The sequence below is a fragment of the Carettochelys insculpta genome, chromosome 11 (assembly GCF_033958435.1).
Source record: "Carettochelys insculpta isolate YL-2023 chromosome 11, ASM3395843v1, whole genome shotgun sequence".
Classification (NCBI taxonomy): Eukaryota; Metazoa; Chordata; order Testudines; family Carettochelyidae; genus Carettochelys; species Carettochelys insculpta.
This window is the reverse complement of record NC_134147.1, coordinates 35,594,346-35,663,003: the sequence shown is the minus strand read 5'-3', so window position 1 is coordinate 35,663,003 and position 68,658 is coordinate 35,594,346. Positions and strand designations below refer to the sequence as shown.

Here is a 68,658-nt window from a genome sequence, read left to right as displayed (position 1 = left end):
TGAGTCATGCTGCCTCCACGGAGCAGACTCTTGGGGCACCTGTCAGCCTCTCTGGCTGCCCGCTGCGAAGGGACCTCATCCTAGCAGTTAAAGACTCGGGTGTTAGGACCCTGGGGCATCCATCAGCCTGCCCGGGCTGCCCACTGCAAAGGGGCTGTCTGTCCTAGCAGTTAAAGACTCAGATGAAAATAAGGGCATAAGTGGTACCTCACCCGACCATCGGCTAACAGTCTCTTGACTCTGCCCACGGCCCTGAGTGTTATTCTGTGTTCCTTACTGAATCATACAATGGCTTTGTGCAACTTACTTCTCATTTCCCCCTCAAATGACAATATTTCAGCCCCATTTTAAAAGTAGAGGTCTACACCTGAGTAAAGTCTACAACACTGAATATTAAAAATCCCCTGAAAGCTTTTATTTCTGGAAATTAATCTTTACTCCCTAAACTTTTGTGAAGTCCTGCTCTGCCCTGGTAGGAGTTTGGTGTGGTTCACCTCATATGCTGTTGTAGTTACATTGGAGTAAGCGTAATTGAGTCCCCTATAGCATGCATGAGCAATGTTTGTGCATTGAGATCCATTTGGCTCAATCTGATAGAAGAGCATTATCTTTGTTTTACTTGCCCAGCTGGCATAGACATGAAGGCTCATTAACTTCAGTGGGACTCGCTGTCTCAGATGATAGTTTTTACAGCAATACTAACCTTTTTGTTCCCATACATTGGAGTTACTAGTTGGTGAGTAAAATGTGCACAGCAAATGAAATACAGATTGGAGCATTTTATGGACAAGTGCTGCCATATTCAGACCTAGATTTAGCTTTTAAATCAGTTTGTCCTCTAAGTCCTCCAAAAGTCATATTTATTTTTTTAAAAAGTCCCAAAGAGATTAAGGAAGTCATATAACATGCTGCTGTTTCTGACCACGTGTAATTTCTCTGTGGATTAAGTAAAGCCTCTGATAATATCTTTATCCTGATCTAGTATTTTATCACTGATTTTATTCAGGTGGTTGACTTTCTTAGGAGCTTCAATAAATCAGCAAATCCTACAGAATTCTGTGATGCATGAGTGCTTATAGTCTAGTAATTCCCCCATCCTCCCCTCCAAATCCTCTTCAAATTTCAGTGGGATAGTAAAGATTGTTACTTTAACAGAATGTTAGTGTTAAAGGAGCTATCAGTGCCCTTCATTATCAGTGTGTGTAAAAGGACAAGGATTTAAAGTCTTGACATTTTAGGTAATTTCTTCATAACCCGATAACACAATAGTTCCTGGAAAGTCTGGAATTCAATTCAACATGCTCCACTACCTCCATATAACCTTTAAGTACAAGTTGTACAGCCTCATTTAGTCATAATATCTTTAGACAACTTTAGACAAAAATGCATATTCAGCTTGGATTTGTTCTCCTCCGTGGCACATGCTTAACACCACCATGCAGAATCTTTGAGTCTATACCCAACATAATAGCTATGCATTCAGTTGCCACTAAGGATTTGCACAATGCTGAAAAAAACACACGCTCTCCCCGCTTCCCGCCCCCCCCAAAAAAAAAAAAAAAAAGCAGGGCCATCTTAAATTTGTACAACTTGTTTTTGAGACCATGTATGCTGTTTTTTTCTGCATGCAGGATCTTTTGGGAAGTGTGGCAGCTAGAAATGCATCTTTGTAGCTCTGAACAACTTTTCAGCCGTGATTACAAACTGCTGGAATATGCTAAAAAGAGCAAACATTTTCAGTCTGCATTGCTGCCTGCCTGAAAAGCCTATGCAGAAGCTTAGCTATACGCCAGCACTGGTGGAAACATAAAGACGAACTGGGCGAGATGTACATTGCACACTTACTGGTATTTAGTAACAGAGAGTAAGCTGTGCTAGGCTATACACTATCAAAACAAAAAGCAGTCACACAGCACTTTAAAGACTAGCAAAATAGTTTATTAGGTGAGCTGGATGTGGTCTGAAGAAGTGGGTCTGCCCCACGAAAGCTCACCTAATAAACTATTTTGCTAGTCTTTAACGTGCTACTTGACTGCTTTTTTTTTTTTTTTTTTTTTTTTACTGGTATTTGTCAGTGATACTAACCATCAAACCTTGCCAGGTAACAGGAGACAAATTCTTGCCCTAAGTCTTGGGATAAAATTTTCGAAAATGCCTAAGTGAGATACATTTCATTTTCAGGTGACTTAGGCTGTTAGCTCAGTGGTGCCCAAACATTTTTTGTTGTGCTCCTCTCCCTCTTTCACTCCCGCACCCCCCCAATAATGGACTCAGTCTGCACCCTACCCTACCCTTCATTACTGCACAGCTGTCTCAGCAGTGGAGCTTGGGCTGAAGGCAGAGCTGGGGGCAGAATAGTGGGTGCTTCCTGGCCCTTAGAACAAAAAACAACAGCAAAACCATGTTATGCTAGTTCAGTAGGTAACTTAGCCCAAAGGCTAGCACGTCAGAGGGGAACAAGTTCCAGATGCTCTTGGATCTTTATCAGCACATTGTTGGGTTCAGTTCGTATCTAAGCCAAGTCTCGGCTCTGTTGAATTCTTGATGTGGGACTTGAGCAAGATGTGGAGCAATGGTGCTTTACACCATTTTTTCTATTTCCCTCCATCCTGCAGCCACTTGGTCCCTATGCTTATCTTAGGCATTCAAGATGCTTGTAACAGCTTTTATGGCTCTCGTTTTGCCTCAGTCTCCTCCTCTCTACTGATTCTGCCGTGCCAAACATATCATTTTTCTGACTCTCCCATATTTCCTTCTGCTCCTTTTCCACACCTCTCCCTGTACGTGGCTCAGCAAAGCCCATAGCTACCCTTTCCTCAAAACTCACTTTTTCCTGTGACAGCTGACAAAAACTAGCTGCCGAAGTTAGTGACTTGTATAGCTAAACCTTCTGTTAATGAAGCACTTACTCGTTTCAGTGGAGAGAAATGATGGGATGCTAGAAGAGAGGGACACCAGAATTGGAACTGAAGCTAGGGCTTAGGGTGCCCATCCCTTCAAAAGACAAAAGTGGGACACATGCAGGAGCCTTGCACCCCCCTGTGGCGCTATACCAGCCCCCAAAACCTCACTGCGGCTTCTCTTCTTCCTCCCTGTTTCCTGGCTCCTGCGGTCCTGCCCCCTGGCCAGGTCAGAAGGTGGAATCGTGCAGTAGTAAGAGCTGCCCAGGGAGCAAGGGCCACTGCGGGGAACCCCAGACCCAAGAACTGCCCTAGACACCTGAGAGCAGCCTCAGCCTGTGTCCCTACTTCTAGGGAGAGCCACCTGCTTGGGGGGGCAGGACCCCCTACAGCAACATGGGCAGCTCTTCTAGCCAGACATAGGCCCTGGGGGAGAGGTGCAAGGGTGGGGCCTCATGGCTAGGAGGGAGCTAAGGTTTCTGGGAAGAGGCTGCTGTCACTTCTGCAACTCACGCAAATGCCGGAGGGAATCTGGGCCCAATGGTGTCCTGCAGTCATTAGCCGTGTCTACACGTGCACGCTACTTCGAAGTAGTGGCACTAACTTCGAAATAGCGCCCGTCACGGCTACACGCGTCGGGCGCTATTTTGAAGTTAACTTCGACATTAGGCGGCAAGATGTCGAAGTCACTATCCTCATCAGGAGATGGGGATAGTGCCCTACTTTGACGTTCAACGTCGAAGTAGGGACCGTGTAGTCATTGCGCGTCCCGCAACTTCGAAATTGTGGGGTCCTCCATGGCGGTCATCAGCTGAGGGGTTGAGAGACGCTCTCTCCAGCCCCTCAGCTCAATGGTGGCCGTGTGGAGCGGCCCCCTTAAAGGTCCCCTCCCCCTCCCTTCCTGTGCAGGAAGCTGAAGGAACGTGCAGGCAGCAGCCCAAACACGCGGCCAGCCTGCACGTCCCTCAGCAGCCACAGGACCATCAATGGCCGCCCGGCAGCCCCCCCCAGCCCCCCCAGGGGACCCCCCCAAGGGGAGCCAGGGCAGCCAGGCTGGCAAGCGGCAGCGGGGCCCCCTCCTGGACGGAGGCCGAGCTGCAGGACCTGCTGGGGCTCTGGAGCGAGGAGGAGGTGCTCCAGGTAATGGGGAGCAAGAGGCGGAATGCGGATGCGTTCGCTCGGCTGGCTGACGGCCTGGCTGCCCGGGATCACCCTGCCCGCACTCCTGATCACGTCAGGAGTAAGGTGAAGGAGCTGCGGCAGGGTTATGCCCGGGCCCGGGATGCGGCCAGCCGATCTGGGGCCGCCCCCGTCACTTGCCCCTTTTACAGGGAGCTCAGGGACATCCTGGGCCCCTGGCACACCTCCTCCCCTCCGGCCACCCTTGATACTTCGGCCAACGAGCCCCTGCAGGCCCTTCAGCCGGAGTCCGCCCCGGAGGTAAGCCCCGCACCCCAGGGGCGCCCCCCCCGGAGCCCACCCCTGGGCCATCGCGGCAGGAGGAGAAGGGGGGCTCCTCCTCCGCGGAATCCGGGCTGCAGATCCTCCTCCTGCCATCCCGGAGCAGCAGCCGGGCCTCCGCCTGCTGGGGATCTCCGGACTGTGGGAGTGGACCGACAGGTATGTACGCCCCTCTGGTGTACACCCCTGGGCTTGAGGGGCAGGGGGTAATAGATATGTGTCCAGGGCCCCCCACATGCTCACATGGCCATGGCCCCAAGGACAGCAGGGCCATGTCCCTCACAGCAGTGCATCAGCCCCTGCCCCCCCCCACACCCCGCACAACAGTGCCATGCCCCATCCCCGGGGCAGGGGGGAGCGGAAGCTCGAGGGGCCCCCAGGAGGAGGGGGTGGGACACCCCCCAGCAGCATGTGATGGAGTGGAGGGAGTGCCAAAGGGAGACTCAGGCTAGATATGAGCAACAAGAGCCGAATAGCTCCCAGGGGCAAAGGATGATCCGGGGGCTACAGCTGGCAGGTGACATCTCTGCCCTGAACCAAAAGGAGGGAGGAGCCGAGCTGGCTTTGAAATGGGGGGCGGGAGGGCAGGGGCCGCAGGTAGAGGCTAGGGGAAGGGAGAGCTGGAAGGCAGCCAGCCTGAGGAGGGGGAAAGCTGCATGCCAGAGGGGCACCCCTTGGGGTCTTCTCCCCAGGACGGGTTGGAAGGACTGTCTCTTCTGACAGCTGGTGCTGTCACTCCTGGGAAACTGGGCATCTGTGGCCTAAGAAACCTTTCCTGTCAGACCCTGCGGAGTGAAGTGAGAGTCGCTCCCACCAGGGGACGGGGTGCAGTGCAGGGGGACCCCTGAACCCCATCCATCACAGCAGCATCTCCCAGGGACGGGGATGGGGAACCTGCAGCACAGGGCTGGGGGGACAAAGGCCACGGCTCGGGGCCCCCACTAACGCCTGTCTCCATTCTTCTTCCCCCGCTCCTCTTCTGTGTCCCGCAGCTGCACCATCGGAAGGACCGGAAGAGAGCGCCGGCAAGGCATCAGCGGTCCCGGAGACCCCTCCAGGGCCATCGCTCCAGGCAAGCCCCTCGGCCGAGGACCAACAAGCCCCACGGCGGGCTAGACGGCGGACCCCGCGCCACCACCAGCCGACGGCAACGGACCCCCAGCTGCTGGCCATCCACCGTCGGCAGCTGGAGGTGGCGGAGCAGCGCCTGCGGGTGGAGCAACGCCACGTCGAACTGCAGGAGCGGGAGCTGGCCTGGCACCAAGAGGCATGGGGGGCCTACATGGAGACTTTCAACCACCTGGTGGACTACCTGGCCCCCCATGCCGCGCCGGCGGCCGCAGCGCCCTCCCTGCCTGCTCCACCCGCCACACCACCAGCTGCTCCGCACGTCACCGTCCCGTCCGCCGTCGCCCCGCCACCCACCACCAAGGGCCGGAGCGCTGAGGGACCCCTGGAGCCAGCTGAGACTCGCCGGGCATATCTTCCAGTCCGCCCCACCCCCAGCCAGCCCCGGACAGGGCTGCGGCCATGGCGGGGCTCCCGGCCGCCCACACCCAGTGCCGGACTTTAGGGGCGAGGGGCCCGGGACGTGGCCCCCCCCTTGTATATAGTTGAGACTTATTAATTTGTGCCCCCCGTTTGCCCCGTCCCCCCCATGTAAATAGTTCTCCCCTTTATCATCCCTGGTTTTCTTTTTATTAGTGAACAAACTTTTTTATTGCTATTGTTTTATTTGTACACATTACTTTTGTTCCACACATGTTGTATATAGTTTGTTCTTGTTTTATTTATAGTTAAAAAAAAAAAGTTCTAAAAGAAAAAGCAGTTTAAGTTCAGCCACAAGTGCGTGCTGTCATTTGTCCAGGACAAGTGGGAGGGGGGTGCGGTGGGGTGCTCCATGGTGTGGGCGTTGGGGCAGGGAGTATTGTGGAGGAAGGAGTGGGCAGTGGGGGGCCTGGCAGAGTTCACCCCGCGGCCTCATCATCAAAGTGGGCCCGCAGGGCCTCCTGGACCCGGGTCCCTTCGGGGTCCACCTGCCGACTGGGGGCAGCGGGTGGCTGCATGTCGGCCCTGCCGGCCTCCACAGCCCAGCCCTGGAAAAAGGCCTCCCCCTTGCTCTCCACCAAATTGTGCAGGGCGCAGCAGGCACCCACAATCAGGGGGATGTTGTTGGGGCCCACCTGCAGGCGGGTCAGGAGACATCTCCAGCGTCCTTTCAGGCGGCCAAATGAGCGCTCCACCACCTGGCGCGTGTGGTTCAGGCGCTGGTTGAAGCGCTCCTGGCTAGCGGAGAGATGGCCCGTGTACGGGTGCATGAGCCAGGGCCGGAGGGGGTATGCCGCATCTGCGATGACGCAGAAGGGCATGGTGGTGTCCCCCAGAGGGATCTCCCGCTGGGGGATGTAGGTCCCCGCCTCCAGCCGGCGGCACAGGCCCGAGTTCCGGAAAACCCAGGCGTCGTGGGTGCTGCCAGGCCAGCCCAGCCCACATAAATGTCCTGGAAATGGCCCCGGCTGTCCACCAAGGCCTGGAGGACCACAGAATGGTAGCCCTTGCGATTGATGTAGCGTCCTCCACTGTGATGCGGGGCACGGATGGGGATGTGAGTCCCATCCAGAGCCCCGAAGCAATTGGGGAAGCCCAGGGTGGCAAAGGCCGCGATGGTGGCATCTGGGTCCCCCAGCCTCACGAGCCTGTGCAGGAGCATGGCATTGATGGCACGCACAACCTACAGGGAAAGCACATGGGACAGCACCAATGAGGGGTGAGCAGGGTGTGCGTGGCCCTGCCCTGCCCTCCCCCACCCTCCCCTCCTCTCCCCTGCCCTCCTCTGCCCAGGCCCCCCTCCCCTACCCTCCCCCCGTGGGTTCTCTTACCTCGATGAGGACAGCCCCAACGGTGGCCTTGCCAACACCAAACTGCTGTCCCACGGATCGGTAGCTGTCTGGAGTGGCCAGCTTCCAGACAGCGATGCCGACCCGTTTCTCCACAGGGAGGGCACGCCGCATGGCAGTGTCCTGGTGCCTCAGTGCGGGGGTGAGCCACTGGCACAGCTCCATAAATGTCTGCCGGCTCATCCTGAAGTTCCTGAGCCAGCGGTCGTCGTCACACTCCTCAAGCACCAGCCGCTCCCACCAGTCGGTGCTGGTGGGGTAGCTCCACAGCCGCCGGCGTGTGAGGCAGGGGCGGGGGGGCGGGGTGCTGCAGGGTTGGGGGTTGAGCCCTGCTGCCCTGGGGGCAGCTCCTCCTCCGGTGTAGCAAGGAGGTGCTCAGCTGCCTCCCGCATGGCATGGATCAGGGCAAGCCCTGCTCCTGCCGGGAGGGCTGGGTGGACCTCTGGCTGCTGCTGCTGCTGGGGGTCCATGCCTGCGTCGCCCGGGGTCTGTGTGCCTATGGCTCCTCAGACCGTGTGCTGTGTGTGTGTCTGGGAGGGGCCCTTTAAGGGAGCGGCTAGCTGTTGCCCCGGAAGCGCTAGTCCGCCCTGTGACCCTGTCTGCAGCTGTGCCTGGCATCCCTATTTCGATGTGTGCTACTTTGGCGTGCAGACGTTCCCTCGCAGTGCCTATTTCGATGTTGTGCTGCGCAACGTCGAAGTTGAACATCGACGATGCCAGCCCTGGAGGACGTGTAGACGTTATTCATCGAAATAGACTATTTCAATGTAGGCTTCACGTGTAGACGTAGCCATTCAGGCCAGGACTGGGACTGGAACTGGAACTTAAACTCGGCATTTTGGAACTGTCCTACTCAATTCTGGATGGATGGTCAGGTCACCCTAAAAGATCTATAAGGTAAAGGACTGATGGGTGAGAGGAAGGCAGTACAAGAGGGCCATTAGTCATTTCATTTAAACTCCCCCACTCCCCTCAAAACAAATCAGTAAAACTATCAAGCCACATGCGTACTATTTCGTTTATATATTGTATGAGCATCTTACACCTTTTGTCCTCCTTCACCTTTTTTGTCTTCAAACTTTGAAGTGGAAACAGCATCCTCTGTATTTTAGAACACATCTAGGACATTCTGGATGCCAACACAATCTACATAACACAAAGCGAATGCTACCTTTCCTGCCCAGCCTGAATACGACCCAAAAACACGATCCTAGGCATTCATTTTGAAATATACGTGAAACTTTTATTTTTCGCTTATGTTTGCAAGCAATGAGATTTTCTGAAAACTTGTTTCAAAAGGCAGACAAAGGAACAGTTAAAACAGAGTGTTATTTACCCTAACTGCAACTTTAAAAAGGAGTTTCAACGGTCAGATGAAAAATAGGTGGATGAACAAAATGTTTCATGTACAAAAATAGCATTATTATACAATAAAGGAGATTCCAAAACACTTTTGAAGAGAAATAGCTAGATGCAACAGAAAACATTTAATTATGGCTCTATTCTGCACCAAAATTTAACAGATATTATTTTGAAATCTTGATATTTGTTAATGAAATGCATTGTCAGATCAATGTGATGTCTTAGTGTTACTGCAATAATGGCTTTAAAAGAAGCAACTCAATGAATGTGAAACAACTATTTTCATGATATTTACTGATTTGTGTAGTACTTTGCTTTCGTTAGTATGCAATATCTGTACAGTATTCATGAATAATTTACTAACAGCCGATAATCCTAACATTATAGTAGCTTTTCCCCAGAAAAGAAAACCCATTTTTCTAAGCATAGAAAATTCTAACTAATCTACAGAACCTTTTACAATTCTATATCCATACTATAAAACACATACTTTACATATTAAGGACAGGTGTAATTTTTAATGGCTAGGTGTCCCAAAACAGGGTTTATATTCTTTGCAATTAACCTGAATCACAGATGTTTTCAACTTAGAAAATATCAGAAACTTTGTGATGACAAACATCATACAGAAGTTTGGATAGAGTGAAAAAACATTAAATTAGTGCTAAATTAACTTCTGACTGACCTCATTGGGTTACATTAGTTCTACATTTTTATTGATGCACAATACTAAAAATATGTCTATTTCATGCTTTAATTGTCTCACAATGTTATTCTGGTTTTAGTTGAGGCAATTTGAAAGAGATCTAGCCAAAACTAAAAGCATACTGGGTTTGGTGATACTGATGACAACAGTCTTTTTGAAAAATCATTCACCATAACTCAGTGAATGTTAACAGTGAATGGCATGATTTTCAGAAGTACCAAAGCACTCACAAAGCTCATTTATGTCAACACAAACTTCAGGTGCTTAGTACTTTTGCAAACAAAAAAAAAAAAAAAAAAAAATCACACCATTTTTTTTCTAAGCTAGGAAAAAACACCCTCAATGTGATCTGAATGACTATAATACAGATAATTCAGACTCCTGATAATTTACACTAGTGGTTAACATTATTTCAGTTTTTTGAAAGTGGATTCTAAAAAAAACTAAGCAAAATCTAGAACGCTTTAAGAAAATGAATCATCTTTCACCCTCTATTTGTTCAGAATTATGTTTCAGCTAATATTGCTTTTCACAGCTCACTGAGAATACTGTAGCGTAAACTGAAATTTGATTCTACCGATTTATCTGGGATAACAAAAAAACATCATAGAAGCACAGAGGTAGACGGCTTCAAGGAACTAAACCTGAGTTGCATCACCGTTACTCGCTAAATATCTAATAAAGTTTTCTAACATCCTTTCAGCATGTAACATCTTGTGTTATTTGAAAATCTGTTTTGACAGCAGAACAACACACATCATGGCATTGTCTGTAAAGTCAGCTGCTGGTCTCAAAGATATTTGTCCTTCTCTTCTGGAGTAATATATGAATGCTACATAAAACAATCGATCAATTATGGTATGGAGAATGGATGAAATATTTTATAAATTTAATCTTTAGCATTTTAGTATAATTCTGCTTGAACAATACAAGTAAACAAACATACAGGATTTCTAAGATTTAGTTTGAACAAATAAAGAGTGAACAGAAGAGCCTCACAAGGGAAAAAAAAAAATATATATATATATACACGTAGAGAGAGAGAGGAGATATCTGTCATCTTCAGATTCTACGAAAGTGCATTCTGAAAAAACAGCAAAAGCTGCACTCTTTTTGGCACACTTCTGTAGCACAGTGTCTCATAAAAAATTTGCCTTTGACTTCTGTTTTATTTAGAAACATTACTTCTTTTTCAGGAAAGAATGATAAACACACAGCCTTGCACTTATGATATGTGAATGTAAAAAACAATAAAGGTATGCTGTTTTCCCTAGTCAAAACACAGATAAGAGTGACTTCCACTGTGAAGTAATCTGTGAAATACATCACCCAACTTTAGGCATGTATAAAAGACAAATTAAGCTTCAAAATTGTTTAAAAATGTAAACCTATTTAAATTTTACTGACTGAAATTTACTAACATATTGTGGAAAGAAATGGTAATATGTTCTATGCACCAGCATAAAACTGTAAAATTTAATAATTTAGTTTTTAAATGACTGCTGATCAACATATCAAACATACTAAGTGATAAGGACAAAACAATTGATACAGGATTCCTTTAAAAAGGAATTTTATACAGTAGTTGCTTTAGCAGCAGATATCAGTAAGTGCTTGGCTTCTACCATTTACAGCATTTCCACAAGGATTAACCAATGCAACATCAATCAAACAGAGGCTTAGACCTCATACATTCTTTGATATTCATTTGGGCAAACATTTGAAAAGACCAGTGTGAACAAGGAGGATTTCTTAGCCAGCTCTACTTAAAGTGTACTGATAGCAATATCCCACAAAATTACTGTCATACATTATGTTGTATGAATCAACTACTGTTTAATAGTACTTCTTATTTATTTTTTGCACTTCTTTTACCTTAATTCAATAGCAGTAAATATCTTCTTAAATTATGCAGTGGCAAATTTGAGTAATCTGTTTCAGCATTTATCTGACATTTCCATAATCAGATGCATTCGCCGGTCTCTCACTGTACTTCTCTTCCCAGTTATCAACATTTTAAGACACAACCTTCAATTCCCAGTGAATCTGGAAACAACAGTACCTTGACTGCGCACCAAGCCCAATTTTAATGATGCTTGTCTGTCTTTGCTCTCATTTTTAAACTTATTTAAGCAAGCATGAGAAGCAACATTGAATACGTTCAACCGAGAGACACTGGTGGCTGCTTTTTCATTCCAAAAATGGGTTACTAGATTACAAGCAAAGTAATGGTGATCTATCATGGACTGATCCATCTTCCGTTTCTGGAATTCTAGGTAGGAGTGCAGATCGGGTCAATCCCCAGAATTTTTGAGGAGACAGATCTTTTTTAGCTGCTGTGAACTTCCACCCCATATGGTTCCCACAGATTCTGCACTGGGCTATAGTCCATGCATACCTTTAAAGAGAAAAAAATGTGTTTTGGCAGAAGTCACATTGTCAGCCATCACAACACTTTAATAAAACTGGAACACAGATAAGTAATTCAGTAAGAAGAGAGTATGTTTCATTTGGGATTGTCAAATGGGTTTAAAGGATGCAGCCATGCAATTCTGAATGATTTTTCAACAGGACTTGGGCATCAAACTTCCTAGATCTCCTTGAAAATCTTCGCCTTCAACATTATTACTTTTCCCACAAAAGTGTAATAATTAAAGTATTTTATTAGTACCATATTTAAAGTAATATGACTAATTATTGTGTGCCACTACAGGAATATAAAAACATTTTAGCAAGTAAATCATAATAAACTTAAAATATAAGGGATGGTTTTAAGCAGATATTTAAAGGAAAGTGATTTTTGGGGGTGGGAGGAGTGCTGATGGACTTAGGAAAGAATGAGGCATCTAGTTTGATTGAACACTGGAATCTCTCCTTTAGTAGCTTCAAAAGGAAGAACACAAAATATTCTGCAGCCTCCAGAGAACAAAGAGATAGAGGAAACATCTGAGGGTGAGAAGCAAGGACTAACCTCAAAATAAATAATATGAGTCACGAGATGCCTTTTGTGATTCATATATGAAAGAAAAAAGATCCTCTGAGAGCAGTTATTGAACTGGTCACACCATACAACCTCCTAACTTCCCACCCGCATTACTCAATTCTGACAGGTGGACTTGTGGACTTGTCCAAGCAGCAAGGTGACAAAGTGGAATTTTAAATGTGTGCAAATTAGTCAAGTACCCAGAAATGGCTATTGTGTTATCTATGTGTTTGTTTAAGTCAACCAATGAATGTAAAAACAGGGCCCAATTCCCATAGAAGACAATATATTACCATAGAAAACAGAGTGATTTAAAGTAAGTTAAGTCTGATAAGAGAATTATTTTTGATAGTATGGGATCAAAATGAAGAGGCAGATATCCATTTATGGATTAAAGTTAAGGACAGAGCTGTAGCACACAACCTAAATTTCAAATTATATGTGAATTATGATGGGCTGAAAGGTTCAAATTTGTTGTTTTTGAAATTATTCTAAAACATGCTAGTTTATTCAAACCAAAAAACTTAAATGGTTGTGGGAGGGAAGGAGGGACAATAAGTTTCAGTTAGAAGAAAAAATTGAAGTGGTTGATTAAGGACAGAACAGGCAAAGAACAGAAATAAAACTCTAAAACCACATACAATGGGTCATATTCTGAGATTTTAGAGAAAAGAACTCAAGATAAGCTGGGGCAATGGGAGAACGTCTAAATGTAGTAATCCAATTATTCAAAAACAACTCTTATTCATTGCACAAGGTTAGAATCAAGATTTCAAAATGTGCACTATCTAAAAGTATTCATCAGTTCACTTTTACCTGAGAATCTGATCTATATCACTTTTCCTTACCAATACTTGTTCTTTTTAAAATTGAAGTCCATGGAGAAACCATGAACAAATCTGGTCTAAATTTGTTCAGTTTCCCCTTTGCTTCTTGGCAGGATTGGATACAGTTCTTGCATTGTACATTTTGATCTCCTTGCCCTCTATTCCCTTCACTTTAGAAAAACAGGATTTATTTACATGTTTCACCTGCAGAAGTGCATAACATTTTTAAAGTGCTCAGAACTCAAACAGCTTCAAAATTAGATTATTCCAGCACTGCTACTTGTGCTAAAACATTTATTTCTAAAATGATTCATGAATAAACTAACAAAAACATGTTATTATTTCAGCCATGCATTATATACGCTAAAGAGGTTGTTTCTAAAATGGTTCAGAAATAAAGACTTAAGTTATTTTGAAAAAATAAATATTTTACTTTTTCTAACAGCAGCACTGCACATTTAAATCAATAATCTGGATATGGTAACATTTGTAGTTTTCAATATTATTATTAAAGCATAGCTGACAGTTCATGGATTTTTAAAATATTCTATAAAGAAACAATTCCAATTATGCATCATGTTTTCTGTATTTGCTTCTATTTTTTTAATTGACAGCTAAAGCACAAATGCATCATTTTCTCACAATTTATCTGTTCATGCTGTAAAATTCTCCATTTAAAATCGTAATTTGTGGGGATTTCTTCTTGTGGTGACAAAACTGGCCCTACAGAAAGTTGGACAGGTTTATTTAAAACACACTGTGCACTATAGTCAGAAAAACTCTTGGGAAATAAATACCCCACTCATCTGCTCCAGAAACTGGACCGTTTCTAAATAGCTTATTTAAAATTTTCTTTGAAGCATTAACTGAACACTAGCCAACAGATTTTCTATTTTACTTTAAAAGGTGGGTATTCAAAATCTCCAGATTACTTAAGAAGCTAGTAACAGAGAGGTAGCCGTGTTAGTCTGTACTCCAACAAAACAGCAGAAATGTAGCACTTTAAAGACTAACAAAATGATACATTCAGTGATGAGCTTTTGTGGGACAGACCCACTTCACCAGATCAATCTCATTTCTAAGTACGGAGGACCAAAAAAAAGAATTGTAATAAAAACTGACTTTTTGGTCCTCCGCACCTATAAATGAGATTGATCTGATGAAGTGGGTCTATCCCACAAAAGCTCACGCCCAAAGATATTTTGTTGTCTTTAAAGTGCTACATTTCTGCTAAGAATCTAGTAGCTAACTTATATGATCTATACACGTGATTTCCCTTGTAATTTTTTCAGTCAAGATGAGCTACATGGTATACTCAAACTATAAATATGCTAAATATTCCACTTGGCATTACACATCAGCTGCATTTGTATGGAGGATGAGGACAGAACATCAAAGATAAATTGAGGCGACTGAGGGAGAACAGAAATAAATCACACTTAATCCCTTTCAATGACAGTGAGGAATCAGCAGTCAGTATAAAAGTGTGCACTAACTGAAGTACCTAATATGAATAAAATATATACATATCTAGACATTTCGGTTCATTAAAAACAAATTCCCCACTGCCAGCAATATAAACAAGCAAACAGCTTAAAACAAAATCTTCAGACATGTAAATAACCTTTAGTCATAATGAGACATTCTCCCTGTGTCTACATGAGCCCCTTCCTTTTGGAAGAGGCATGTTAATGAGTGGGTTCAAAATATGCTAATGAGGCAACACGAATATGCAGTGCCTCATTAGCATAATGGCAGCTGCGGCGATTGAAAAGTGCAGCTTTCGAATCGCACACCACCTGTGGAGATGGGGACCTTTCAAAAGAACCCCCCCAGTTTTCGAAAGTCCCTTCTTCCTAACACCAGATAGGAGGAAGGGGCTTTCGAAAACTGGGCGGGGGGGGGGTGTCCATTCGGAGGGTCCCCCATCTCCATGGACAGCGCACAATTTTAAAGCTGCACTTTCCAATTGCCGCAGCTGCCATTATGCTAATGAGGTGCTGCATATTCATTGCAGCACCTCATTAGCATCTTTTGAACCCGCTCATTAACATGCTCCTTCCAAAAGGAAGGGGTTCATGTAGACACAGCCTCTCAGTTTACTAAGTGGAGAAGTTCTAGGGTCACAGACTACATACCGAAGACAATTTCAGTGTCGAGTATGGGAGGGAGGAAGTAAAATTAGTACTATCCTGGAAACTGAAATGTTTTTAAACACAATGAAAGGTGTGTTCCCACTGTTAACAGATATTAAAATGATAATTCATGTCACCAAACACTTCACCTGCTGGTTCTTTCTCCAGCTGTGAGAAGGACTAAGCCCTTTAGGGACACTGTCTCTTTTACAATGAGGCCCTGACACAAGATTGGGGTCAGATGGTACTATATGCTCCCTGTTATAAAATTAGATATCAAGATTCTAGGTGGATAATTAAAGAAGAATTATTCAAATACCACTTTTCCTATGTGGCAAAATATATGCACAATTTAAAAGGCACAAGAGAATTCTAAATACTTTTTAATCTAACTTCTCCAATTTATTTTCGATTAAGAAGGAATATTACATTAACTCTTTTCTTCATTTACAGTAATTAAATGATCTTAATTATCATTTAATAATTTAGAAAATAATGAAATACAGAATTCACTTAAATCAGAACTATGAATTTCTATTATTTGCTCATAAGATTTCTGAACTCTATTTTGTAATTCTGGAGTAAATTATTAGTAGAAATTTACCCAGGAAACCAACTGTGCTCTGTAGATGGTCGGCCACTCAGATTCAAGTTGCAGGTTTTGTACACTGTAAGGGTCTCATGGACATATCCATGAGGATTCACATATGCTGCCATAGGTCCACACAAAGATAAACTACAAAGGATAAATAAGAAATATCAAAGTACATAACTGGCTCTAAGGCATGTATCAAAAAGAAAAAGAGGGCTAAAAAAGATTAATAAAATTAAAACAGCATCTGACATTCATTAGAGAGTGAATAGAGGAAGCAAATGGACAAACATTTAAAATATATTGCATAAAAAGCAGTCTTGTAGATAAGATTTATTAAATTACAGTATTAAAAATGGAATGAAAATAGATACATACCTCTTTATTACATGACCTCATATAACAATAATTTTCCAAATAAGTTTGTATAAATGTAGGATCCAATTCCATATGCCCTTATTCAGGGTCAGTAATCTTTACTAATGTGAGCAATGTCTGCTGACTGCTTTTTAGGAACTGTTTCCAGAAAGGCACTTAAGTGTATGCTTAAATGTTTTCCTGAATATTAAAATAATCTCATTCTTAAGTGCGTTCCCAAATGAGGGTTTATGTATTTCTTAATGGAGCCCAGCTAATAACTACAGACCCAATGGAATGCTGGCACAGGTCATTGATAGGTATTAGCTAACTTGGGGGGAACCTGGAAACAAGGCTACCAGCAGTGGTAGCTGTTTTCAAGAAGTACTATACCGACGTAGTTATAAATGAGGGCAATGAAAAGGTTATGCATACATCAATGAATTGCTTGCTACAACTCTCAGGATATTTTTAGACTATTTGATGTCACACAATAACCAAATGTGACAACTTCCTTGCATCACAACAAATTTCCAGGTGTCACAACTATGATACTTAAATCACATACAGTAATCTGAAATCACTGCCTGTGAAAATGAGGAAATATGCTTAACATATTTTTCCCTATTACTTCTAAATTATGTTAATAACACTTAATATTAGAGTAAGATACACAAACTTATGTTCCAAGGCTGTGTAAACACTGAGTCCTAGTGCCGACAGTTTGATACAAATAAGTCTCAAAAACGCAAAATAGAGAACATTTACATATTGATAGATGATGTGCATATTCATCAGGCTCATTTGCATATTCATACTAGAAGTCAAGCAGTGTAGATTTGGCTCTGCTGGCCAAAAAAAAAAAAAAAACAAAAAAAAAAAAACCCTTTGCTGGCAGCCCCTTATGCCTGATTTTTTTCCAGGCATAAAGGGCTGCTGACAAAGAGGTTTCTTGCTAGCAGAATCAAGTCTACACGGCTTGATTTCTGCTGCAAATATTCAGATTAGCCTCATTCACATAGCTTATGTGCATGTTCATATGTAAGTAACTCGCCATTTTGCATTTTTGAGACTGCTTATTTGCATCAAACTGTGAGCACTAGGGCCCAGTGCGCACACAGCCCAAGAGTGGCTGAAAGATGGGACTGACAATATAACACAGACTTTCAAACTCCAACGTCTGTTATTCTAAAGATGAGTATAAACAACCTTTTTTTGTTAGCTATCTGTGAACTGGATGATGTCAATTTATCTATTTTATTCTACATTGAAAAGTTCCTGTAAGCATTTACTGGTCAGCTAAGAATGATCTCAAAAGAATAAAATGACAAGACAAAAATGAGAATCGTAGGAAGAGCAAGAATATTATTACACATCCAATTTTCATTTACTGTAATGTCGATGTACATAACAACTGCATCTCTTCCAAAAAAGAGACTAAACTCACCTGAATATTTCATTCTTGGTTGTTATTTCTGTGTCTTGACATTGCTTACAACAAAGGGATGTACACTTAAAGAAAAACAAGCATACATACATAACAGGACAGCTTTACTCACTTCTGCTTATTCATCTCTCAAGCAACATATAATCCCAACATGCTCTTTTTTTAGAATAAAGAAAAGGCCTATGACTATGTAATTGTAATAAATAAGGCAATGTGTGGAATCCCCATCACTGGTGTGTTATAAAAACAGATCAGACAACTTCTAGTGAAAATTTTTTTCCCTAATATATAACCTTAATCTCCGTTTCTTTGGACTAAGCCTATTACTTCCTGTCTTATCTCCAGTGGATATGGAGAATAATGATTACCAATCTTTTTACAGCAGTGTGATGAGCCATGGGCTTGAGGGAACTTTGATTAAACATGATTGAAAACTATCACCTGGTCTCTCTCAGTCTTCTTTTTCAAGATTAAGCATACCCATTTCTTTCTGCTTTTCCTCATAAGTCAAACTGTTTAAAGCTTTTATTATTTTTGCTGATGACTCCAATTTGTCCAAATCTTTGCTGAAGTGTGCCACTCAGAATAGGGGTGTTAACTGGTTAACTGATAGGGCTGAAAAAGCCCTCTGCCCAGCATGGGCAGGGGGTTGAGCCAGTCCCACAGGACCACTGCAGGGTGGGGGCACTGCAGCAGTGGCAGAACAGCCCCTATCTGCAGTGACCTGCGGGGAGGAGGAGGCCACTGGTGAGGTGGCTCCAGCCCAACCAGGGTGGAGTTGCCCCTTTGCTGAGGACAGGGGCTGCTCCAGCTGTGCAGGAGCTCCCCCACCTGCAGTGAGCCCAGGACCAACGCAGACGGAGGTTGCTCTGGCTCGGCTGGAGTGCCCCCGCTTGCAGTGCCCCCAGATCATGCTGCTCAAATAGGGCTTCAGCACTCCTGTTTGCTGCATGCCAGGAGCCACGGCTGCTCCAGCCACATTGAAGTGTCCCCCCCACCTGCAGCAGTGTCACAGACAGGGTAGTTCCACCTGGGTAGGAGCAGCCTTGGTTCCCAAGCATGCTGTGGGAGGACGGAGGGGAAGGGGTGGGCAAGCAGCCTCCCCAGCTGCCCTCCCTTTAATTGCTTAACTGGTTAAATGAGATTTTATATCCCTAATCCAGAATTAGGAATTGTCTATGTTTAGTGTCAGGTCAGCATGCCAGAGGTCCATCTTCTGAGGTTGAATTTGGCAGATCTAGTATGGCCCCACTAACTCGAATGCTGATGGTGTCCTCATTTACCCCATTACTCCTTGCATTTGTGAAGAGTAGGGGAAGTCAACAGGAGAGTTTTCCATGTCAACCTCCCACTGTGGAGACAGCGGAGAAATTTGAGCTGTGTATCATAGGCTGACTTTCTCCCCTAGTGTAGACCTGCCTCTAGTCACAATACTTCAGCTGAGGCCTCACCAGTGCCAGATACGAGAGGAAAATTACCTCCCTTGTCTTACATATACCACTATTTGCCCCACAACAATAATAGCATTTTACATAACTGCAACACATTGTTGTCTCGTATTCATGACCCTTTACAACCCTGAGAGCCTCTTCTGAAATACTACTACATAGCCAATTACTTCCCATATTGTAGTCATACCCCTGATTTTATTTTCACCAGTGAAATATATTGTGCTTGTCTTTATTGATTTATCTTGATTTTGGACCAATTTGTCGAGGTCATTTCAATTTCTAATCCTCTTCAGCAAAATGCTTTCAATCCCCTCAGAGTCTGGTGTCATCCACAAATTTTACAAGCATACTCTCCACTCCATCACTCAAGTCATTATTGAAAATATTGAATAAAACAGAACCCGGGTTACAGCCCTGTGGGATCCCATTAGATGCAGCCTCCCACTTTGACAAAGAACTATTGACAATTACGGTCCATCAACCATTTGTGCTCTCACCTTATACAGACAGAGCCTCTGAATTTTGGGATGCTCTAGTCATAGAACCCCAGAGGCTGGGAGCTGGGGGCCAACTGGGAGCTCAGACTGTTGCAGCTGGGCCAGTGTCAGGGATGCAAATGGGGCTTGACAGCCCCAGCTAGAGGGCCAGCAGTGGAAAGGGAACTAAAGCCAGGACCAGATCGATGGCTGGGAAGCTGGTGGTAGCCCAGAAACTGCAGCCAGAAGGCCTGGCTGGGGCCGGACTGGCAGCAGCCAAAGAGCTGCAGCTGGGGTCCCTGGTCAGGACTGACAGCTGGGAGTGTGCCAAAGGCCTGGAGGGGAACATTGACCTCCCTGGTCTGGTTCATGGTTCAGGACCAATCAGGACATGAGGGTGCCAGACCAGGGAAGTCCAACCTGTAGTAATTTCATCTTGATCACAGTTCTCCAGTCTGCTTATGAGAATATTATGTTGAGTCGTGTCAAGAGCTTTAGTGACAATGAAGATAAACCACATCTATTGATTCCCCACCAGTAACTCTGTCAAACAAGGAAATTACATAAGTCTGGTCTGCTCTTGATGCATCCATGTTAGCTATTACTTATTACCCTATTTTCCCTAACTGCTTACAATTTGTTTAGGAATTTGTTTCCGTTTCTAAGGTAGGCTGGTTGATGTATAATTTCCCAGTCTTCTTTTTTCCCATTTTCTAAAGATAAGTACCATATGTACTCTTCTCCACCCCTCTAGAACTTCACCCACCCTCTGAGTTTCTAAAGATAATTGCTTACATTTCTGGATCCTGGTCTGGTGATCTGAACACATGTAACTCATCTATATTTATTCTTTAATTGTTTCCCTCCTCTGGCTTGTTCCCTCCCCTCTGCCCACACTCATTTCCCCCCTCCCCCACCACTTAGTATTGATAGCATTAAGCATCTGGTCATCATTAACTTATTTAGTGAAGACTGAAGCAAAACAGGCCTTAAATACATCAGAGTTCTTGGTGCCATCTGCTATTAACTCTCCAAAGCTGATTCTCTTGCTGCATTTCTAGTGGCTCTTTCATTTGAAGTTAGTGCGTATACACTTGACAGCCTATTTGAACACACAGTTATTGTAATTTCTGTGTTAGATGGTTCTCCTTAATTTTTATTTCCAGAAAACCCATCAAAAAGGGCAACAAGAGACAAGTTTTAAATCATCTTAGAATCCTGCTTAGTAGGGTAGTTGATGACTGAATGCAAAAAAAACATTTTAGTCCAATATTCACATAGTCTTATCACCGGAGGAATATATCATACCTTATCCAAAACCCACTCCATTTATCCCGGCACATTTATCCTGGCATAGTAATATTTCATTACTCTACGTCTTACTGTAAAAGCATTCTGATTTTTGAATAGTGCTAACTGCATCAGACATGTAGCACCATCTCTTGGATGGTACAGTACAATGAAGTGTTAGAGATCATTTTAAAAATATGGTTGTCATTCTTTCAGGATGCAAGAAGACCTCAAGCACTGTAGTGTAGGGGAAAAAAGATAAAATGCACTGCAAGTCTGCTACTAAACTCACTGTGGTAGCCAAAAATCAATTGAAGATGTGTTCCACCAAAGTTAAAAATAAATTTGAAAAGTAGAAAGATCTAAAAATACCACCTCTTAAAATACAACTTGGAAATGGCAGATTTTTTTATTGCTATAGATTATGCATCCTCTACTACTATTATTAACTAGTGACACTAAATCAGAGTATGGTAAATGAAATATACATAAGACACTTACTTTGTTCATAATATCTAATTCACACCGCAATCGCTGAATAGCACTACCTATTTTAAGCAGTTGAATACGTAATGAATCATCAATTGGCAGGCATGCAGCAACTCTGTAAGAAAAATCTGGAGAAAAGCACCATGCCTGTTACAATGTGAGAAGTGAAGAATAAAATAAAATAACATACATATACCTTTTAGTCAGTTCTCTTCATTTGAGCAACTTTTTTCTAAACAAGAGAAATGACTCTGTACTAGCAAAATCCAAGTGGCAAGTTTACTTTAGGCTATATCTACACTAGTAATAGAAGCTGATCATCGACACACAATTTTAGCTATGCCAATTGCATCACTAAAATCGACTTATAGGCAGTCGACCGCCATGTCTGTCTACATGGAAGAAGGTCGATAGGAGCATTTCTGTTGTCGACCTTCCTTACGCCTTGCCTCTCGCAAGAAGTTCCCAGGTTGACTTTGACTCCCGAAAGCATCGTTTCACGTGAAACAAAACCCTGAAAGATCAACCCTCCATAGTAGTGTGATTCTAGCCTTAGGCCATGTCTGTAGTGGATGCAGAAGTCAACCACCAACACGCAATTTTAGCTACGCCAATTGCGTAGCTAAAATTGTGTGTTGGTGGTTGACTTCTGCGTCCACTACAGACATGGCCTTTTCTGTTCTTTTCTGGAAGCTGAGAGGTATTTCTCAGATTTGTACCCAGAATGAAACACAAACCAACAACTGTCAAATTTATAAAGGCTGAAATGTGTAAATGACTTTTATTTTAAAAAATACATAAAAACCAGACATTGGAATTTACGTTGGCATAAAAAGTTAAGGACTTTACTGTATTCATTCTTGCTTTATGTCATCAAAGTACTATTATGCCACAGGATAAGCACAGCCCTAAAATATTTCTACAGTCCCATCTAATGAGTCAGTCAGTTAATTCAAAAGCTGGAATTCACGCCCCCCTTTGAACATTAATTTCTAGCCATTCTGGAGAAAACAAAAGCTAAAAGTGTGTTGGAAAAAGTTTTGTAAAGGAACTGTTAATGGATTAGCTTACATGCATTTAATTCACAAAATCTGTTCCCAGTAGCAATCATGGGCTAGACAGTGGAGAAAAAATAAATGTGTTCATTACCTTTAACAAAATATGCTAAAAACTAAGCAACATAATTTATAGTACCTATTGGATTCGATGGAAGAGATTCATCTTTAAGGTTTTCATCCCACTCATGCAGTTGCCTCTTGACTCTTTCCATCAAGGTTTCCTTTCATTAGAAGAAAAGTGTAATTTAAATATATATTTTCCCTTTAAAATAAAAGCAAAATGGGGAGTGAGCTATTGGCCTCTAGTGGACATTAGCTTTTAAAATACTTAGCATAAAGACACTTTATCTATATGTCTACATATTTTAAGCTAATAAGTTAAAAAACAGCCTAGATTTCCCAGGGGGCTAGGTGGTGACATTTCTCAGAAAGAAGAGATGATCTGATCAGTCTTGGAAAATAAACTAACTTCATTTAAAGGATTTCTATGCTATGGTGGTTTCAGGGTAGCTGGTAACAAGAGATAAAGTCACAAAAAAGGACTCAAGATAGAAAATAAAAATCCAAACTACTGATTTGGAAATAAAAACAGAAACTATTATTGTACTGAGTTTCTCCTGCCATAAATTTGTTTAAGTCTGGTAAATATAGGTTAGAATATATGTTATTTTGGCTGCTGTTTTGATAATGCCACAGTCAATATTTAAAACACAAAATAAAAATGGGTCATATTGTTTTGTGCTACTTAACGAAATACCCAAAAGCATATAATTGATTATAGATTCCTAGTGTGATCTGGTTTATACTTACAGCATCATATAAAGAGTAGAGCCATGATGGCCAAGACGTCAAACTAGCACAGTGAAACTTCCGCTGAAACAGAAAACATAAAATTTACTTTTGAATTATGAAAGACTTGAATTGTACAAACAGATACAAATGGAGCTGGTGGAGGTGGTGGGCAGGAGAGCATGATATGGGAAAATATCTACTAATTTAAAATGGCCACAAATTGTTTAAATCAAAACAGTACCACTGTGGATTTGATAGCACCTTCAATCCAAAAATGTCAAAATTATTTTGCAAATGCATTAAAATCCACACTATATAAATTGTAGATTTACAAATAATTAAACTGAAATAGAGATTAAATCTCCTTTGAGGACAAGTAAGCAACACACAGATCACCTTCAACTCTAGTCAGTTATATAAAAAGTTATCAGTAGTTCCAGGTAGTTTGCTTGTCCATCAGCCCCCTGTTAATACATGTGGGTTTTACAATTACTTTTTTGTATTTTAGGCATGTTTCTCCCTCTCCTCTTGCTATATAAATAGTCCTATCCAGCAACAGTGAGCTGCCTGACCACACAGGGTAAACAATGATACTATTGGAACCAAATGCTACAAAATGCAAACTAAAACAAAACAAAAATAAAACCCTGAGAATAATGGGCCATATAATTAGCAGATTAAAAACTGTCATTCTCCTTAAGTCATGGGGACATTTTGTAAGAATTAACAATGGTGTTACTTGTAAAATCCACATGTAATAGAATTCACATAGATGTGTAATTTTTAATTTGCTAGTGTGCTGAAATAACAGGTGACAAATTAAACAAACAAAAACAAATCTGTGGACAAGCCTGAAAAAGAGGCCAGATCGCCTGTGTCTCAGCCCTGTAATAGCTCCCAGAGTCTAGTAAGTAGATCCAAAGAGTGCTTCCTCAGACCAAAATTATTGTTGAGTAAGGATATTTCATACTAACTGAAAAAACTGTGGTCAAGTCCTGAGTCCATTGGTATCTCAACATTACTGAAAGGTAAAAATATAGTTATGTGGCTGTCATCAGTGCTGAGTGTATTTTCATTAATGTTTTTCAACTCTCAATCCACAATCTCCATATACAGGAAATGTGTTTATAGATAGATGTGGCTGTAACTGTACCTTGTCCTTATAAAAAAAAATCACATAAGGGTCCGAGACATCAAGGCCTTAAGCTCAGATACCCTCCTGGCTGAAGTTATAGCCACTGGGAATGCCATTCTTCTCAGGAAAGACAGAAGACGTTGGTAGGGGCTCAAAAAGAGGGTGCATCAGCTTTGAGAGCACCACCTTAAGATCAGCTGTCTTAATTGAGAGAGCACAGCCTATATAGTCCTTTGAGGAACCAGCTAGCCATGCGGTTAAGTAAATACTGATCAGCCAGCAGAACTGGGATGGAAAACAAGACAGTGGCCAGGTACACCTTTATTAATGACACTGTCAGGCCTTGCTGTTTTAGGTGCAGTAAATGTAGGGAAGGAATCAATGACTGTAACAATACAGTGACCAAACTGGGGATGTGGTTCTGCACAGTCAAGTCCAGCCAAGGCAGAAATCCCACAGCTTGAGTGCTGCATGGCTCTGTGCTACCAGCTGGGCCAGAAGCTGACACAAAGCTTCCAGTAACGCTGAGGTATGATATCAGTGAGACCCCAAATTTGAGGAAGAGTGCCCAAAAATGACATTTTTATTTAGTGGACAGGAACTAAGTGGAGTGGCAAAGAAGTAAGTTCAGTATACTACAAATCACTGTGTGGTTTGCAAACTAAGTACCTTAATACCATCCTCATTAAAGATTTGGCTTCTAAATCCTGTTTGCTTTCATCTCCTGAACTGTCTGTATTAATAATGGATAATTCCAAATTATTGAAAATTATTTACATGAAGTTTTTTTTGTATCACTGTCACAGATAGCAGCTCCACGCTAGCTAAAAGCAGGCAAGCCGTACGTGACTAAATTCATAAAGTATCCCAGTTTCATACATGAAAAAGAAGCATGGCATTTCCCACCTGAAATTCATCCCAGCACATTAAGGGTACAGCACATTTGCAGGGGTTCAGTATGGGTAAGGGATGTATCACCCAGACTAGTATATCCCAGGCTAAATGTACAAAGATCTTCACAGACTTTTAGTACGTTTTAGCCTCCAAAGTACCAAAATTACGTTTGAAAGTTGTCCAGGTTATCTGGGAGGCTCCAGCATTACATACATGAGACTCAGGCCATGTCCATATGAACACCACTGAAGTGGTACAGCTGCACCACTGCAGCATGTGGTGAAGACAGTCTATTGCAATGCAAGACAGCTCTCACATCCTCTAAACAAATCACCTCCAAGAGGAGTACGGCCTATGTTGGTAGGAGAAGCAAACACACAAATACTTATGCCAATGTTATGTACACCGCTCCACAGGATGGACCATTCAAACATCAATTTATTATCCATGAGAGAATAAACAGAATGGAGAGAGAATAAAAAGCTAATGTGACAGAAGAATGGACCACGACTTTGTCAGCAGCGGTGGGTGGAGTTCCTGGCCCCTTTGAAGTGCCACAGCAGCGCTGCTCCGCAGCTCTGTGTGACTGAACGAGGTGGGAGAAGGGCGGTGGATGTAAGGGAAGGCCCAGTGCTGGGGTACAGGCAGCACAAAGGGCTGACTGCCGTAGGGTCACATCCCTTCCACACTTGGCCCCAGCCCTTCCGGGGGTGCAGAGCTGGGCCCCACTCCCACCTTGCCCCAGGACCTGCAGTGGTTGTCGGCCTGCTGCTGTGAACCATTGCTGTCTGGTACAAATGAGTGCAATTAAAGTGATCTTCACCTTCTCCAGTTTAATTTTCCTTTTAATCCAGCATATTGTTTATATGGGGAAAGGCACAAGAAAGACTGGCTCCAGGACATGAGGAATGCTTCTAAAATGTGTGTGTCTGCTATCAAACAAAGCTTTTGACTTTTTGCATTCTATTTGGTTGAAAAAAGGTGGGGATCTTCCCAGCATATGGAGATTTCCTGTATCACTGATGTTTACAGTAACTGCTCCTGGGTATCTACTGTAATTCACTTAGCTGATCTGCCAATTCTTGTTCCTCCCTAACATATGTGAAACTAGAAGGACTATACGAGCAAATGCAACATCCCCACAAAGTCACTACTTCCCTGCAATGATGTGTAGAAAGAAACTCCCTGCTCCTTTACTCCCTGCTTCTTTACATAAATCATTGCAGCGACGTTTTCCATTATTACAGGGACAACTTTGTGTTGGAGATGAAATAAGAATACTTGTGATTTCCAATGAATGGCTCCAAGCTTGAGAAGGTATATATGTCTCTCTGTTACTCTGTCTAATGGGAACTGCAGTGTTCCCACATGTGAACCTGCTGCAGTGAACACCCTATTTTACGTTACATGCATCTGTCACACTTCTTATGTAAGTGGAACAGAAGACTGAGTTCACCAAAATAAAGATAGTACCACTTTCTTTGGAATGGAAGAACACTGATTCACTCTAAGCTGAACAGCTGGCTACTAAGATCTGTGCAGGCACTCAGGACTGTAGCAGAGAGAGATGGCTCCCCCAAAACCTCCAGATCTGTCATGGTAGGGAAATATGTCTCCCCTGTCACCCCAACATGGACCTGCCCTGGATTTGCTGCAGCTGGCAGAGACGTGTCCCAGCCTAAATTCAGCCCCAGTTTGGATCGGCTGTGTCTGGAGGAAAGGCACATTGGCCCCAACCCATCCCTGCCACAGACCTGTTGTGACCAGGGAAGAGGTGCACATCCCCTGGCCTCTCACTGGGCCCTGAGTTGCTGCAGTGAGAAAAGTCCTCTGCTCCCCAAGATCCTCATCTTCAGCCACAGCCTAATCCTCTGCCGCAGCCTTGATCCCGCTCTCACACTCCAAACCCTTGGCCACATCATCACACATAAGTCATTCTGCGCATGGACATAAAAAATTAGCAGGAACGCTGATTTGTATCTGGTCTGTAATTGCTTGACAGCCAAAATTGCAAAGTGCTAATACTGAGGAGCACATGTGATGCTGACAGGCCAAATGATCGCTCTTGCCCAGGCTGCAGGCATTAACTAAGAACTGACAGCCTCGCAGCTGGGTACCAGACCAGATCACCTATGTATTAGTTTTGCTTAAAACACATTTTATGAGAATGTACAAGAGAACCTCAGAGTTACTGAACACCAGAGTTAAACTGATCAACCAGACACCTCATTTATAACTGGAAGAATAGAATCAGGCAACAGCAGACAGACACAAAAAGCAAATACAGTGTGCAGCAGTGTGTTAAAATGAAAAAAAAAAGGAGGAAAATTAAAAAGTTTTCACAAGCTAAACTGCTGTTGTTCTTGTTTCATTTACATTAAAAAGGTTAGAAACAGCTTTTTTCTTCTCCATAGTGATATTTCAATGCTATGTTAAACCAATGTTCTCTTGTAAGCTTGGAAAGAACAATCATAACTTTGTGTTCAGAGTTATGAACAACGTCCATTCACGTGGTGTTGTAAGTCTGAGCTTCTGAAGGTTATTAAATTCATTTATAATCTGTTTTCCCAAATTCTTTATGGTGCTAGGGAAGAGTATTTGACTAGTAAGAAATGAGTACCGGTCCATACTCTGTGAGTTATCTACATTCAAAAATGTCTTTTGATTATCAGCCTATAATTCATCCAACTCTATGGGAAAACAGATGCACAGGAAGTGATACACTCTAACAAGAAAGTCTACAGGACTGCTTGATTGGTAAGGACCAATTATTATTAGAGATGATTTCTGCAATTATAAAACATGGCTCCGTTAAAAGATGTTTTGAGGAGTTGCCAGGTGTGAGGAATACCAGCTTGTTTAGAATTCCTTTTTTTGCTTATTAATCATGTAGTCTACAGATGCCATAAAGAAAATTCCCTAAGTAAGGAGGTAAACAAAAAGCATTAAAATGTAACAGATGGCATAAATCCATCATGGGAAAATATTCTTCCGTCCACAAAAGGAATTTCTTTGTCTTGTACTCCATAAAAAGACAGACATACTGGGAATTGGGTATGGGAAATGAAACCTGTCATAATCACACAAGTGACAGAAGGGAGAGACACACAAAAGGCCAGCTCTTTAACTTACACTAAAGGAGTAATGTACCTAATTCTTTCTGGATGGTGTTGAACTAATCTCTGATTAAATCTTTGATTAAATAATTCCATTTGAGGCTGTTTTGTGATAATCTCAAACGGTTATTCAATTCAAACATGTAGCAACAGCACAAAATGATTGGATTAGCTACTGTAACTTGAGCTGTTGCAGTTTAACTGCATTACTAGCTTGAGCATCAGTACCACTGGAATGTTACAACACTTCCCTGACAGGCCAGCTAGATCCATCTTACAAAAATGTCTGTCTTGAATTAAGAGGTGTTTAATGTGTATGGGAAACAAGTTAGGGGCAACACTTGAGTCAATTCAAGTTAACGGTGCTGTGAAGACACACGCATAGGTACTTTTGAAATGTTTACACTGTAGATTATCCTCGATTCCAACCACTGGCAGAGCTTCAGAGGTGTAACACTAAAGCACAGACAAGGGGTAAAATATGCATCAGTGGAGCATAATCTGGAGGACCGAGTGAAATTGAATTTAAATTCCAATCAGCTGAGACCAACAACTTATTAAAGTGCAAAGGCGCTGTCTCCCTACATTTTTATTTAAGTGAATTAAATTCTAAAAGCTAAGTGCACCACAGCATAAATATGAACCCTAATGCAAATAAATTATGCTTTCTTTCAGTAGTTACTATAACTTACAGACTGTATGAAACATAAGCAAAACAAAGGTTTCTATGGCTATGTCTACACTAGCCAAAAACTTCAAAATGGCCATGCAAATGGCCATTTCGAAGTTTACTAATGAAGCGCTGAAATACATATTCAGCGCCTCATTAGCATGCGAGCAGCCGCAGCACTTCAAAATTGACACGGCTTGCCGCCGCGCGGCTCGTCCAGACAAGGCTCCTTTTCGAAAGGACCCCGGCTACTTCGAAGTCCTCTTATTCTCATCTGCTCATAAGAATAAGGGGACTTCGAAGTAGCCGGGGTCCTTTTGAAAAGGAGCCCCATCTGGACAAGCCGCGTCAATTTCGAAGTGCCGCGGCCGCCCACGTGCTCACGAGGCGCTAAATATGTATTTCAGTGCTTCATTAGTAAACTTCAAAATGGCCATCTGCATGGCCATTTCGAAGTTTTTGGCTAGCGTAGACATGGCCTATATGAACCTTGTTTCATATCTCCTGATTTTAAATATGTAACCTTAATGTTACATTAAAATTAATTTTCTGCATATAAACTTCAAAATATATAATCAAAAATTATACACTCTCTCTTCTGCAAATGAAGCATTTTTGCTGAATGAAAAGGATATGAGAAAAATGAAGTAGCACTAGAAATGCAGAGTCTGTACAAAACAAATATGTTAAATACAAATACTGTAGTTCTCTGGTAGACATAACTTCCTGGGTAGGTTATGAGGCATTGAAGTGAAACACCTAGTATACAATTTCATACTTGGGTATTGTATTGACAACATATGAAGAGATATGAAATTACAGCATGAACCTGCTTTAAAATGGGCACATTTCAGCTTCTTAGGGTTTACTATCAAATGGAGGCGCAAGGAATCTGAGGAGCACTACACACCTGATTTCTTTCAATTCCTGCAGAGGTTTGTCTGGTCTTCAGAAAGGCAGGATTGTTATTTTCTGTAGATGCATTACTTTCTGCAGGTGATGAACTCTAGCCATAAAGCACCTTTTTTCCACTAGATAAAAGTGCTGGACAACCTTATTAGCATATGCAGGGAGCAGGGACTTGCCATCAGCTATATCCTGCCTTATGATTCTTTTCAGTACTGAGGGTGAAACAGGATTATATTTAAGCAAAAAGGCATTAAGCAAATATCCGTTTGTGGGTAGTCGGTATTCTTGTGTTACTCAGCATGTGGCAAATTATTATAATCTGTCTTGAAATAACACTCAGGGGCCTCGATGATTTTAAAACATGATGCGGTCGATTTATTAAAAAGAGGCTAAGAAACTTCTGTTTTTTGACATACCTATTCATGAACCTGCTTCATAAAATTTCCTTTATACTATTTAGTATAAGGTACACGCATCAAGCATCTGAGATTGTTGTCTATTATTCTAGGAGCATCACTTCTAACATCAGAGGGAAAACTATGTATTTAAGTACAAAAAATTAAGCATGATGGAACCTCACTAATTTGCACTTTGTTAAACTGCACAGCTGCAAATGGAAGACAGACTTCTAAATCTGCTATTCAGTGAGGATGGCAGAGGGTCTGATGATGAGGAAGTCGCCTCCCTGTGGATAACTACAGGAATACAATGTTATCCATGTTGATTAGTAACAGAGAGAAAGCCGTGCTAGTCTATACACTATATATACACTAGCATGGCTTTCTCTTTGTTACTAATCAACATGCAAGGCACTACGTTTAGCTGTTTGGACCGGAGATCCATCAACACTGTTATCCACGGATGACCTCTCACCAAAATATCAATGCACAGAAGGAAATAAGACCACTTGCAGATGCTCCTCATGCTCTTTCTTTGGTGCATGTTCTCAGTGCTACCACAGATCAATAAAAGTCACAAAAAAGATTCAAGGCAGCTGCTACATGTTTTCTTCAGATTAATTTACCCAGCCACAGAAAAAATACAGGAAATTATGGCACTCTAAAACATTCCACTGCAATTCAGTAACCACATCCCTCTTTTCTTCCACAGCCAAACCAAAGCCATGGCATCAGCACCAAGACAGTAACAAAGCAGTAGTAATAGTGGCAGAGGCACTGATGACCCATAATTTTCAAGTCAAAGTTAAACTCAGGGCACATCAAGAAGTCGTATTTCTCACAAAGATCCTATCAACTTATGCCCCTATTCCTAACTCTCAGCATTCTACAAACCTCAGTTATCAGTGTTAAATTAATGACATTAAACTATGTAAATGATAAAGCGCTCCAGTTCAAGGGAAAAAAAGAAATGGCCAGAAAAACAACATTTATTCAGTTTGCTCACTTGAATATTATGTGAGACTGTGTCAAAGCAAGCATCAGAGAGGTAGCTGTGTTAGTCTGTATCTTCAAAAACAATAAGAAAGTCCTGTGACACCTTACAGACTAACACACACTTTGGAGCATAAGCTTTTGTGGGCAAAGACCCTTGCCCTCAAAAGCTTATACTCCAAAATATCTGCTAGTCTGTAAGGTGCCACAGGACTTCTTGTTGTGTCTAAACACTTACTAAAGTTAAGATGTATCACAGGTGTTGCTTTCCCCCATTGAGTAGATTAGTAATCCTGTCAAACAAGGAAAGTAGGTTGGTTTGACATGATTTTTCTTGACAAACCCATGTTATTTCATTTAGTACAACTACGGTTTCGGTGCTTACAAACTGACTACTCACTAATTTGTTTCAGAAACTTTCCAGGTATCAAAGAGGGCCTGACTGGTCTACAATTCACCTGAAGTACTAGAGTTCAGGGGGCACCAGACATGGGTGTGTGCTGGGGGGGGGGAGGGGGGGGCATCAACACCGACTCCCCATTGTTGAGTAGGAGCCCTAAGCATCACAGGCCATATCAAGACAAGATATGATCATCATCCAGGCCACGGGCTCTGCCTAGCTATGAGAGGAAATGGCTTTGGCCTTGCAGGCTCCACCCTGTTGCTCCCAAAGGCCGGGAATACCGGGGGTGGGGGAATGCCTGCCTCTATATGGCAGCACAGAGTCACCTGCACTGCCCCCCAAAGAACTGAGCCATGTAGGTGCCCCCCTTCCCTGCCTGCCCCCCACCCCCACAGCTCTAGCACCCTCCTGCATCTAACTTCCTGCCCAGATCTGGCAACCTCAGCCGACACCTGCACTCTACCACCCGCCCAAATAATGCAAATACACTACACTCCCCAGAAGCCCCCTCCCACACACCAAACGCCTCATTTTGGCCCTATCCAAGTATACAGTGCCCCCTCAAAATCTACTGGTCCCAGAACCCCAGAAGATTTAATCCAGCTCTGGGGGAAACTCCAAGCTTTGGTACCCCCCTCAAGGCTGGAGTGTGAGGGGAACCCTGGTGACCCGAGTTACATGACTGATAACAACCACCCCAAAAGATAGAACGCATCAGTAAATATGTCTTGAGAGCCTGACATTCTTAAACATAAAAAGAAAAGCTAAGTACCAACACTAACATTAACAGATTTCATGTGGGCTTAGCCACATAAGCGATACAAAAAGGTACTTTTATGCCCCCAAAAATGTGCCCATACTGAGTTATGCCAGCATAATTACAGCACAATAACTATAGTAGTAATACAGTTCTCATAATGAATTTCCCCATGTCGGCAATCCTTACATTTTTTCAGCAATTCATCAAGAAATACATATACAACATTACTTCCTCAAAGGCAACAAGATCATTAAAATAAGACATAACTAATGTAATATGTAATGTGCATCTATCTGCCCACACAGCTATCCACTGATGAACAACTCTCACGATCTGGTGCAACAGCTGAATATTAACATATATGTTCCCAATTTGTGCATTTTTCTTTAAAGAAACACAGACAGAATTTATTGATTTCTGAAATGCCATCAAAAATTAAAAAACAGCTTCTGACCTTTTGATATTTCTGCCACCACTGATGTATATGTTGGTCCCGCAATGCTGCAGGTTTGGAAGAAGGAAATATGTGGCATCTGTTGAGAGATTCCAGTTGTACTGCTGACATAGTTGAAGGTAGCACTCGCTCAGGAAGGATTTGTACTTTAGCCTGCTGGATTCTGACAAAGTAAAAAAAAAAAGAGGCATGCATATCTTAGAAGGACAGCTGTTTGGATTCTACGTAAATATATGCAATACAACGAACCTTAATGCAGCATTTTTATAGATCTGAAGCAGTGGGTCTGTCCCACAAAAGCTCATCATCTAATAAATCATTTTGTTAAAGTGCTACATGACTGCTATTTTGTTTTGATGCGGTATTGTTAAATTTCAAACATGAAGCCATTTCACGACATTTTTAAAGTCTCACGTGTATAAACTGAATTACTGTTGTGATTACACAACACAGAACTTATGTATCCAAAAGCAAACAAAACACACCTTAGGCCCCTTACATTTTCGCTACGTTCAGAAAGTGTGGTCTACCGAATTTTGTTCCATTTAATAAACAAACAACAAAAAGTACCATTTGGTGCTGAGTGTAAAACATATTTTCAAAACATACTGAATAAATCATCACTGTTCGAGAACAGTTAGATTTCTTAATCTTTTTTTTTTTTAAACTTCATGAATATTCCTTTAGAAGCCCTTTTCATGCAGGATTGTAGAAACTATCACCTAAAACTTTCAACATGGCTACTTTCTTCTTTTCCAAAATAGCTTCCCTTATCATGAAATACAAAATATGTGTCATCCACATTTTCAAGGGCACAGGGTATGTATGTTTCAGAACTGTGGTGATCACAACTAAAGTCAGGTTCAAAGTACAGTCACAGCAGAACATTGTACCATCTCAGCATAATATTTTTAGATTTTTGTCTCCTTGTGTTATTTTTGGTATTAAACTGACAGTCAGCTAATATAGATATTAAATTCTCAGAAAGGAAGGTTATCTGAAAAGCAGTTTGCTTTCTTTAAACCCAAAACTTTCTGTGATTAGCTAAAATCAGCAGAGATGAGATGAAAATCTTTCAATATTGCACTTAGATTTACACCACGTACTATCAGAGAAGGCCAATGTAATAACACCCTACCAGGAGTACTGTTTAGTAGGGTAGTATTTTATATGTTCTATTATCTTAAGAATATCATTCATTAAAAATATTAAAATAGTAAAAGCAATTTGTCAGCTTACAAGTGTGATTCCACACATTGCTCTAATTAAACAAGAAAAGCATCAGACTTACGTTTCTGCTTCATTTACTGGTGTATTTAATGTGCATTTTCCCACTGCATATTTTTAGAAGCTACTGATGCCTTGACCATATTGTAAAGTAATATTTTAATATTTACTGAAGATAAATAATTTTTGACTTTTAACTGTTCTTCGACATTCATATGGAGGGAGGGAGGGGCCTAACAGCATACATTACAGTTATTATTGATACGTACATTGTACAAGCTGTAAATGCCAGGAACAGTTTCAAACAGAAGACTGCCTCCTCAACTATCCACAAAGCTAAGAATGTGCTGGAGGTTATATTACAAGATCTGAAGAATGACAATTCTATCTTTAAAAAATTAAACTATATCTTGTTTTTAAATAATTTGTAGCTACTCCCTTAAGTTCTAGAAATCTAAAACACAAGTTCCTTAACATTTCACATTTTCTTGATTCATATTTTGCTGTGGAAAACAAAATTACATGTAGAATGTAATTGCCATAGTAAAATATTCTCTCAGTAGAATAAAACAGCTGTAACTTCACCCTCTCCAGATACTCAATTTTTGTAACTGATGTGATTGCTACTGTGGTTAATGGTGCACTGCCATCTTGTGTTCAGACAACTTTCTTGTTTCAAAATTCAAATGATCAGTGCTGGACAAGCAAAACAATTAGAGGGCACAGCAGTACTGGACTTTGTAAATGGTAACATGTTATTTAACCTTTTATTTAGGATTACTGTAAAAAAACAGAATGATTAGTGACCTTCCTCAATTAACTGATATTCTAATGCTTTTTTTAAAAAAGAATATTTCTGGACTGAACAATGAACGCAGATGTTTATGTTTTAAGTAAGCAGAGAGGAATCTAATTTCTAAATGTAAGATTTTAAATGAAAATATTATTTGAATTGTGGTATCTCCCATAGTCCTCGGGAAGAGAGTGCAGCAAACTGTGGAAAAAAAATACTGTCTCTATCCAATGTACTTACATTTTAAATAGAGAAAAGATCCAAAGTGTGTAACATAACAGGAGGCGAAAAGGGAATACAGGGGTGACAGTACCAGGAATACAAAGTTGCACGTATTCTCAACTGAGTGTACAATTTAGAAGCATCTATTTTTTTGTTTCATATAAGCAGATATGAGGTCACCAACCTCATATCATGTCATATCATTAGGTAGCTTACCATATGGGTCATAATAAAAAGAACAGATCACTGTCTCTCAAATTAGTTCAGGGGAGCTGGAGCCTGAGCAGCATGGCTGCTGCATGGCTCCCTGCTGCTCAGGGGAGCTGGAGCCCAAGCCCGAGCAGCATGGCTGCTGCCTGGCTCATGACTCCCAAGCTGTGGGAAGCTCTGAGCGCACTGGCACTGCTAGCCCGGCTCCGGCTCCCCATAACTTGGGGAACCTGGAGCTAAACCAGCATGGCCGCAGCCTAGCTCCCGCCTACCCTAAAGCTTGGGGGAGCAGAGAGCCACACCGGCATAGCTGGCCCTGATCCTGGCTTCCTGCAGCTGAGGGAAGCTGGGAGCTACTCCAGCACCATATTCCCCACTGCTCAGGGGAGCCAGATCAGCACAGCTGCCTCGTGGCTCCTGGCTTCCTGCTGCCTGGGGGAGCCAGACTAGTGGCTGTTGTCCTATTCCCAGCTTCCCACAGCTTGGGGAAGATGGGAGTTGCTGCTGCCCGCTGCAGCCAGCGAACACCCCCTCCCACCCAGCAAGGCGCCAGTCCCCACAGGGCAGCCACAGCCTAACTCACAAGGTGACCATCCAGCCCCTTTTTAGCTGGGACACCAGCATCATCCCCCTGCTTCATATCTGCCCTGGATAGGTATGGTCATCCTAGGCAGGTGTCCTGTGGAAAGAACAGTTGATAGGTATATCATCACATGCTATATCTCTCATAACATATATGCATAAGGTAGATATGAACAAAGATGGAATTTAGCTATGATCTAAGAAATCTGTACTGAGCAAGTGAGAGTTGCAGTTTCTCAAGGGTTTATAATGTTACCAAATCTGAGTGTTTTCAGTGCAAAAAGCATATTTCTGACACAAACACCAAGTTTCAAGCCCCTGCTCCAAAGCAGTATTGGGTAAATCTTATATTAAGGAAAAAAAATTGCCAAAATTTTAACACAGCAAATCAATGCATTTTTCCTTACCCTAATTTCCAGAAACAGATGAAATATTTTGTTTTGTAAATATCTAGTCTTCTGAAAACAGGGTCTTAAAACAGGCAGGGTCAAACAATGTTAATAACAGAGCCTGATCCATGATGACTAATCAGTTCAGTAACTCTAAAAGGCACAATTGCCCAGAACTGAAGTTTCTTCAAAGGGAAAAGCAAAGTCATATATTTTACCAGTTACAAAAAGGACTGGAAGTCAATAGTTTTGCTGAATACAAAGATGCATATCTTGTCTATTTTCTTACCCATCTGCCTGGGTTCTTATTTCAAGCACCTTGAATCTTTGTCTTCCTACTGCTTTCACTTTGACTGTTTCAATTCCGAACTCCTGTTCTTCTCGGTAGGCATATATTTCAGCTGTTGTTCCAAAATGTGCTTCCCTTTCACGAACATTGCTAAAAGAGTATAAGATTCACATTATCTGCCCTGCAAATTACAAGTTTCACTCAACTTTTATTAACCCTCCCACCTCAATTCTTTACTCATCACTCTCTGAAAAAGTCTCCTTTAGAGCTGAAATTATCCACACTTTGTCTTACCTAAAGTTGTTTTGTTTCTTTGCTTTGCTTTTTCTAATTTTGAAGAAGAAAATCGCTTTAGTTATCTGAATTATTACAAAGGGGAAGCAATTTTTTCATTTAAAGATTAAAGTATCTTTATTTTGAACTTTTTCCAATGATTCAAAAAAAAAAAACAAACCCAAAACCACATGGCCCATCTGCAAGGATCATAATAATAAGAAAACAAAATCAGTTCAGTGTTTAACATTTTGAACATACTAACAAATACTTAAAACTGTTTCATTTTAATAACAGCCTCCCCTACCCCCACTATAATCTAGTAATACCTCTATTGGATGATGGGGAAATCTGTACACTCCTAACCAAGATGAACAATTTGCATAAGCAGCTATACCCCAAAGTGGAAGAGAAAGAAGGACTTGGTTCTGAAGCGAGGAAACTTGGTTAACACTCCCAAGATCTAACTAAGACTCCTGAAGTTCAAGACGACCTCCATATATTGAGGGGCTGCAGTGGCTTCTCCCCACATCAGCAACTGAACAGGAAGCAGACTATACTTCTACTCCCTTGTGGAACATCTTGCTGGCAGGTGCAGGGGGATTTACAGAGGGAAGGAAGGAGAGGTAACTGCATTTTGACTGCTTTAACTAGGACTCACGATGACTCCATCTCTTAAATGGAGGTGGATCACATAGTAAGGGGACCATCCATCCGGGCATACTGATAGGAAAAGTGGGGGAACAAGGGAAAAACACTTAATTGGCTCCTTATCAATAAGTGGGGGAGGGGGCAAGGAGGACCAGAGGAAGCTCAGAATCAAAGCAGTGTGAAAAGCCTGATTTCTTGGCAGTCACAGTAAGCTTCTGTCTCTCATATACATATATACTTTCCCTGTACCCATATCTCCTCATTTGTCTTGGCTCTATCTTGAGCATCTGAATTGTTACATATGAGTTATACAGTACATGGTTTTAAGTTGATGAAAAGAGAGACAAACAGAAATTAATTCTTTTAAATATAGGATGAACCTCTCTAGTCTGGCACCCTCTGGACTGACCAATGCTGGAGAAGAGAATTTGCTGGACCACAGGACATCAATGTTGTCTAGCACACTACTGACACCTCTACTGTTTACTGGGCTCTTAAGAGACATTTAGGGATAAATTAAAGCTAAATAACAACACACAACACTGAAAGCCAGAACTGGTGGCTGTAAACAAATTTTATGAGACCATGGGAAACTTGGCCACATCCATGACAAATGGTCATACAGCTAACTAAAAGCATGTCGGATTATGGGTGCTGTCAGATGAGAGAGTTCCGGATTGGAGAGGTTCAACCTGCAAATAAGAAGTTCTAGAAAACAAGAAGCTAAGCTCTGGTTTGTGTCCTTATGTTCCAGACCTGGAGACTTTTAATTTTAAGCAAAAAGGAGCACTCAAGTCAAATATTCACACAGAAATAAAAATGTATTTTCCCTATTTTACAGGGAATTATATTTGTGCTGTCATGAAAAAAAAATTAAATCTTTTCATAATTAGGAAAACTTGGTTTTCTAACACACAACTCTATTTAATATACTTCAGAAGTATTATAGCCATCTGTTCTGCCCAAAGAAATCAGTGATAAAACAAAGATCGTAGCATCAGTAACTACTGAGTATTTTACCTGTACGCAAGAACAGCAAACGTTCTGTCTTTCTGAATTAAATTCCGCACCATGCTAACCTCTTGAGGACGAAAAAGCTGAAGAGGTAAGGTTTGTCCAGGAATCAACATCACTATCACGTGAGGCAACACTGGAATCATCTGACAGCTGTCGTCATCATGTACTGTTCTCCCATGAAACTCTTCCATATCAGAACCCAAATACTGTAAAACAAAAAAATAATATTACTTTTGAGAACAAAACAGTTTTGGTGCTTTGTAGGTACAAAGCAATACCAATGTATACCTGAGGAGATGACAATATAATAGCATTGCAAAGTTTCTAAAAATATGAAGGAATAAGGATTATAAAAAAATGGTTCTAATGGGCCAATACAGGGGTTCTTTGAGAATCTGACTCTTAATACATTCAAAATCATGTGTACCCATCTTCCATTTAAATTCACGTAACACCCCGGTAGTAACTATGCCAACTGCTTACATGAAAAAGTAATATTAGGAAAACAGATAATGATTTAGCACAGAGTTGGACAATAATTTTTAATGGGAGACAATCCAAGAATGTGCTAAATTGCCAGAGGGCACACTCTACATGATATTGATGGAGCAGGTGTGACGTCTAGGATGGAGGTGGGGTGCACAAGGGAACTGAGGGTAAGGAACTGTGGTGCAGGAGGGGATGTGGGATCTGGGAGGAAGCTTGGGTAAAGGAAGAGGTTGTGACCTGAAGCAGGAGACTAGGGTGGAGGAGAGGATACATGATCTGGGAGGGGTGTGTGAACTGGAAGCACAACGTAGGATGGAGTGCAGGGTTTGGAAGGGGGTTGTCACTTGGGGCAGAAGTACAGGAGGAGGTTCAGGGATTTGGGTTGTGAAAGAGGGTAGGCGATTGGGGTGCAAAATCTGGGAAGGATTATGGGTGCAGGAACAGGGGTGCAGAGGTTCTGGGTTACGTGGGGTATGAGTGCAGGAGGGGAGCAATGGATTGGGGGAGGGGAGGGCTGGGGTGCTAAAGGCAGGTTCTGGGTCGAAGCAACTTAGTTGGAAAATTCATGGCCAGCAGCCCAACTGGCCAGGGTCTCTGCCTTCCATGCCCCTCCACTGGCTCCAGGGGCCATGTGTGGCTGACTCTGAATGCAAAGCTTGTCTCCTCTTCCCCCAGACTGGCAGCATTCAGAGAGCTGCTCTGAGTGCAGAGAAGAGATATGGCAGGCAGGGAGCCTGGCAGAAGCGTCTGTGGGCCACATTTTGCCCACCTCTGATATAGCAGCTAGAACCACCACCAATCAATTCCTGGCTCCATAAGGGGCTCTGGCCTGCAAGCTGCACTTAAATTACAAAAATGTCTGTACATTTAGTAACACTGTAAGACAAGTGGAAGGAATAGGAATAATATTTGTAAATATGTGTTAGCGACTAGGACTTTAATCATCAGTGAGTGGAGACCTGGTTTAGTACCTTTAAAAACCTCACCAGTTTTCATCAACCCCAACCTATTTGTCATCCACAATTAGATAATATCTCAAAGGTACTAAACACTGTCAACAACAGAATGCAAAGTAACATTTAAAATCAACTGACTAACATGTTTGTTTTTAAAAACACCTTTTCCCTTAAAGAAGGCCTAAAGCCCTACACTCAGTAACTAACATATGCATGATATGGTACCTAAAGAGCACAAGAGAGCAGGAATTCTCTAACACTTTAATATCAAAGAAATATTTTTGTAGCTGTTCTGCTGGCTTTACAAGAAAAATAATCTTGCATATTGTTATCTAGAGATGATGCCCATTCAGACAATGAAAACTTGAATTTTTACAGTGTTTGAAATTTTTAATGCCTAGAGTCTTTTCAGTGTGTAAAAACTTTGAATTATATATTTAAATTAATTTTGTTTCAATTAATTCTGCGATGTTGACATACTTTTACTTGATATGTGAAGTCTTATTTTCATATAGAACTGGCACACCAGAGGCTACAGCGGTGAACACTTATTCTTAGCGCTTTGTCAAAATGCCCCAACCTTACTCTGGGAGACCGCCTTATAATACGAAAGGGTGATGGCTTCAAGTAGTGGTTCAAAGCTATGCAGAAAATAATGTTGCCAACTGCAACTACTCTTAGGATAAAATCCCCAGTCCACTAAGTATACAATGGAGACCACCAACTAGAATTGTGCTAAATTGAATACCCATAATTTGTTTCTTGTACAAGTTCAAGTTAAGTTAAGTTATACATACCTATGACCTCTAGTCCATTCTATTATTACTAAAAGAGGGATTCCTAGGATGATATTTGAAAGTATAGTACAAGCAATCTGATAATGCTATGAATGCCACTGCATGTATTTAGAACCTTTATTTAAATCCAAGCTTGTACATTTACATATAAATAGATCAAAACCTCTTCATAAGTATGCTCACAATGCTGTGGAAGGCACACAGAAAAACCACATACCACATGTGATGTTGGCAGACTGGTGTCAAAATTAATATTTGGCTTTTCACCTTCTTTACTATCTTGATCTTCAACTTCCATTTCAATGTCATCCTCTTCCTCACTCTCTGCTAGAAATCAGGAGACAGAATGTCATGAAGAAATTTCAGTGTTAAGCCACCTCAAAAGCTCAAAGCATTGGGAAAAAAAGGATAGATAGCAACCCTAGGGTATATGTTTCCATAGGCAAACAGCCCTCATATTTATAAACTGGTGAAAAACAAATGTGTTTTGCTTTCTTGAAAACTGTTTTCATGCTGTTGCACAGAATCAAATTTTCACAGACACAGTCAAGAGCTGGTAATACATTTTCAAGGCTCCAACAGAAAAAGATGCAGAAATTATTACATGAGCCAATACAGATGTCAAACTGTAGTATGGAATAGTACTTCACTTTAATTCCAAGTTTATACTCACAATGTGCAAGGAAAAGAAGTGGAAGAACCCAGAACACCAGGACATCCAGCAAGAGGTTAAATATTTTATACTATATAGTGGTTTGAAGTCTAGGCAATCGCGTAATAAAATTCAGTAACAGCATCTACACAAAACAGTTAAAAATATGAGGTACTATTCCAATTTGAGCCTCCCAGATAATATTTCCAGCCAAGTGTTGTTTGTTGTTGTTAACCTCTCATCAGGTGCATCTACACTAGGAGCTAACTTTGAAGTTAACTTTGAAATCAGGCACTACTCTGAAGTAGGCAGCAGAGAGTCTACACACACATTTTCCCTTACTTCGAAGTTCTTACTCCACTGCTAGGAATGCAGTAGTTGCCCTACTTCGAAGTAGGGTGTGTGTAGCCACTCAACTTCAACATTATTTTTGCAGTATAGACACAGCCATCGTGGTGTAAACCACCCATGCAAATCAGCAAATGAAACTAAATTACTACAAAGGAAAGCAATTAATATTATTTAGAAACTGATGTCAAATACAAAAGTTAATAATATGTAAAACTGGAGGAAAGCAGTAATCTTTTGCTTTACAGTAATTATACATGTTCCTTCTAAAAATATTGTGATTCTAAGGGATTGTCCTTTTCAATCTTTTACTTCAATAATCTACATCTTTTATATAAGAAAAGTATTTGGTGATTCAGTATTGAGAATACAGGTTGAACCTTCCTAGTCCAACAACATCCATAAGCCAGTAGAATTTTAGTTAGCCAGATGACCACTTATTTATCATAGGCCTAGCCAAGTCTCCCATGGTTCCATAAAATTTATTTACAGACACCAGTCCTGGCTCTCAGTGGTCTATGCTGCTATTTAGCTGTAATTTACTCCTAAATGTCTTCTATGAGCCCTGTAAGCAGCAAAAGTGTTGATAGTGCAGCTAAACTATATTGACCTCCACTGATCCGACAAATTCTCTCGTTCAGCACTGGTTAGTCCTGAGGATACCAGATTAGAGAGGTTCAGCCTGTAGCTGCTTTACTTATATATAAAATGCATTTAAATAAATCTGTAAATATCTTCTAAATATTGTATTAAATATAAGAGACTACAGATTAGAAAAATCAAAGTAATACACGTCTCTATAAAATGCTAGTTGGTAATTATTTTAGGCATGGCCACTGACTATATAATGTCTACTGTTAGTTATATCCAGTATACAGTGCACTGAGTACATAAAATTTCTCTTTTAGCTGTAGGACGCTCATACTTTTTTCTTCAGAAGAGGAATGAAAATTATCTCTACATGATATATTCATGCTTAGCTTTCACATACGCTTTCTAAAATAGATTTGCAGGATTCTAGCAATAAATGTGGTAAATATTGAATAGACTGCAAAACACTGAACATAGCATTTCTGAAATTCTCTGAACCCATCATATGTGCATGCCTAGATGCAATCTTTTTCAAGTGCTTTGTGGATAGTCTTCTATATGTTTCACTGAACAATCACATTTGAAAATGCTGTACTAATATATTTTACATAACTTTCCACATAGGAAGACATGATCTGATTTGTCTGTATTATGAACTTCGTACATATCACATTTCTTTCTCTCATATGAATATTTTAACAAGCTGGCGCAGTCCTAGGTGCAGAACACATACTAATGGAAAATGACCAGGTATCACAACCCCTTAAATATATTTTCTATATTGCCTTAACAATATTTGGGAGCTGTAAAAACTCAGACACCTTCCCACTTATTGTTCAAACATATTTAATTTCTATTTAAATTGTCTTCCATTGTCTCCAGGGAGAAGTCCTATATAAATTGCAACATCAATTATATTAAAGTCAGCATTAGGCTCTTTTTTTTAAAACAAAACAAAAAAAAAAACCACCTCACACCCAACAGATTTTTGCTAGCTGACACCTACCACATAAAAATTAAATTCTGGTTTAAATGAACTCTCATTCAGTTATGTCACCAGGTAACAGGGTTTTGTGGATTACTATTTTTTTTTCTTTTAAAAGACTCAGGAAGTACAGGAGGATATGCTTTATTTGCTTGTTTGAAACAGAAAAATTAGAAAGCAACATTTGTAGATTAAAAATCAGCTGTGCTCTGTAAATTTTGCACAGGGTTGCCAAAACATATATTAACTGCTGTGTGCTGACAGAATGAGCCTGGAAGCCTATGAGGAATGATGACTCATTTTACTGCAGTATCACAATGTGAACAATGAAAGAGCACCAGCAGCTGTACTTTTTACAAAATTTTACTCAGAAAAGAAAAAGAAAAGGCAGAAAGAACACATCTTGACTTGTGCTAACTAAACAGTTAGTTGAAAGTAAAATGTGACCTTTAGGCTATTAAAACTATGGTAAAGTCAGGTCAACACCCAAGATAACATTCAAATCATAGGATATGACAGACCATGCATTTACTTAGTAGAAGGCAGGCCACCAATCTATGTATTCAGAGTGATCTTATCACTCACAAATATTAATGAATTTACTCTCTATGCCTTTGTGAGGGTTTTACAGTAGGGGAAAGGAAATACTGGGAAAAGATTAAGGTGGACATTTTCAAAGGCATCCAATGGCGTTAGGCAGCCCCTCATTGCATTTCAGTGGCAAACACACACCGAATTCTCAGGGCTTATCCCAGTGATCACCAACCCCAAGCACAGGTGCCAAGAGTGACACACAAGCAGATTTTCATTCCCACCTGGGGTGGGAGCTCAACCCTGCCTCTCCTCCTCCATGCAGCAGGGAGCTTGCTCAAAGTCATATGAAGCCAAGCTCTGCATCTTAATTTATCAATGAAACTGTAGTAAGTAGGAATATAAGTGACTTTAAAAAGTATCACTGGCACTCCAACCATGCAGAGAGTTCAAAAGGTCAAATTTTAGCACTCTGCTGAAAGGCTGTTGACCCCGGCTTATCCGTCAATGGCTAGGTATCAATTGCCAAGAACTGTTGGCAAAAGATACACAAATACACAACACATTTACATATCTTTTGACGACAGTTCTGTCAGGAGAGGCTTTTCCAACATTTGGCCCATCCACCCAGGGCCAAATGTCAGAAAACCCACCCTCTGTCAAGACAGCCCTTCTTTCTTGTGGAGCAAGGTTTACAAGAACGCTAACAGAACGCTCCAGACCAGCAGATCCTTGCTGACAAATCTGCAGTCTGGCTACACACTGTCAACAAAACCTCTGTCGACAGAAGCCTGCAGTGTAGACATAGCCAATGAAAAATTTACTATTATAACCGTATATTTCTGGCTCCCCATGGACACTTATTCTGGAATAGGAATGTCTTTTTCTAGATTAATGTATCCTACTTTCATACCAACATAAACTAATATGGAGAAAGGTACTCATTTCAAAGTAAGGGTGTCCACATAGAGAGTTATAACTGTACAATTATAGGGGTTTCCATATGCAGGCACATTTCCTCATGTAACCACGCCCTTAGGCTGCTTTAGAATTCCTAGCTTAAGTGAGCGAGCCAAAGTCACACAGGAAGTCTGTGGCAGGAGGAACTGACTTTAGATCTCGAGTCCACTGCTTTAATCACAGATCACAGTAGCTTCCCAGCTTATGAGTGGAATTCAGGTATTAGCAGTCTGAACAAAAAAAAAGATTTCCTCTTAGACTTCAAACTAATATCGTAGCTCTTGTGCTACAATTAAAGGTACCACGGTATTCTGTGAATCAGTGCTCAGCACCTTGGAAATCCTATCAATGATTTACACAAATTATATATTGAATAACTGCCTCTCCTTTTACATGGGTATGGACTTGGTCTAAAAGATAAATTTTCCATTCCTAACATCTAACATATATTTAATATTCTGTTATTTTGTCTTCTATGCTGTCTGTCTGACGTTTAATTTCTGCACATTCCCTACTGTGAGCAAGCCAATACTAGACAATTGAATGATATATGAAGGCTGCAAGACTACAGCTTCATTTATCATAAATATTATTTTTGCTGTGTTTGTCTGGGCACTGTTCTACCATGTGTTCTTCGCCCCCCACCCCACATGCACACACTTTGCTGACCCTGGCCAGCAGAAGTGGGGGGGGTGGCCCAACCTCCCGAAATAGACCCCTCCACACACTGTGCCAGCCCCAGCCCCTCCCCTGGACAGCACAGGGCCCAGCCCATCCCCCGACTGAGCTCCACCCCAGCCAGTGCGGGCCTGGACCATACACTTTGGATGTGTATTACAACAAGTTTCTCTCTAGAACTTTCTTCCAGCCCAACTTCTTCTTGCAAGCCAAACTCCAACCGGGCCTCTCGTAAAACACTGTTTCTTCTGAGCAGTAAGAAATCAGTCAATGCCTCCCACTTCTGTCTAAGCTGCCTCAATATACAAAAACTAAAATAAAAGTAAAAAAAAAAAAAAAAATAGCTGCTGCTGCTGCTCTTCGGTCTGCCCAAGAAGATCCTACTGCCAGAGCTAGTCTCCTGCAGGCAGACTCAGAGTCCTCCCTGAAGGCTAAGGGATGGCAGTACATAATCATTGGTAACCACCACATCCTACCTAGGACAGCACGTATTCCTTCCCAGCCTCCCTCCTCACCTCCTGCCAAAGCACTTGCCCCCGCCTACTTTCCCTATGTGATCCACCCTGGTCCCCCAATGAAAGCCTCTCTCTTAACACCATGCCCCTGTTATGTGTATACTACCCTGAGCCCACTACACAGCAATCCCCCCTCCACTGCCAGTGCTCCCAGGTTCCCTTCCTACTTCTCCCACACCTGCACAGGGAGTCCCACAGGACCTCTCTCCGCATCTCCCCCTTGCTGCCCCATCCCGCAGTCCCTCAGCCAGCACCACTCCCCACTCCCGCCCCACGCGTATGAACTGCACACACATTCCAGAGGCCCAACACAAACTGCGTCCGCCTTGGCCAGATTCCCGCCCCCTGCTCCTCACGTCAGCCCCACACCCCGCCGGGCCACAGGCTGCTCCCTCCCCCTCTGCAGGACAGGCCCCTGCCCCCGTTGGAGCTCCCGGCGCCCTGTGGCAGCCCTCCGCTGCATCGCCCTGTCATCCCCACTGCCCCCGGCCCTGCCCGCCTCCCTCTGGGCCCGGCCTCCTACACCCATCCCCCGCCGGGCTCCGGTCTGAGGCGGCGGCCGCGGCCACTACCGGGTAGGAGCTGCAGGTGGTTCCCCATGTTGTTGTCGGGCTCCCCGCCTCCTTCCTCGGCAGCCATCGCTGTTTACCCGGAGAGGAACCTGGGAAGCCGCCGGGCGGGAGGAGGAGAAGGAACCGCCAAGCACAGCGACCCCTAGCGCCCCGCTCGCTGCCCTTGTGTCCGGCTCGGAGCGCGGCGTCGCCGGGCACGCGCCTGCGCTGTAGGCAGCCGTCGGGGACCTCTTCGCCTTCCCACCAGCACGGGCTTGGGCGGGGACGGGCCATCCGCTCCCGGCTTGCGGCGCGCGTCGCTCGGCTGGCACGTCGCGGTTTCTTCAGTGTAGCCGGCGCCTTCCTCCAGGCTCATCCTCGCGGCTTCGCTCCCATCTCCCCTTTCCCTGCGCGCTGAGCTCCTTGCGGAACCCCTCCGCCACGCCCCCCGGGGCACCTGTGTGCCTTTGGCAGCCTCGCACTGTAGCGTCCATCCCTCTCGCCTCCTCCGCCTCCTCTGGGCCTTCGTCTTGGAGTGCTTCTGGTTTTGTACAGGTTTTAGCACTGACTCTGGCCCTGGCCTCCAGGCACTGTAAGAACAAAGCTCTTCAGGAGGAGCACAAAGCCGATAGTAAACAAACTGCAGGGAGCGAAGTGAGAGTGCAAGAAGCGACGCTGGCTTGCTAATTCTTTTTAACATTGCAGCAGATGCTTTCTCCGCACTGCACCCCAGCTAAAACTCATCTGTCTTGATTTCTATAGCCTCCTTCTTTTCGTCCTAGATACCCACTTCTGTGCCCCAATTTCAGGGCACCTCAGCTTGTATCCTCGCCTGCAGTCCACTCTAGGAGTCCCTGGTCAAATGTCAGGCCTCCTGCTTTCAGCTGTAGTACAAGGACCTGGGGTTCACTCCCTTCTGAGCAGGGATTTTACATCTTTACTGCAATATCTCTGGCAAGCCACTTTGTGATGTGCTTCCTTTCCTGGGACTATGACCAGCATATGCCAGCAGTAGCAGAGAGGTAGCTGTGTTAGTCTGTAGTCTAACAAAACAAAACAGCAGTCTTGTAGCACTTTGAAGATTAACAAAATGATTTATTAGGTGATGAGCTTTCATGAGAAAGCCCCACCTCATCAGATATGCCAACAGGTATAACTTGCCACAGAGCTCTTTTTCAACCAAGTATAGAAATAGAATAGAAAACCATATGGAGAAAACAAACAGGAAAGGTCATACATGCTTATTGAACATATCAGAAATTGACCCTCTGTTTTATGGAGTCCCCGGGTAGGACTTACTACGGAGAGTGGAGGCACCTTTAGGACCAAGAGTCCTGTGTATTTGCTGACTCAAGAAAAAAACCCTGAGAAGTTAAACTCAGCCTTTTATACAAAAAGTTCTGCTCTTGAAAACATAATCCTCGGTCCATAACTCCCAGAAGGTCAAACTGCAAAGCAAGTCTTGTGAGTCTACGTTGGTCAACCCTCAGTGATCCCCAGAACACACAAGCACACATCACTTGTATTATAAGAGTTATAAATGCCCAACAGCTCATAATGTCTGGCCCAGTCAACATATTGGCTTTCTGAGGGTTTTATGCTTTTGATGTAAAATACAATATGGGCTCCAATAATACTGCATGTGGTTGCAATGTGTATCATGCTCCACCCTCCCCGCCATTAAGTTTGTCCCAATGCAGCTCTTAAAGTCATCTTTGTGGCCACTTACATACCTAAACTAAGCTGCTAGCTTTGACTACCCTTCTACTTCATAAACACATATTTGCACTTTATTCTACACTGACCCTTATGCTTAATGTGCCATACCTTCTCCTTAATAGCATATTTATTTACAACACGATACTTTATTTTAAAAAAATGTGTGAGAAAACAGTGAGAATTATCCTCCAAAATATGATTGGGTATTATGTACACAAGATTGTGCTTTCAAGAAATACTCTTGGCTCATATTTGCAATGCAGGACTTTTTGTCAAATGAATGTCTAAGTTAATCCATCACAGAACAAACAAAATTTTGGTCTTTTACACAAAAAAATGTGCTTTGGATAATTATATTTGCCATTAGGAACAGGATTAATGTACTTTCAAGTAAGAAATTTCTTACGGAATCAACTGTGCACTGTGAGGCCAGATCTTATAAAACCAGAGATGAAAATTAAATTGAAACCCCAGATAAGAACATGCTAATGTTGCTTGAGGTTGAGGGATGTTTGATTATCAAGCAGTCATCTAGCACCTCAAAGACAAACAAATTTATGTATTAGGTAATCAGCTTTTGTGGGCAACACCCCTTTCCTTAGATTAGTGTTTTGTGAGGCAAATCCTCAGATTCTCTAAACATTGGCTTTAGTGTATCTGTATTGATTTACACAAGAAATAACTAGTCCTATACATGGGCCACACTTTATAATGAGACAACTCCAAAATGCACACCTTAAAACCTCAAAACTTTGATGGATTTGATATCTAGTTTTGGATCCAAATTTTTCAATACAAGGATTTGTACACAGCACTCTGACTGTAGCTCCAGCTATAATGAACACCAAGAAGTCCTGTGGAACGTTATAGACTAACAGATATTTTGGAGCATAAGCTTTACCCACAAAAGCTTATGCTCCAAAATATCTGTTAGTCTATAAGGTGCCACAAGACTTCATTTTGTTCTCGAAGATACAGACGAACATGGCTACCTCTCTGATACTCCAGCTATAATGCTCATTCCTGTATGAACACTGACAAATACTTCAGAAATATTCTTCAAACTAATTCAAAACCTAGATCTTTATCCCAGGATGTGTGTTTCTGAAATGGTATAATCTGATAGGAAGTTTGACAACGCTCTGAGACTGATATTTTTAATCTTTTACTTAAAAACAGTATGACAAAGTCCTAAGTGTTTCCCCAGTACTGCTAAAAGATTTTTCAGACGCAATAAAAGCAAAAAAAATCAGTTTATTTTAATGAGCATCTGTTGGAATCAAGTACCATTCCACTAATCCATAAAGTGGAACAGCCTGCATTTTGGACCCAGATATATGGTTATTACACACTGCAAGTGCGTGTACACACACACACACACATTCAAACCAGTGTGAGTGTTGTACTGGTACTGGCAAACTCAAGCATTCAAAATCATGAGTTAGCATCCACAGAAATCATAATTTTGGTTTAGAAATTCAGGATTTAGTGAAGTATTTTATTTGCCCTTCGATTTTTGCATCCTGGATACAGGCATGCTTGAGTCTCATGTTCAGTTTTTCTCCTTAGTCATGAGGAGAACTAGGAACTGGGTAATATCCTTTGAAATTATTTGAGCCTTTCACTTGGTGTCTGTCTTTGTTTAGAAGCCATTCAGAACCCCCTACTGCAGCAGCAATGTCAATAAGCAGCCATGTCGTGTATATTCTGCTAAAGTTGACATTGATGCAGAAATTCAGCATCGTCTGAGCTGTGCAAGTTCTCCTTTTGCCCACCTGAAACAAAAGGTCTTTGAGAACTGGGACATCTATCCCAAGACAAAGCTCCTTGTACACCATGCAGTGGTTGTTCCAACACTACTATATGCATGTGAAACCTAGACAACATACAAGTGTCATTTGATAGCACTTGAACAATATTATCAATGCTGCCTCAGGTGAATCCTAAATAGCTCTTGGGAGGATAGGCACATGTACACTAGTGTCCTGGAAGAGTAACAGAGAGATAGCTGTGCTAATCTATATACTATGAAAACAAACAAGCAGTTCAGTAGCACTTTAAAGACTATCAAAATAATTTATTAGGTGATGAGCTTTCATGGGACAGACCCACTTCTTAAAAAAATTATCAAAAAATATTTTTTCTGATTTGTCAACCTTGATTACTATTTTTGGTTCTCTGTGCCTTAAATATTGAGTCTGTTCTGGTATGGCTATGATCTGAAGAAGTGGGTCTGTCCCACAAAAGGTCATCTCCTAATAAATTATTTTGTTAGTCTTTAAAGTGCTACTGGACTGCTTTTTTGTCCTGGAAGAGTTGAAGATGACCAGCATTGAAGCCATTATCATTCATCAACAACTTCGTTGGACTGGCCACGTGGTTTGGATGGCTGATCAGCGTCTCCCAAAACAGATTGTCTGCTAAATTGGAGGAAAGACAGAGGAGCATTGTGGGCTACCAGAAGCGATATAAGGACATGTTGAAGGCACACATGAAAAAGTGCAGCATTGGGGTTGACACCTGGGAGAACCTTGCCCCAGATCATCCCCAGAGGAGACTGGTAATCCATGAGGGGGTGGCGCAATTTGAGAGTTTCTGCCACAGTGCAGATAGGGAGATCCGGAGAAGAAGAAAAGAGCAACAAAAACTGCCCTGCGCCTCTCCAACAGCTACTAACACCTGCCTCCTCTGTGATAAGATCTGTGGCTCTAGAATTGGGCTGATCGACCATCAATGGACTCATAAATAAGAGGGTGACTTGAAGACATCCTACTCATTATTGAGTGACCGCCAAGAGAGAGAGGATTTGTATGTAGTTAGAAACACGGTTATTGGAAATGAAATCATGCTCTTTTTGTTTTTCCAAAAAATTGATACTGTATAGAAAGCAAAGATGCACCTAAAACATTTTTAAATGACAGCTGGTATCTCAAGAAAAACTCTAAATATTGACTCATTATAAAATTGTGAGCACTGAGAAAGCAGACTGGGAGACAAGAAATTGAGTTATAATCCTGGCTTTGACCTGGACTCCTGCTGTGGCCTCAGATAAGTCATTAGACAGGCTTCGGACCTATTTAAAAGGATGCTAAGCAACCATAACTCCAGCTGGTATCTAATATTAGAAATCCAGAATTAGACCATTGAAAATTTAGACATTAACCTCTGACTCAGTTTCTTGCTGTGTAAAATATGGATGATGATTTGTTCCAGCCATCTGCACTATGGCTTTGTCTGCAGTTATTAGGTTAAGGAGTACTGTTATTTATTTTGTTATTAATTTTGGTAAGTGATATTATATTTCAATTTTTTAATATTGTTAAATGTAATTTCCAATGGGGTTTTTCAGTTGATAGATTAATAGCAGCTTTTGTACAACATCAGGCAATCAGCAGATTGAAAGGTCTGATATCACAAAGTTTTATTCTTTAATTCATCCCAGCAGAAATCAATGGCTGCTCCAGATTTCATATTTAACATCTGATTAAATGAACTTGTACACTTGCTCTTGTACTAACTTAGGTTTGGATAGAGGATGGTAATAAGAGAGTGGGTTGTCAGAGAGACTAGAAAGCTACAATAAAAATCTCAAACTATTTTCATTAATCTGGTCTGAGCCAGCGAGTGTGTCTGTATAGCTCAAGCTATTTTAGTTAATCTGGTTAGCGCCAGTCGGTCTGTGAATAGTTTAAACTACTGTAATTTAAACCAAGACAATGCACTTGAAGGAGCACTTATCTGTTATCCTGCATTTTTTTCCTTTGCATATGTCTATTGGAAAAACACAGAGACAGCTGCAGTGAATATGCATTTCATTATTGCAGGAATACTGTGTTTTAGAACACTGGAATAGGAGAACACATTTTACATTCGTTGCTCCCTGAATCTGTGGTGCACAGCAGGCAAATGCATATTATCTGTCTGTGCCCCTGAAGGCAGTGTTATAGTGGGGGGTTAATGGCCGTATGCTACTTGCAAGACTACTGATGACTAATCTGTATGGCTTTGATGTCATAGGAGGGTAATCACTTACCTTCCCAGAGGAAAACAGAAGAGGAACAGCAATACAGAGAAAGTAAAAATATTGGTAATTTTGGATTCCAGAGTTTAGTTTGGCATTGGCAGAGTGTGGGAGAGGGAGCTGATATATTCAGTCAGGGCCTCATTTATGATTTAAATATTTGCTCACAGAAATTGTCCTATAATATACCTATTGGTCAAATTGCTTCCCCACTCTCTTCCCACATTCTCTCTCCCCCCACCTCCACCCCCTTTGTTCAGCACTTCTCCCACAACGTAGAGTGCTGTAGGCTTCATGTGTTTGCCCCAACCCTGAGTAGCAACCATGAGGAGCCACATCATTGCATTGGTGATAGCTTATTGCCTCCTCCTCTTCCTCAGCGTTGATTGGGATAATACAATCTTCAAAAACCAAACATCAGTCTTCAGAAAGTAGAAAATATGAGCTTCCTCTCCCTCACAGAGAGCCTGGGTGAAGTGTAAGCTTCTGCCTTTAAGATTAATGTGTTTATTGCTATGGTTGGAGTCAACAGGTATCATTATTAAAGATTTGCCAGTTCTTTTTCATAGCATGTTCTCACTGGTTGGTCTTTGAAGAAATGATTCATTATTAAGTTTTATGACGTATTGTTGGGGGAGATGTGGCAAGTAGAGCTTGGTGCTTAGCTCATTGGCCTTGTGAGCCCAGGCTTGTGAGTTCAGTCTGGTGGGAGCTTTCAAGGTTCTGGGTCAGGTTAGATTCTTAAAAAAGGTCAGGGATAGGTCCTGCTGTGATTTCAGGGAACTGGACTTGATGACCTCTTGATGTCCCTTCCAGCTCTATGAAGTACGTAAATAGCAGGAGATTTTTCTCTCTGCCTAATCTCTCAAACTACTGCTCAAGAGGAACCAGACATTGCCATCTTGGTGAGATTTTTCCGTGGGCTTGCCTGCTGTGCTATTTGTGACCTCTTCTGTTCAAGAACTGGTATGTATAGATAACGTAAATAAAACAAGAAACTACCCAGATGAGGCACTGAACTTTGCTAGCATGGGACAAAAGACTAACAATATATTTATGTATTTAAAAATAAAAAGTGACTCCTGGGTTCTAGGTGACTTGATAAGTATAGAAATACAGTATCAAAAATAAAAACAAATTGGAAAAGGAGTATGCAAACCAGCCCAAGAGAAATCCAATCTATTCCTTCTACAAACTGGTTCGGTGCTGGCCCATCCTCTGCTGTCCTTGGTGTACAGAGAGGTTTACCTCTTAAAAATCTAGTCCCACAAGTCAACAGGAATTACCCATAGCAGATGATTCTGTTGCAGTAAACACAGAGGCAAGTAGGAGCCCCTTCCCATGTAAATCTAATGCTGCTCTCAACAACACCAGTGTAAATCAAGAACTTAACTGACGTGGTTTAGTTTGCACTGTTGTAAACTAGTATAAGGGCAGAATCATGCCCTAAGATTAGATCCCCAGGTGCACTAAACCACTTGGTGCAGCTAGGAAGGTGAGACAGGTACAGATGGGGCTGCTTTAATTTGTATTGAATGAGAGCAGCTTTCAGGAGGAGTATGGCACTCTGGTCCTGTCTTCCCGAGACTCTGGAGAAAGCAAACAGAGGTCTTCTACAAAAGGACATAAAGACATTCACACAGACCCTTTTTTTTTTAAAAAAAAACAAAAACAAACAGCTGAGAAGTTCTGATGTATCCCAGTGGAACCTTTAGTTTAATTGGTAGTGAAATAGAATGCTACAATGGTTGGCAACTGGTGCCGCTCTATTGCTCAGATGATCCCTGGACAAATTCTAACCAATGGAACCAGTCCAACATCTGCCAGATTCATGCAGAAGAATTTTATGGTTCATAAGGTTTAAGGCCATAGAAAAAAGTCGACAAAAATGCTTCCACAGTGAATTGACCTTCATTTAATGATATAATGTTCCGAAAGGCTAATTTGAATAGCTTAACAAAATGCCAAAATAGACATTAGTAAAGTCTGTAGGTCAGATTTTCAGAGTTCACAAATAATTGCATCTTTCTTTTCATAGGCATAGTAAATTGCACGTGCATATAAAAGCTATGAGTCCAAGTGCATGAGCTGATAATAAAAACAGGTACTCAAATGTCTAACTACTAACACTGGCAAAGATTCAGTTTTGTGGGTGCAGTCAGTTCTCCACATACAAATAGAGTTAGCCACACTAGAAGCTAAGAGTAGCCAAGCATCTCACTCCACTGGTGCTTCAAAACTCTTCCTCACAGAACCTATAGGCTACATCTACCCTAGCCCAAATCTTCGAAATGGCCAAGCAGCAATTTTGAAGAGCTGCAGCCGGCGGCATGCTAATGAGGCACTGAATATGCATTTCAGTACCTTATTAGTAATCTTCAAAATGGCCATTTCCATGTCCATTTTGAAGATTTGGGCTAGTGTAGACACAGCCATAGTGACATAGGAAGTCCCCAACTTACGAAGGGGTTGTGTTCCAAAAGTTGGTTTGTGAGTCAGTTTGGAACTCAGAACACAATGTCACATAGAAACAATGTTATAAATGGTAGTTAGAGTCCCAGGCTAGCCCACAAAAGCCTATTTAACCCATAACGTAGCTGATATGCTGCATGTTTGCAATGAAAAATACTAGAAATATTATATTTAATGTGGATGCTCATGTGGGAGGAAGGGTAGGTTTAATTAGAGGAGGGTGAGGAGGTAGGTGGGGATTCTGAAGGGAACTTCTGGGCACCTCCCCCCTGCCCGGTCTGCCTGCTGCTACATGCATCTTATGTGGGCTCTGCATCAGCTCTAGCCCCATTCCCCCAGCTACCCCTCCTGAGGGCTGCACCCTGCCCCTGCTCACCAGGAAGCAACAAGTGGCATGAGTGTGGACCTGAGGACTCCAGAAGAGAGAAGCAGTGGTTTCCCTTTCAAAGTACTGCTTGCCTCCAGTTGCTGGCTGTGTGAGTGCTGCCTGTTCCTCCAAAGTCCTCTGACCAGCATTTGTGCTGCTTGCCACCACCTGTGCTTCTTGCCTGCTCCCCTGAGGCTTCAGTTGAGCTTTTGTTTGTATGTGTGGATGTTTGTAAATCAGATGTTTGTGACTCAGGGAGTACTTGTATGAGGAAATAAAAGGTAGGGACCTTAGCTGGGGAAAAGTGATTCAGAAAGGCAAAAGAAGGTTGTGTAACTGATGGACAAACTCTTCTGTTTTCAGGTAAGAGATGCCGGAGTGCTGTATTTGCATTTTCATTGGCTTCCTTAAGATCAGATAATAAAATGGCAAAAGTGAATCAAGTTGCAGACCACAAAACTGATTCTCTTTTTATGTCCGGTTTATAAGCAGTGGTAACAAAAGGAAAAGCTGGCTCCCTGGAGTGCACAGAGCTCATTTAATTATACTCAGTTCAGACTAACCATGACAGCTAGGGTGAAGGCGCAACAAGAATCAATAAGCCTTCCCTGTTAAGGTTGATAGGTTTACTATCCTTCAGGCAGAAATATTTTCTGCACCAAGAGCCCATAGATAGAACAGGATTTTTACGCTACCAAGCAAGCATGTAGTCTGGGAAAGATGATTACACCTTACAGGGGTGCTGCCTATTTAGAAGAATCCTACACACATTGCAAACTGTCTACGTATAAAATACCTCACACACAGCAAGCAGCAAAGGTGACACTCAGGAATGGTAGTAAGAAGCTGGACATTTAGAATAGGATTTTCAAATACACTCAGCACTTCTGAAATTCCTGCCCTAATTTACTGATGTGGATCAGAGTTTCAAAGATTAATGTGCCTCCTGCAACACCATCCAGAGCTGTGAGACACCTTGCTGCCACCGGTAGTGAGCATGATGGAGCCTTGTTTATGCCTGCCAGGCATTAGCTCCCCACCTCCATTGGCCTCACAAACACAAACACCCCCTTCTTGGCCTCCCTCTCTCTCTTCAGCTCAGCAATAGGCACACACGAACCCCCCCAAGCCCTCTGAGTGTCTGCCTGGTGCGAATAGCCCCCATTGCACTGGTCACTCACAGCATACCCAGATTCACTGCTTCGAGAGAAGCAATGTGCCCTAGCTTACCAGTGTCACAAGATCACAGCTCCATTTGACACACAGCATGTATGTGTTTATTTTATTGTAAAAACAAGTAAAATTGTAGTGTTGGGAAAAAAGGGTCACATATAACATAAAATCTTAAGATGCATTCTAGAACCTAGTTTTACTTAACTAGATACTTCCACGTCTTACAGAGCAATTCTTAACCAAAAGTCCTAGCATTATACATCCAGACTTGGCTGATCTGCTATTCATCAGACAACTTATGCCATCACTTTCCACCTCAGTGAAAGATACAGGGTGTCTGTTAGAACCCCCAGGTACATAAGAATAATCAATTTGTCCTCAATTGTAATTAGAACCACTCCCCCTCAGCCTCCTGCCCCACAGGTTTTTTTCTTTCCTGTATGGGTTTCTTTCTTGCAGATTTCATAGTCTCATATTTGACCTCCAGCTCAGCATGCAAATAGGCATACATTGTGAGACACACAATGCACAACAACCAAACAGGAAAATAACTGTCTGAAAGAACCCACCTGAGACATGCCGCCTCCTAGTTACCTGCCTTAAGAACATAATTTTCAGTATAGAGCCATAACTTTTTAACTGTTATCTATATCCAGATTTCACAATGACTATGATGACCAGTGGACCTTTACCTCTCAGCAGAGATCTCCCATGCAACCCACTTGTGAACTATTATACATATATCTGACCCAGGGGATCCTTGTGAAACTCTATGCATCTCCTGCGCCCTCTGCCAGCTGGCACATCCTATTGGCAAGTGCAGCTTCCTAAGGGATGAAATTTGTTGCTAGTCTGCACTCAGGATTGGACTTCTTGTAACTGATTCTATTATCACAAATTAATTTAAGCATAAATGCTTCAGTGTTCTCACATGAGCCATGATGAACTTCTTTAAGAACAGCTTCAGAGTCCCTTGCACTTATATTCCTGCTGCTCCAAACCATTTCTGTTGCAGTGCTTTCTGAGTACCTATTCTATACTCCCTAATACTCCTTGCAGAAGTAGTGGATTCTGGGAGATTTCTAGAGGAGATTGTTTTCAACTTAAGTTATTAAAGTTCCAAAGGGACAGTATGCCATCTGTGAACTGTCAGAACAAAGCTGTGTCCCACTCTATGTCTCCCTGCTCCTAAAAAACTGTCTTAAGTTGGAGACCACTGTCAAAAGTACAACCCCTGCTGGCCTTACAGAAGCTAAGAGAATTTTTAGCTTGGTAGGTACAGATAGATTCTGGTCCCCTCTACCTCTCAGCTGTGACAAAAGGAATGGAAACAAGTCAGAGAATCTGACCCAGAATCTTCTGATTTGAGCACTCATAAAATGAGTGAATTCGTCAAAAAGCTAAACATGTTCTTTCCTTATTCATTTTAATTTACTCAATCTAGCAATCACTGCTTGGAAATTACATCTGTACTTAGCAACAATAGTTTGCACAAGTTGTATTTTTTCAAACAAGAAGAAATAAATTGCTATGTTAACCAAACCAGATGCAAACATTGCATTTCAGACAGCAGGGATCTCTGATGCTCATTGTCCATGACTACATAACTGATTTGCAAGTTATTCTCTTCTTGACTAAATTAGATGGCCATATTTATGAGTGAGTTAATGTCAAAAGAATTAAAGAATATTATTCAACAGAAACATTAATTTAAATTATTGCCAGGCGTTTCTGCAGTCACGTTCTTGTGAACTGTTAGACAAACTTTACAGCCCATAATGAAGACAATGCTCACAGAGGGACGTGTTTCAGTCATCCCTGAAAATTAGATTTCTCTTTATTTATTCCGTCCTCCAGTTGCCTCTTTGTACACAACAGGCAACTCGTGATGTTCACAACACTTGAGGGAGCAATTAAAGAGATCAACTTTCAGACTGGTTAAAAATATGATCCAGTTTTAATAGCACATAATTTTCTATACTAATGTCAACACTGTCTCTTTCTGCTTCCAGATTACAAAGGGTCTTTGACTATAAGATCACGCAACATAATTCAAAATGTTGCATCTGGGCATTTAAAATTATAGACATATTAGTTAGTTGGCATAATTAGTAAGATGATGGAACAGCAGCTGTGATATGGTGTCTTAAGGACACACTAATTCCTTTTTTCACTTGGACATTTCCTTTTAAATACTTATTAGATCCACCTTGATAGGGGGGGGGAGAGAGCAAGATCACAGCCAACTTGCAGTAGGCTACTGTTTTTTTTTTTTGTGTGATTGGATTCATTGAAATCCTTACAGCTGTACAAAACCTAATGTTTTGAGGATTGCTACACCATGAGAAGCTCACTTAGGTTAGAGCTACATTACTCAGTTATGTTGAAAACAACATTTATTTCAAAACAACTGAGCTGTCTGCACTATGCACATGCTATTTTGAAATAATTCTGAAATAGTGGGTGTGTTATTCCAAAATTGGTAACCCTCAAAGGTTGTGGCTACACTGCCCCTCCCTTTCAGAAGAGGCATGCAAATTTGGCCAATCGGAAATGTAAATGAAGCATGGATTTAAATATCTTGTGCCTCATATGCATACTTGCATGGGATCTTGATTCTGGAAGAGCTAATTTCAAAAGCCAAAAGATCTGCAGCCCAAAGGGGTTATGTGTGGGACAGGAAGCCAGACAGCATGTACTGGGCATGATTTTGACTGGACGTAGTTACCGGGCTGGTAATATTTTCCTGAGAAAAAAACACCTTGTCAGCAGGCATTACTCATGCTGAGAAAAGGCAAAGTGAGTTCTGCTGACTAAGAGACAGGCAACCCATTAAATCGCTCAGCTGTAAAGGAGGTGGGATTGGTGGGAGTGGAAAAATGATCAGGAGTGTTGTATAAAGCTTGCACTCAATCCAGCACTATGCAGATGTAAGTTTTGTAACTTTCAGTCATTGCTGGTTTTAAATCGTATAACTTTCTGTAAGCTTTGTAACAGTAGCTTTGTTTTATAGATTTAGCTTTGTCCTGTACAGTTATATTTTCTTTCATAACCTTTGTTTTGTAGCAGCGAGGAGGTCTATATTAAGTATTACAAGTTAGTGAGAAATTGTTTATAGATACCAAAAGTCTGTAAGAAGTCCTGGCTGTTAGAAAGTTAGGTATGTCTGCAATTTCACTTAGAAATATGAATGTATGCATGAGTGCAATGGAATCAGTCCCTGCAGCCAGCCTGCCTAGACAACCAGGTGCCAGCAGCACCTTAACTGCCACAGAATAACAGGTGCTAGGCCCTGCAAAAGAATCCACCCAACAAAGAGAAAAAGACCCCATCAGGAGAAGATCAAAATCCCATCTGCTGTTAGTGATGACTCAGAGTCATACAGTATCTGGGGCAGTGGACAGGACAAGAGCTATGGACTGAAACATATAAAAAGATGGGTGCAAAGCTATAAGAGGGAGGATCTTCTTGCCATCATCACTCTGCAGGAGTTAGTCTGAACTGGCTGGGGAGGTAGGAGGCGGCTCTGGCTCTGGGCCCTTCTGCCTCTCCCCCAGGATGGATGTTACTGACCGCTCCTGAGTACAAGCCTGACAAGAGAGCAAGCTGACAAGGATGTCATACAATCAAGTCACCACCCTGGATTCATGATGGCAGGAAGATTCGCTGGGCCCACTATGCCTTGGCTTACTCCACTATCATGGTGCAACTCTCTGCCTGTGTGAATTTACCTGGTAAGTGTACAAATGTAGGATGGTATGACAGTGAGTGTTTGAAAGCTAGTTCCCCTTTTATGTTTAATCCAACAGTGGCATTTAATAAAATACATATGAGCATAACCCTGGGGACACACAAGATCACATTCTTTGACCAACTGGAGTGATCTTTAATGGAAAAAAAGGTAACGGAGTGATCCTGTCAGAGGAAACTTGAACACACCTAAGTCTGACAAGAAGGTATGAGCTGCATGTTAGAACATAAGAACAACCATGTTGGGTCAGACCAAAGGTCCATCTAGTCCAATATCCTGTCTCCTGACAGTGGCCAATGACAGGTGCCTCAGAAGGAACAAACAGAACAAGTAATCGCCAAATGATCCATCCTATGGCATTCTCAGTTTCTAACAAACATAGGCTAGCATGCCTACCCATTGGGGATATATTTGGACTTTCTGCAGTGTGTATGTCAAAGGTTGCTTTCCTGGAACTCCAAGAACACTATCAGTGAGTAGTGGTGTATTTGATCCAAATAGGTCTGCTGAGATTAGACTCACATAAATTCACTTAGAAACAATTACATCTATGTTCTATATGGAATTTCAAAACTTTTTATTCTAATTTAAAACAAAACTAAATTTTGAAATGTCAGAATTTCCTGAGCATCTTCTGTTCCCCAATCAACTCTAACCTTCACTTGCCTGGGTAAGGAATGCAGTATTGGGCCCAAATGACAGTATATTGGAAGTGTTACTCCATTTCTCTGACACAGAATCAAAGGCAAAAATCATTTATTTCAACCATGAAAACTGAAAATATTTCAACACCATAAATGTATACTAGCGCAGAGCTGAGTAATTAAATAGTTAATACCAATTAACTTTAGTTAATGTTTGTACACTGCTTTTAAATCATAATATAGTACAGATTGAAACTCTCTCATCCAGCATTCTTTCATCCAGCAATGTCCCTTGACCACAGGACCAGCAGGACCACAGCAACATCCCAGGACCAGCAGGACCACCACTGGAGATGGTGGCAAGGATCCCCTCTGGTAGCTGGCTGGGCAGCCCCAGTGCAGGGAGCCAGGTCGGGGAACCCTACTAAGGGAGCCTGGCTGGGAATGGGAGCCCTGCCAGGGCAGGGGAGCCCTGCAACCCCACAGTGGGAAGCCTGCTGGGGCACTGAGTCCTGGCCACGCAGGGGAGCCCTGCAGGAGTGGGGTCTGACCTGCTGGAGGTCTGGGGGCCTGACCTGCTCTCATCTGGGAAATCCCCTCATTTGGGACCACACAGCTCCCAAGGGTGCTGGATGAGGGAGGTACAACCTGTACCTAAAAGCAAAGTATTATTATTTGAAACCATTTTACTCAAGATAGTTCTAAAAATGGATATTGTAATATATTGTTCTGTTTATTCAGAACAAACACCACTGTGGGGGATATCACATGCTATACCAGAGTTTTAAAGTGGGTGAATTTTCCCTTTAGAGAAAAGGAAAATTATTCACTACAAATCCAACACTATATGAAATTAGCTGCAACAAGCCGGTCAATACTGATCAAAGTGTTAGCAGTAACTGTTGTTCTCTATATGATTGATTCCAGCATAATTGATAAGTATAGAAAGGAAAAAGAGACAGATATTAATGTCATCTTCCATCTTCTCTTGAGCTAATATGACTGGAAAGTATTGATTACTCCATAAGCTCCAAGTAACACAAAATCCATTAACTTAGTACATACCTATCATTTGTTCTACTTCCACATGGAGTTTTACAGTAAATTCTGGTGTATTTTCTGTTAGACCAGGGTTGAAATATATCAGGTACTTATCTGAAATGCTAAATCTACAGGTGGTCTTATACTTGATAACAGCTTTGTTAGGCAGAAATAGTGGCAGTCATAACTCAAAAGGTGCAACTTTTTTGGTTTTAGAGTCATTAGTCATTTAGAAATCAGTAAGTCTTGTATTGTGTTTATGAATTTCTTTAATCCTGTGAAGCTGTGCCCTTTAAATTGTATGTTTTGTAACTTATTTTATTAATGTAGGGTGGAGGGATAGCTCAGTGGCTTGAGCACTGGCCTGCTAATCTGAGAGTTGTGAGCCCAGTCCTTGAGGGGGCCATTTTGGGATGTGGGGCAAACAGATTACAAAACAATTGTGACTGGTCCTGCTGTGAGGGCAGGGAATTAGACTTAATGACCTCTGAAGGACCTTCCAGCTCTCTGAGATAGGTATATCTCCATATTAAGATTATACAGTGAATAATAATAATCTGTTTCAGTTTTTTTCAGTGGAAACCTTAGTTCAGTCACAATTATTAAACAGGCTAATTATTAATAACAACTTCCTTATCTCAACACATTCGGATTCAAACATCTTATTGATAGTCATGGTTGATTGCCCCTGAATACCTCATCCATTACACTCAGATGGCATGGACTGTAAAGACCTGGTATATTCTAGTAACCAGTTATTGATCAGAAAGCTGCAGAATCAAAAAGGTAGTGAAAGAAAATGCACTCAAGGGTCTCCAAGCTGCAGATCCAGTTAAATCATTAATACTCATTAAAGAACATTGCAAAATGACATTTCCTTTCAGTTTTTTAAAGTTTCCCTTTCAAAAATAAACTTTCCCCCAAATAGTGATGGGGGGATTTTTGATTTTTTTCAATGACAATCCCAAAATCAATGAAAATTAATTCTTTTCCTCAAAAACGTAAATCAAATAAAAAAACCCCTTTTCATTAAAAGTATTTAGATGACACATTTTCAACCACCTGTTCTAATTGTACAGACGGCTCAGTTGTTTGAGCACTGGCCTGCTAAACCTCAGGGTTGTGAATTCAATCCGTGAGGAGGCCATTTAGGGATTATGGCAAATAGATATCAGGGATGGTGCTTGGTCCTGCCAAGAGGGCAGGTGACTAGACTAGATGACCTCTCGAGGTCCCTTCCAGTTCTAGGAGATGTGTATCTCCAATTATATATTATTATTGATGAAATGATAGAACAAACCCCAGAAGCATTTAGAACAGAAGTGAGTAGATCAATTATTGGCAGAGACATAATTAAATATTTAGAGATGGAAACAATGAGATGAAGATTTCCCTGGTTACCCTGCAACTAATAAAAAATTGGACAGTTAGTTTTGATAATATCAGGCAAAACAAAATTGTGATCACCTCCGAAAGTCTGATATCTCTGGCACTATGTTTCATCCTAAGGTGGAGTGTTCAACCTCCAGCTCTTTAAGGACTTCTTTGTGGCTCCCGATGTTATAATTGCAAAGTTTAAAAAAAAAACAAAAAACCACCACCTGATTATTTTCAGTAAATGGTGAACGTCTAAACAACCAAAAATGAACAACTCATATCTAAATAGCAAACAATATTTGATCTCACAACATTGGATAATACATGCAGCACATTGTGGATATGATATTGTATTTGTGTTTTGATTGTGTTGCTAATAAAGTCTTGATTTTGCAAAGGAAACTTGTGACATTCCTGCTGTGAAGGGCAGTGTGCATTTTAAGAAAGCAAACTGAAATTAAACATGAAGTAAAACTGGCATAATTATAATAGGCTCAGGAGTGAGGAAGTCAGGAAGACAGTGGTACAAACATGCACATGTGAAGTGTGAGGCAACAGAATATGTAAAAAGTTTGTGAACGCCCTGCAGTAAACATGTATCACATTACAAATCATTTTGTGTGCGCTGTTCTTAAAACAGGGGTTACAAAAAGCGTGATTTGACTTTATTTATTAAGGACTGTCTTGTATTCAGGAGCCACAATGCATGTGATTTATTGAGCTTTTTACTGAATTCAAAAAAAAAATGGCTCTCCTTGCTATTTTGGTTGCTGACCCTTCCCCTGAGGCAATCCATATCTTGTAGAGTCTATAGAATGAAGGGAATGTTGTGTTATTTGAAGGCTTCAGAACAGCAGCTACAGAGACTTATGCCTCCTATCTACTGCATTGGCACATGATAGCTGACCAAATGTGATGATTCCCAGTACAGCCTTAGCACTATTAATACGGAGGGGCTCCAACCAAAGATTACAGCCCCACTGTGCTATACTTCGTATGGTCAAGTAACAAAATGTACAGTCTCCATCTCAGATAGTTTTCAGTTTGCTTGGGACACAGTGTGAACACTGGAATCAAACACTGAAGAGGAATTGTGGGGCGAGGACTTAAGAAAAATACAGTAACAATTCAAGTAAGGTTTGGCAGAAGTATTAGCCTTGGTCTCCACCCACTTCAGTCTTCTGTACAGAGAAAAAAGCCCAAGAGGTCAGTGAATCAGTGTTCGTGCCCTTCTAACCCTTGGTCTCGGCACTCACGCTTCCAACTCAAGGCCCAAGTGCAAGGGCATTCACTGTGAAGGCGCTTGAGCCCACAATTCATCTTTACAAGATGCAGAACAACCAGGAGCTAGCAATGATTTGGAGTTTGTCTGTGCATAGATTGCACCACTTTCAGTATACTAATAAAGTGAAAATGGTAGAAGCCCCCAGCGTGGTTTTTATGGGGAAAGGAGTAAGTTATATCAGCATAAGCACTTTTATAACCACATGCATGCTAGAGGCTATTTGATTTATGAAATTGGGTAAAATATCACACCTCTAACCAAAACTTCTACCACTTACATGAAAACTCTGTATTGTCTAGTCCTTTCCGCACCTCCCCTCTGTTCTGAATTCAAACTCCTAATGTAGACACAACAGGTTCTGCATGCTGTCAGAACCCCCTGAGCCAGCCAATCCCCTTCAGAACCATGTTCAACAAATGCCAAGCTCAACACAAGATGTTGCCAACTGTAGGGTGCGAGAAGAGTTTGTAACGGTCTCATGAGAGCAGTCCAACCCCTCTGTGAACCCTTAGAGGAATCCTGTACAGAAGCGTGCTGCCAATACTTCAAGGCTACATGCTGCAAAACAACTCATCCTGCCCCACAACACCTGCGAAACAAGGCTTGCTTGCCAAGACTTCAAGGCTACGCTGGCAGTAGGCCACAAGAGGTAGTGATAAGAAATGCATAGACAATTTTAGGCAATCTTATGTTAATGAGTTCAGCTTTATCAGCTAGTGTTAGGAGGCCTGTTACAGAGCCTCTCCCCAAGCGAAGCTCTGGCTGATCGGGTCATCCCCCACTGGTGACTGCGACATCTCCGGGGCTCCCGTCGTGGGTGTCATGTGCTTTCAATAAACCAAATATAGCATTCACCTTCTGGGTGCAGCCTCGTTCCTGGGGAACCCGAGCCTGGTTGGCTACACCAACTAACACCAGAATTATGAAAATAAGTTGTTGTTTTTTTTCTTTTTGGGTGGGAGGTTGTTTTAAAAACAGTGAGAGAAAATTGGTTGAGATTTTTTAATTTGGTTAAGAAGAAATACAGGGCCATCTCTACCAATAGGTAAAAAGTGCAGCTGCGTAGGGCAGCATGAAATTTGGGGCACCATGTTGCCCCATATTTCATGGTGCCCTATCCCGCTGTGTGCTGCCTATGGGCTCCAGCTACCTCCCAGCCATTTCCCCAGCTGCTCCCCTCCCCACAGCTCAATACTAGTCCAGCCACACTCCACTCCATCCTCCGGTGTCTCCCTCCCCCGAGGGCTCAGTGCCACTCCTCACCAGCAGATTGTGTGACTGCCGATTGTTCCTCCAGCCTGGAGGACTGGCGGGGGGCAGCTGTGCAGTGAGCGGCTGCAGAGAAGTTGTGCTTTCCACTTAAAAATGCTCCTCTTGTCCAGCAGGTCGCATGACTGCCTGCTGCTCGTGTGGCCTTCACCTCCCTCCCAGGCCTGCTCTATCCCTGGTTAACTTTCTGCTGCCAAACACCTGCAGTTTCCGGATGTGTATCTGGCCCATAATGTTTTCTTTATACTCCATCCAGTCATTTCCCTGGTTCAGCTATTCTCCTTACTTTGATTAGGCTAGTCAGGGGTGGAGTTGCCCCATAAATCTCAGAAAAAGAAAAGAATGTATTTTTGCATTATTCAAAATCTGTATGAGTTCCATTTTTTCCAACAATCCTTAGATCTATTTCCATTTTTGCTAGTCTTATTTTCACTGCTATTTGTATTCCAGTACCTGACGATGCAACATAAATAACCCTGATGATTTCAAAAGCAGAATCAAGACCCCATGACCAACATTTTCAAAATGGTTCATGGACTCTGGGTACCCAAGGTTTTGGATGCTCAATGTGGACACCTTCAAGGGGTCTGATTTTCAGAAAGCGTTGAACTTCTGCCTTCTGAAAGTTAGGGTCTCTCAAGGTACTTGAAGTCACTAGTCATTTTTGAAATCTTGGCCATACTTGACTCTATAACCTAGTAAAGATTTTCAGTCATCATCAACAGGGAAGTTTTAATTCTGTTCACAGATGATACTACATAAATTTGATGTATATAAACACATATCAGCATTTTGCCCTTGGAACTCAACATTGTTGTTTCAATTAATGCCTCTCTTTCTTAGAAGCTCTAGAATCTTCATGGAGAACCCCACTTGTCAATCACTGGATTCTGCAGTCTCAAGAAAAGCCAGGAGGGAAAGTGTACCAAATGCTAAGAAGTTGTCAGGGTAGCCACGTCTTTGCAGAACAGACCACAAAAGGCTGCAAAAGGAATAGGCTTAAACATTGGCTTTTGATGGCTCTGCAAACATGTATATGTGAAAATAAGACTAGAATGTAAAAGAATAACATTTTTCAGAATGACCTACACATTTTCAGCTGTGCTGTTCTATGTGCTAAAACTCGCATTTATGCCCACACATCATGTGGAAATAGACTTGTTTGTGACGCTTAAATGCAAATTTTTGTACTTGTGTGAAGGGGGAAAAAAAGGAGTGACATTTTAGAAAGTATGTTGTGGAATCTCAGTTTTTCCAAAAAATTTTTTTGCCCATGGGATAACTGTAAGTGGATCATGCTTTCTTCAGACTTATTCAGCAGTCACCTTTTCAAATTGTCTGCTCTATGGTAAGATCACAGATATTCAAATTTCAAGATGTGCCGCTCACCTATCATAACTCAGGTAAGTCACACAGTATTGTGTCTCTCCCCTGATTAGATAACTGCTCACTCTCTTCTGGCATGAATACTTGCAAGACAAAGTTATAGAGGTTTGCTTACCATTAAATGAAAAAACAGGTCTCTTCCAGTCACTTGAAAAACCTATAAAGTCTGCTGGGAGGTGATGGAGCATTCATACTTTCCCATAGAGAAGAGTGAAGTTTGCTGAATCTTCCATACAGACCCACTGACAGCAGAAGTGGGAGCCAAAAGGCAAATTACCTACAGGCCCAGTGTTTCAAAGGGGCTGGAGCTCCAGCCACCACTACTGTGATTTGGTAGCATCAGTGGCCAAAGCTTCACGCCCCTTTGAATTGCCCTGGCAGTGCTGTTTCACATAGCTGTGGGGCACCTACTTGCGGTCTGGGCAGCACTGAGGGCTGAATGCCCTAGGCCCTGCCCCTTCCACACTTGGCCCTGCCCCTTCCAGGGCACAGAGCTGGGCCCTCCTCCCACCTTTCCCTAGGGCCCACAGTGTCGCTCAGCGCTGCTCCTTACCTATTTAAATATCATCTAAAGATATTTTAATTAGCTAAGCAAGCCACGTTCATAGCAATGTACTGAGTTGTGTTTGAACATTTCTAAGTAAATACATCGAACAAGTAACTCGGGTACCTTTGAGGACTTTTATTTCACCAGCAGGGAGAGACCAGGAAAGCTAATTGCCTATTGGATAGTACAAAGATGGGAAAAATCTGGTCTCAGAGATGGTATTGATACTGGCCTCTAAAGAGCCTGGCTGTGCATCCTACAAGAAACTAAATCCTGTAGTTCTTAAACCAGAAAATTTCCATAGCAGACTTCTGTAAGTACTTTGTTTGGATTGTAAGGATGGCAAGATTTGCCCCATTGTGTAGAAGAGTCCCTTGCAGCTATTCTAGCCAGCAAACCAAACGGGGTAGATGAAACAAAGGGTATTTATCAGGTCCTGGCTTCCACTGGTTTTCTCCATAAAAAAATACCCATAAGCAGGGGATAAACAGTGGTACAAGTCATATGACCCCTGCACTGCCAGTTAGTGCAGTCCAGAATGTCAGAGTGAGATCATTCAGGGGATGATGAAAGTTGTTATTGTGGATTTAGGGGGACTTACCCATCCACCAGTCTGGCTGGTGTATGGGCGGCAAACCTGGCTCTGTCATAAGATTTAGGGAAAGCCTTTAATCCGTTAGGTCTGGATGTTACCTGCACCCACTTGTTAAGAAGTGTCACAATCAAAAGTGGGCAATCAGCGACACCTCTGTAATTACCTTGGAAACAGTCAGTGCCTGATTCTGCCATCCTTGGACATCTCCCTGCTTCAAATGGGACCATCTGGGGAAAGCACAGCTCTGCCTGAGTTAGGGAGGCAGAATTGGGCCCTGGTACTTGGAACTGGCTTGCATTACCTGCAAGAACCAAGAGAATGTAAGTGTTCACTTTCAAAGTGTGAAGGAG

General features: G+C 42.0%; 1 protein-coding gene across 2 annotated transcripts; it reads right to left on the bottom strand.

Moving 5' to 3' along the window:
• Positions 1 to 8,485: 8,485 nt before the first annotated feature.
• CRBN (cereblon) lies at positions 8,486 to 46,813 on the bottom strand. Of its 2 annotated transcripts, none has more exons than XM_075005535.1 (11): positions 46,683 to 46,813; positions 41,068 to 41,177; positions 38,612 to 38,814; positions 36,668 to 36,817; positions 32,956 to 33,118; positions 23,242 to 23,304; positions 22,568 to 22,652; positions 21,386 to 21,501; positions 17,668 to 17,732; positions 15,876 to 16,007; positions 8,486 to 11,724 (listed from the first exon to the last, which is right to left on the bottom strand). In XM_075005535.1, exons 1-11 carry the CDS (start codon positions 46,747 to 46,749, stop codon positions 11,541 to 11,543), a joined length of 1,338 nt encoding a protein of 445 aa, XP_074861636.1. In that variant the 5' UTR covers positions 46,750 to 46,813; the 3' UTR covers positions 8,486 to 11,540. The 2 variants fall into 2 exon arrangements, with proteins under 2 accessions (XP_074861636.1, XP_074861637.1); XM_075005536.1 differs by having other exon boundaries at positions 41,068 to 41,174; positions 46,683 to 46,751.
• Between the last annotated feature and the right edge of the window lie 21,845 nt (positions 46,814 to 68,658).

What these genes read in the sequence shown, in the direction of transcription:
- CRBN (XM_075005535.1), bottom strand. Translation starts at nt 46,749, where the DNA reads ATGGCTGCCGAGGAAGGAGGCGGGGAGCCCGACAACAACATGGGGAAC. An exon ending in TTTGCTGTTCTTGCGTACAG is followed by an intron (nt 36,818 to 38,611) that starts GTAAAATACTCA and finishes ATACTCTTTTAG; the next exon opens with CAATGTTCGTGAAAGGGAAG. An exon ending in TCTTCCATCGAATCCAATAG is followed by an intron (nt 21,502 to 22,567) that starts GTACTATAAATT and finishes GCTTTTCTCCAG; the next exon opens with ATTTTTCTTACAGAGTTGCT.